Source organism: Arachis hypogaea, chromosome 7 (assembly GCF_003086295.3).
Source record: "Arachis hypogaea cultivar Tifrunner chromosome 7, arahy.Tifrunner.gnm2.J5K5, whole genome shotgun sequence".
Taxonomy (NCBI): domain Eukaryota; kingdom Viridiplantae; phylum Streptophyta; class Magnoliopsida; order Fabales; family Fabaceae; genus Arachis; species Arachis hypogaea.
This window is the reverse complement of record NC_092042.1, coordinates 9,669,568-9,741,656: the sequence shown is the minus strand read 5'-3', so window position 1 is coordinate 9,741,656 and position 72,089 is coordinate 9,669,568. Positions and strand designations below refer to the sequence as shown.

The 72,089-nt window shown below is 35.9% G+C and overlaps 5 protein-coding genes across 6 annotated transcripts; 3 read left to right on the top strand and 2 right to left on the bottom strand.

The window, feature by feature from the left end:
• Nucleotides 1-13,217: 13,217 nt before the first annotated feature.
• LOC140174276 (uncharacterized) lies at nt 13,218-18,539 on the bottom strand. The gene is made up of 2 exons (XM_072198678.1): nt 16,065-18,539; nt 13,218-15,890 (listed from the first exon to the last, which is right to left on the bottom strand). The coding sequence occupies exons 1-2, from the start codon at nt 18,537-18,539 to the stop codon at nt 13,218-13,220; spliced, it is 5,148 nt and encodes a 1,715-aa protein (XP_072054779.1).
• Nucleotides 18,540-19,218: 679 nt separating this feature from the next.
• LOC112702380 (phosphoinositide phospholipase C 6) lies at nt 19,219-23,198 on the top strand. The gene is made up of 9 exons (XM_025753382.3): nt 19,219-20,399; nt 20,490-20,686; nt 20,783-20,918; nt 20,994-21,221; nt 21,308-21,537; nt 21,622-21,739; nt 21,838-21,990; nt 22,078-22,164; nt 22,867-23,198. The coding sequence occupies exons 1-9, from the start codon at nt 20,004-20,006 to the stop codon at nt 23,155-23,157; spliced, it is 1,836 nt and encodes a 611-aa protein (XP_025609167.1). The 5' UTR covers nt 19,219-20,003; the 3' UTR covers nt 23,158-23,198.
• A 19,100-nt stretch (nt 23,199-42,298) lies between these two features.
• LOC112701098 (phosphoinositide phospholipase C 6-like) lies at nt 42,299-49,058 on the top strand. Its single transcript, XM_029288196.2, has 9 exons — nt 42,299-42,829; nt 43,796-43,992; nt 44,080-44,215; nt 44,320-44,565; nt 45,446-45,666; nt 45,754-45,871; nt 46,434-46,592; nt 47,411-47,497; nt 48,616-49,058. The coding sequence occupies exons 1-9, from the start codon at nt 42,458-42,460 to the stop codon at nt 48,913-48,915; spliced, it is 1,836 nt and encodes a 611-aa protein (XP_029144029.2). The 5' UTR covers nt 42,299-42,457; the 3' UTR covers nt 48,916-49,058.
• A 3,972-nt stretch (nt 49,059-53,030) lies between these two features.
• On the top strand, nt 53,031-57,162 carry LOC112702379 (phosphoinositide phospholipase C 2). Its single transcript, XM_025753381.3, has 9 exons — nt 53,031-53,571; nt 54,103-54,299; nt 54,424-54,559; nt 54,634-54,900; nt 54,995-55,227; nt 55,462-55,579; nt 55,860-56,012; nt 56,109-56,195; nt 56,666-57,162. The coding sequence occupies exons 1-9, from the start codon at nt 53,266-53,268 to the stop codon at nt 56,957-56,959; spliced, it is 1,791 nt and encodes a 596-aa protein (XP_025609166.1). The 5' UTR covers nt 53,031-53,265; the 3' UTR covers nt 56,960-57,162.
• Nucleotides 57,163-59,084: 1,922 nt separating this feature from the next.
• On the bottom strand, nt 59,085-61,293 carry LOC112702378 (sm-like protein LSM6A). 2 transcript variants are annotated; one of them, XM_025753378.3, is made up of 4 exons: nt 61,082-61,293; nt 60,840-60,982; nt 59,472-59,585; nt 59,085-59,369 (listed from the first exon to the last, which is right to left on the bottom strand). In XM_025753378.3, the coding sequence occupies exons 2-4, from the start codon at nt 60,970-60,972 to the stop codon at nt 59,323-59,325; spliced, it is 294 nt and encodes a 97-aa protein (XP_025609163.1). In that variant the 5' UTR covers nt 60,973-60,982; nt 61,082-61,293; the 3' UTR covers nt 59,085-59,322. The 2 variants fall into 2 exon arrangements, with proteins under 2 accessions (XP_025609163.1, XP_025609165.1); XM_025753380.3 differs by having other exon boundaries at nt 60,840-60,994; nt 61,082-61,266.
• Nucleotides 61,294-72,089: the final 10,796 nt, after the last annotated feature.

Here is a 72,089-nt window from a genome sequence, read left to right as displayed (position 1 = left end):
GACGGTGACGGTAATGATGGTGTTGGTGAAGGAGGTGGTAAAATTGATGAAAAGAATAAAGAGAGGGTTGAAATTTACTGAAAGAGGTATTGAAATTAGGGTTAGCAAAATGGTAATTTGAGATTTTTAGGTATTGAGATTAGGGTTTTTAGGAAATGGAGGTGTTTGAGATTTGGGAAAGAAGAGAGGAGGGGTTGAAGATAATGATGGGGGTAATTTTGGAATTTTATTAAAAAGTCAACATAAATTTAGGATTTGGGTAATTTTGTCGTACGAAATCCATCTTTGATGGATACAACATTAGTTTTCTTTTTTAATGGATAATTTTGTCAGCGTTCGTAAAGTTCATGGGTACAAATGGTTATTTTTCCATCCCAAAACTACTACTTTTTTTTCTTTTTTTTTTGGTTCTTTTTGTCCATGCGCTGTTATTCTTCTTTTGCTTATAGAAATAATTGTCACCCATGATAAGGCAAAAATTGATGTTGACACAAGCCAAACTAGAATAGGCATGTTTTATGAGAAAACAGACTAGCTAAGAGCCTAAGAATATGTCTGCTATGAACAAAGAACAGAAAACCAATGAATAGACTCAACTAGTGTTAATGTTGTAGATGTGAGAAGTAGTGTATGAAATTAGTCCCATATTAAAGAAAGTAAAAAAGAGTGAAGAATTTATAAGATGAGAGACATATTAACTTACTATTTTAAAGTTTTGAGTTAGATGTGGTGTTTTTCCATTTTTCTAGTACTAGTAGACGAATTTAGAATATTTTTATTTTTTAGAATTTAGTTATATATTATTAATATATTTTTTAATGATAAAAATAGGCAAGAAAATTTAGATCTCTAAATCTAAAAGTAGTAAATGGTACGGTTTCTCTATACATGTTTTTTTTTTTTTTTTTTTTTTTTTGAAAAGGAAATAATAGAAGGAAGTTAAAGATGGTGTAAAGAAATTTCTCTACACATTATTGCGTTTATGGGATAGCCTAAGTTTTCTTGAATGGCAAGGGATGGATATAAACTATAAACTATAAAGTGAGAAACACACGGACACTACGCGGACAAGTTTTAATTAGGAATTGGAAATAATTCCACAATTCATGGGGTATATGTGTTGGGTATAGGCGTATAGCTACAATGTATTTTCTTACGAATACACATGAATCAATTTGTAGAAAGCGTAGATAATATGACAAAGAAATGGATGGTCATATATCCTTTCTTTTAGGATTTAGATTTTAGTTGCGTTTCAATTATTACTTTTGTGTTTATTTTTTCATAGTGTAAATAAAGAATTATTTCATTCACAAATAAAATTTATAATATTCAAATGAACCAAAATTGAAATGTGATTTGAAGAATCTTTCGTTCACACCTTACGAAATTGATAAAGGCAACTGCGTTAATTCATGGGCTATTTTATATTCACTTCTGTTTACATGCGAGTATGATATATTAATACTAATTGACTAGCTATATCCAATTAATCAAATACCTTATAAAAAATAAAACAACTAATCAAAGATATAGTCAGTTTACATGAATCACTTCAATATTGTCACATTCTAGAATCATTTAAAAAACTTGCATTCTTGGGCCATCTTCAAGCCCATGAGGCACGTAAATGCTTCAGCTTCAACTGATCGCGAAAAAAAATTGATCAGAAAATCAATTGTAACTTGACCCAAAAAAAATGAAGAAGGTTAATTGTGATCTACCCAATGAATAGAGATTGCAATGAGACGGATAGAGTAGATCTTGGTACTATTTGGCTCGATCTGGTTATATTATACTATACTCAAATATCATCCTATTTTTTTCTTGTCTGAACACTATTTATTGGGTATTTGTTCCGTCTCTATTTGTCCTATATATATATATATATATATATATATATATATATATATATATATATATATATATATATATATATATATATATATATATATATGTTTTTGTAATAAAATTTATTATATAATATTTAACTGATGTTCTTGCCTAGACAATAGTAAGAATATTTGTAATAAATTCCTGTACTTAAGTTAATAAGAGCCTTAACAGACTTAGAGTAGAATTGGATTGAAAAAAAAGGATAATGTTATGACTAAAAGTGAAGATAGCTTTTTTTAGGATAAAAAACCTATTAAAAAAACCATCATGTGCATTACATATGTTTTTGCTAAATTAAGTAAAAAATTTCATTCTTCATTCAATTTTATTATTCATCAAAAAAATTCTCTAGAAAAAATATTCGTGTTAGAATATTTATAAAATTATAGAAAAAACTTAGTCATCCCTTAAAAATAACTTCAAATGAACATGAATGACTATTTTTTTTTACAAAATAAAAATTTATCCTATTTTTAAAGTGGTTATCACTTATCATCTTAGTAGTGATCACCAAAATAATAAATAAATATTTAACTTACTCCACAAATTAGATCAGATATAAGAAAAAGTATTTGATGGAGCTGTCCACAATAGTTTCATTTGATGAAATTGTCAAAAATATTTTAAAAAATGTCCCAATTCATTTATCTGTATTTATTAATGAGTAACAATTTTTTGAAAACCGCATATAGACTCCACCGCGTCCTTATCGCAAGGAATCCCTCCGCCTCCGCAGACTCCTCCAACTTCTCTACTTGGGAGGGAATAGTTTGCAACGAGATCTGCAAAAACATAACTGTCATCGACCTCGACCGCCTCTACTTTGGCTGTGAGCTCAAGTTTCATCCTCTTACTTCGCAACTTCAGCCTCTCTGGTAACCAACTCACTGGTCGCCTATCTCCCTCTCTCTTCACCCACCACTTCGATCTCTCACACAACGCCTTCTATCGCCTCATCCTGCACGGGTTAATGAGCTATGGGGTCTCGTCCATGTCCAGCTTTCCCTTAACTGCTTTAAGGGTGGCTTCCCCAGCACCCTCCAAAACCTCCGCGACCCGAGGTCCTCCATTTACACTCCATTGAATGTTGGGATGACATAATTGATGTTCTCGTTGCCGTTCATTATGTAGAACATGTTGATTTGAGCACACACTAATTTTATGGCAGCATCTCCTTTTTCGTCTAGAATGCTCTTTTATTGCTAACATCCTTCATTTTTTAAATTTCAGCGGTAATGGGCCTTTTTTCGGTGGGGAATCCAATTAGCTATTTGGAACTTGGGCTGCGTTTGTTTATGAGAATAGGATAAGATAAGACATTGAGAACAAGACAAAAATGATAGAAATATAAAATTTTGTATTCTTGTATTCTGTTTGGTGATAAACTAAAGTAAATTATGAAAATTCAATTTACTCTCATTTTTTTCATTCAAAAAATTTGAGACGAAAAATATAATAATAAAAATATAATTATAAAAAATTAAAAAAATAATGAAAAAAATAAAAAATAAGTTGTGTCTCTTATTAATGTTTTTGTGTCATTCTTGTCAGAATGAACATAAAATACAATAATTTAGTATTTCTAGATACATTATCTCTGTCTATAGAATTAAGATAATTCTTTCTTAGACTCTTCCATTTATGTGAACCTATTATTCTATATAATGAGAGTTTAGAGATCAACCATTTTGCATTCCGTGTAATGTGCATCCTGTTCTCTAAAAAAATAGCTATTGATATTTCTTAAATGACTGAGTTATGAAGTTTTCAAAAAGCTTGCTTATGTGATATATAATATTCTGTGCTCTTTTGAATGTTTATAATTGTATTTTTTTTATTATCATTATTAATGTATATTTATAATTTTACATGACTTTTGTGGTATTATGTAGTATATGAAGTTAGTGACAGTGCCATTGCAATGTTAGGTGATCTTAATAGTAGGAAATGACTTTTTCTCTCTGATGTGTGTTATTATTCATGAGACGATGACTATTAACAAGCTTTAGGGTTCAAACATATGAGTTTATATTTGTCGAAATATGTTTTTACAATTTACACACAGACAACTTTATATTGCTCTTTCAAAAGTAAAAATCAAAATCAAGATTAAGGGTATTAGTTTAGAATAATCATTCAAAGCAAAAGATATAAATATTGTTTGTAGACAAATTTAGTTGATTATATATAATTTTAAATTTTATTTAATACATAAATTTAGATATTTATATTCTTCTATAAATTTGTTACTTCTTTGTAGAAATTATTTTTGGATACTTATTCACTTTAGTTTACAATTTTTCTATCATGTATTTATTGTAATTAAACATAATCTTAATCTTAATTTATATGTTTTTACAATTTTCTTAAAAATAAAATTAGATCATTTTATTCTTATGATTTAATTTAAAATAAAAAATTTATATTTAATTAGTTTTTCTAACCATAGCTTAATATTAACTAATTTTTATTAAACTTAGCATATCTATGCATCGCTTAATGTTATTGATTTTAGAGACAAAATGGTGAGTTGTGCATGAAGGAAATGGTGAGCTGTGCATGAAGGGTATGAACACTAGGAGATTATCAAGGGCTGAACTAATTCTAAAAGTAGAGTGATGACGTTGAATTTTTTTTTAAATTGATTTGAATACTAAATTCTAAATAATAGTTGAAAGACTTATTTTTTTAATATATTTTTTTATATAAATTGATCATTCCATTGTTAAAAATTTTAAAAATAAAAAAATAATTTACATCACTATAATTTTTTTTATATTTAATAATAGAATTCAGATTATACAAATTTTAAAACTAAATACTTGGAGTTTAAAAGCAAGAATAAATTAGCCGAGAATAATATAAAATACATTTAAAAAGAACTTTTTTTTAATTTTTAATAATTTATTTATTATTATAAAATTACGTAAATTAAATTATTATAAAAAATAATGTATGTATTATAAAATTAATTATTATATATATATATATATTAGTTAATAATATTTTATTATTTAAATTAATTAAATATTAATTTTTTGCCTTTCAATTTTAATTAACATATATGATATATCTAATGTTTTTTCATTATTTTTGTGCCATTCTCGTGCTTCGCACGGGTGGATGCACTAGTTAATAATTAATAAATATAAGAAAGTGAGTTGGGATAATCCTGTAATTATTTGTGTAGTTTCATCAAATGGAACTCTCACGTGCAACTCTATCAAATACTTTGCCCAGATACAAATTGTGTGACCTTATCTTAGTTGGTCCAACTCGTTTGGACAAGGTCACACAAACTGTTGGGTCGAGTTGCTTGGTAACGGTCCAATCTAAATGTCAGTTACTGGTATTAGATTCTTGGACTAGATTATATTCAGCCCAAGTACGAACAATCTTATACAATAATTTCTTAGTACTAATCATTTTGAGTCCAAAAGAAGAGAGTGCTCCCTTATATAAGCAACTTCACATAATCTATGTTGATGATGCTAGAGAGGTCGTCCTTCTACCCCGTGTAATTTTGAGTAAAACAAAAAAATTTCACATAATCCGGGTAGAATCTTATTCAAAAGTGTGTGTGCATATCACCAATTTGTGGCACATAATTAATTCATGCTGGAGAAGGGACCAAAAATGCCAAAAATTTGTAAGCAATAACTATGGCATCAAAGCATCATTCCGGGTGAATTCAACGACCCTTATTTCATTCCAATCATATTCGAAAAAAGAAACTTTTAAAATGAACAAATTGATAAAATATAAATAATTAATTTTGTTTTTAACACAGTTAGCTCAACACAAAAAGTGGAGCAGAATGAAGTATAACAAAAAGCAAACCTAAAAATAAATAACAACTTATAATCTGTAGTCATCTCCGGCATTGTCATCAACAACTAAACGGATCAACTCCACACCATTCCTTATAACTCAAGAAGGACAGAATCTGTACTCCTTCAACACTTGTCTCAACTCTCTGGAAGACTCTGCTATTCCGCTCCAACCAGATGTTCCAAATAACCGCACAGAATCCTATCAGTCATTTCTTTTGCTCAATCTTACCACCTGTTACTCCAGTCCAACTCTCAAAAAACTCTTTAACTGTTTCCGGGGCTACCCATGCTCTATCAGAAAACATCAGCCAAGCACACCACACCTGCCACGTGAACTCACAAGCAAAAAATAGATGATGTACAAATTCTATGTCTTTTTTACACAACACACTAATATTGTCATGATGATTAATAATGCCAAGTCTACTCAACCTCTCCTTCGTGTTGACCCTGCCTACTAGCACAAACCATGCAAATAGTTCTACTCTTGGAGGAACCAAGCCTCTCCAAATGGAGCTTGTGAAGTTGTAGCTCGTCATGTCAGCTGAGAGAGTCTCTTTCTGTAGTACCTGCACAAAGGAGTTAGTAGAAAAAATACCATTTTTATCAAATTTCCATACAACTGAATCCTTTCTATCCACCGATAACCTGACAACCCGTAACTTGTCGTGAAGTTGGTTGAGTACCTCTGACTCCCATTGGAAGAGTTGTCTCCTCCATTGGAAGTCCCATATCCACTCTAACCCATCCCAAAACCCACAGTCCCCTATTACGGATCCTTGTTGATTTGAAATAAAGAAGAGTCTCGAAAAACAATCTTTCAAAGAGCCACCTTGTAACCAAGCATCCTCCCAAAAACGAATGTTTCTGCCATTTTTCACCTCCATTAACAGACCCCTGATCATCATATCTCTTGCCTGTTGCTCCTTGATATTGAGCTGGCAGATATCTTTTCACGGGCCCCCTCTTGATGGCAAAGTTTGGCTTGATAACATTACAGTTGGGTCTAAGTGATTACAAGAGCAAACAACCTTCTTCCAAAGTGGGCAGTCCTCCTTTGAAAAGCGCCACCACCACTTGAACAAAAGCGACGCATTCCAAATTAGAGCATCTCCCACCCCTAAGCCACCTAGCTTTTTCGGAGCTTGAACTACCTCCCATTTCACCAGTGGTATCCCGTTATTCCCATCTTCTTTACTCCACAAGAACCTTCTTTGAAGTCCAATAATCTTTTCTGCAACCCCCTTTGGCATCTTATACAAGGTTAAGTAGTAAACTGGTAGGCTATTGAGAACAGATTTTATGAGGACCAACTTACCCGCTTTGTTGAGAGATCTAGCTTTCCATAAGTTCAGCTTGTCTTCCACCTTGTCTATGATTGGTTTTCAAGTCTTCATCAACCGAGGATTGGCGCCAAGAGAAATTCCTAATTAAATACCTGACTGGTAATATCGCTTCGGCACATCCCAACAGACCACACATACTCGTCACCCATTCCTTATCACAATTGACTGAAATTAGGCTCGACTTTTCAAAATTGATACTCAAGCCAGACATTAACTCAAAACATCGTAGGAGCCTCTTATAATTCACTAGTGTCTCCGTTTCCTGGGGACAAAATAAGATGGTGTCGTTTGCAAATTGGAGATGTGACAATTTTATATTGTCCCTTCCCACCAGTAGTGGAGAAATTCTGCCATTTCTAACCGCCTCTCCCACCATCCTTTGCAGAACGTCAACAACAAGAACAAACAAGAAAGGAGAGAGTGGATCGCCTTGTCTGAGGCCCCTCTCCATCTTGAACGGCTTGGTCGGTGACCCATTGATCAACACTGACATAGATGCTGTAGTCACACATTCCTTCACCCAGGTCCTCCATCTAAGACCAAAACTCATCTTCTGTAGTACTATATCCACAAAGCTCTATCTCACTCTGTCATAGGCTTTCTGAAAGTCCAGTTTAACAATTGCCGCTTTCTTATTTCGCAACTTAAGCCAATGGACCGTCTCACAAGCAATTAGGGCACCATCATGTATTTTGCGACCCTTTACAAATGCAGATTGAGTCTCCCCACTAGATGTGGCATCACTGATCGCATTATTCTTAGTACTATTATCAAATTTATTTATCATTTCTGAATTTTACTACTCTAATTCAACGATAATTAATACCTTATTTTTTTCATTTTAGAGCACTTTTTCCATGGATGATTATATTAATCTTCCGTTGCACTTGCGATTTCCAATTCTTTTAGGGGAAAAATTGGACAAACTTGCTAATATCCACTAGAAGCCTTCTTGGAACAACTTCAAATCGCAATATATATCAGTCCCTAGAATTCCATACTAATTACTAGTTACCACCTATCTACTGCATTAAAATAAGAGTAATTTATGCTAATAAAATAAATAGAATTTAAAATTATATAAATATTTTAAATTAGAATTGGTTATATATTTTAGCTTGAATTGATTATATATCTTGTCTTTATTCGATCTACTATTGATATAATATATACACAGTAAATCAAGATAGAATATATAACCAATTCTAATTTAAAATATTTATATAATTTTAATTTTTATTTATTTTATTAACGTAAATTATCAAAAAATAAAAGTCCATGTAACACCTAATAAAATAATCCGCTCCAAATTATCATTAAAAAACTAATGAAATATATCTTTTGTATTTATTGTCTCGTATAACCTTATAAAAGATAATATATGTGTATATTATTCATATACAAAATAAAATGAATACATGAAATATTTCTAAAAAATAGTTGTCATATAGAACCCATTAATTAGAGCATGAGGTCCGTTATCAGCCGCTAATTCATTATCAAAAGTTTTAAAGGACTTAATGGTAATAGCCATCAAATAATAAATTTATAATATAGTGATTTATTTAATCCACATAAATGGAATATGAAACAAGATAAAGTAATGTATCATGGCATTAATAAAGATGAGAATAAAGTGTATAATGTGATTGGAATATGAATATAGTTAGTGGAGTCACGACTATAGTATAAATAATACACAAACAAAAGATATGTAGAAAAGAGCTATCTATATCAATTCATTGGGAAGATGCTCATCGTATATGGCTCCATCTACTAGCTTTCGATCATTATAACAAAAAATACTAATACAATACACTGTGTATGGTTCTATCTTGGAAGGTAACTAAAGCAAAGTGCAAAAATACAATGAAAGATATAATTAATACTTATATAAAGATTAAGCTGAATAAATTCACAGGGATAAGTTTGAATTTTTTATATTATGCACGTGTTACAATACTTAATTAAAAGTTTAAAACCGTATATCCATGCCCCGAGTTGAGCCTTTTTTTTCTCTTCAATTTCAACTGCTTTTCTTTTGCCAATTTTATTTTGTCTCTGCTTTTTAGAAATTTTTTTAAAATATTTTTTTAAATAATTTATTAATTCTTACTAGTACTAAAAGATAGATCATTTATTAATGAAGAATATACTCATCATAACTTTAATACATATAATGAAATTCATAAAATTCTGAATATAGACAAGTTATTAGAATTGATCTAATAGCAAAGAATTTAAATAGAAAAAATGAATTATTTAACTCATATATTTTTATATTTTTGTATAAATATATGTATTATTTAATTTATTTTTTATATATATTTTGTATTTAAATATATATTTTATACGAACGACTGATTTAGTGGTTAATTTTTTTTAAAATAATATGTATAAAGTTTTAAATTCAAATTTCATTACCGTGTTGGTTATAACTAAAAAATTTCTAAATATATACTACTCAACAAGAACATATATAATTGTGGATGTTTATCTAACAAACCAGAAAGCGTGAATGCGTGATTATAATAATGCATAGGCAATTTCATATTTACAACTAACAATGATCTCATAATCTCTATCAACACAATCGAAACTTCTTTCAATTGTTTCTTTAAAAATCCTCTTCATGGGACTCATCTTCACATTGAACATATTAACAATGCAATGAACTTCATAGGCAATTGTATTTATTATATCGCTAATGAAGACAAAATAAAAAAAAATTATTTTATTTAATATTCATTAATTAAGATAAATATTTTTGGCTAATTATTTTTGTTATGAAACATTTCTGTTATTATTATTATTATATATATAAAAAATTATTGCCTTTAGAGTATTAGGGGTGCAAATGAATGAGAATTGTTCGTGATGAGGACTTCCGGATGGTTCAGGTGGTTCATTGGAGGAGATGAGAACGCTTCGATCGGGATCGCGCGGGGTTCGGAGGTGCCGGGCAGCCGAGCTCTTGTTGTGGAAGGGGGGAGGGGGTGCCACCTGTAAGGACACTCCGACGCTCTAGTCAGCTAGTGTGCAGGCGGGGAAATGGTTAGGTGGGAAAGTGTGACGTACCTTGGGGGAAGGGCTGTCCTTCCCCTTATATATCGTGTCAGACGTGGGCCCTGTGAGGGCAGGCCCACTTTCTCCAAGGCGTTTCCTCACAGCTGCGGATGAGCTGTGCATGACGTGTGTCAGAGTCGGTTTGGGAGCGCTTCGCCCAACCGTCTGGGTCGGGTAGTGCTCAAGTCGGGTCGACCCGCAGGAGTTTGGGCCAGGCCGTTACAGTGCCCCCACGCGCCGACAATCGACCGTATAGGTCGTTGGTGGCGAGTTCTTTCTTTCTCTGTTGTCGCGAGGTCGATCGTTCGTGTGGGAGACGCGCTACCCGTATGCGTGCCCGCTCGTAATTCGGGGCGTTCTTTTGTCGCCTCGTTTCTCGCGAGGGGCATTAAATGCCCATTAAGGATTGAAAAAACCCATGTGTGTAAAGACTGTTCTACCCCCAGGCCTTTCGCGCTTCCACTAAAGCGGTTTTAAACAGTTTTACGTTTTGCTCTTCTTCTACTTGCTTTTCTGATCATATTGCTTCTTCCTTCTTCCTGCGCTCCCATCACTTAGAAGTTCTTCTCATCGCTCTAGCGCGCTTTGTTCTTGTCTGAATTTTCTCGATCATCCAGGTAACCACTTTTTTCCTTCTGCTTCAATGGTTGTTTGCATGTTTGTTATAAGCATTTTTCCTGTGATTGCTCTTTCTTGTTGTTCATGGACGCATTTTCATAGACGCATTTTCTTTTTATCGACTATGGTGTGCCATGGGGGGTTTGTTTTATTGTTCTGGTCTCGGTTTTGTTTGGTCCCCCTTGTGGTCATGGCACGTGGGGTTTCTTTGGGTTTTTCCTGGCTTCCGACCTCACGGACTAACCGCGCGGTGCCCCCACTGTAGGTATGCCTCGTGTTGTTAGCCGAGCTTCTAGCTCCGCCGCGAGTTATGACCCGTATGCGTGGGTGGTTTCCGACCTCAGGAACTCTCCCAATCAGATGGGTGAGGAGGAGCTCATGGAATTTCGCCAGGCTGAGTATCTTTGTGGGGGTACCGACGAGGAGGCTAACTATGACGTTTATGTCCCCGCCCCTCACGAGCGGCTTTATGAGATTAATTTTAATGCCCCCTGGGTTGCCGATTGGATCTGGTTTTACAAGGCCATGTTCACTCAGGTTGGGGTTCGCATCCCCTTTTCCCCCTTTCAGATGAGCCTCCTAAATCGAATTTCGGTGGCACCATCTCAATTACATCCGAACAGCTAGGCTTCCATCCGCTGCTTTGAGATGGTGTGCGAGTACTTAGAGCTGCCGATCTCTGTCGACGTCTTCCTCTTTTTCTTTAATCTAACGAACCCTTCGAAGGAGGGGAAACACAAGAAAGGGTTCATGTCCTTTCGGTCTGCCCAAGGCCGGAGGATCTTTGGTTTGTTCGAGGACTCCTACCATGGGTTCAAGGACAAGTATTTTAAAGTCCGCCCGGTCAAGGGTCGTCACCCTTTTTGGTTGTCTTTGGAAAAGGAGTGCCTCATCCCGACGTATTGGAGCTTCGGGGCGGGGTCTAATCCTTTTATCAAGGTTACTTATAAAGGGATGTCGGCTGTGGATCGGCGGATAGCCGACATATTGTGGGCGGTTCTTGGGAGAAACAATGTGAATCCTCATCTCCTCATGGGTAATCGGGAGGCCGCCCGAGATTATATCCGTGAGTTTCTCTTGTCATGTAGTCGCTTGTTTAAATGTTTCATTGCTGCTTCCACTAACTTGTTCATTTTTCAATTTGTTGTCTGTAGTGGGACTTTCTGCCGAAGTGACCGGCATGGATAACTTGTATCAAACCTTCCTTCAGGACGACGAGGGTGAGGAGACTGGAGGACAGCAAGCGACGGTTCCTCCAGAAATGCCTCCTCCCGATGTCGACGCGTCCACGAAAGCCGCCACCCCGACTTCCGCACCCCCAATTCCTCCAGAAGTTCCTATTCCTGGGCACTCGTCTTCCTCACGTCGGGAGGAGGAGGAAGAGTTGTCCGTCATCCCTACTCCCAAGAGACAGAGGTCACAGTCTAGTCCCGAGGGGGTTCTGACTGTCATGGAAAGGAATTTTGACGCTGGGACATTCATAGATGCCCAGCTGCTTCCGGGCACAGAGGATCATTTCCATGGCACTGACCTCTCGGGGCAGGCTCGGTGGATGTACCGCACCCTCCTTCGCGGCGCGGCCATAGCCCGAAAGGCTGAGTTTGAGCTTTCTGGTATGGCCTCGCTTCGTCGGAAGCTTGAATCTGCGGTTGATGCCAATAACAAGTACAAAACCCAAGTTAAAGCGCTTCAGGATCAGTTGGTTGAAACGGGGAATAAGCTTGACGCCGCCGAGAAAAAGACTGCTTCGGAAGAGGAGAAATTGAAGACTGCCGACGCCTCTGTGTCTCGTTTAACAGAGCAGGAGATGACCTTGAGGATCCAACTGAGTGCCGCGCAAGGTCGGGTGTCCGCTCTGGAGAAAGAGCGGGACGAAGCGGTGGCGGCCACCAAGGCTGCTCGGGAGGAGGCCGAGTTGTTCAAGCGGAAGCATAAGGAGGTTAAGGAGCAGGGCAAGAATGCAATTTTCATGACTGAAGATGCCCTCAAAGCTCAAGTGAAGATTGTTTCTCCGGACTTCGACGTGTCGGCAATTGGTGTTTTCAAGACCATCAAGGATGGGAAGATTGTTGATATGCCGAAGAAATAATGTCTGTACTATCGAATTCTTCTTTTTGTTGAACCGTTGTACTGCGACTTTTGGTGCCTGTTAATGGGTTTATGGGATCGTTTGCCCGCATGTTTAATTTCTTGTTTTACTTGCTGTTGGTTTACTCGCGTTTTTCGTTTACTCGCGTTTGCCGTTTATGGCGTTCTTTCTTGTTATGGTCGTTTATTGTGTTTTTGACCTGAGGGGCTCCCGGGGTGATCAGTCCCGGGGCCGCGTATCCTTGTTCGCATGGTGGTTGCTCAAAAAGTTGGAAATAATGAGATAACATAGGCAAATATAGCATGTGGCAATTGGACAGGTTTAATCATTGTAACAAGGACATTGAAGCGCTATTACAAAGTAAATGGCTTAGGAATAAAACCTTCTTAAGTTATCTGCGTTCCATGTCCTCGGGACCTCTTTGCCGTTGAGTCTTTCTAGCTTGTATGCTCCCCTACCGATTACCTCTTTGATTCGGTATGGTCCTTCCCAGTTCGCTGCTAGTTTGCTTTCTCCCGGGGTAGATGGGCCGATGTCGTTACGCCTCAGGACGAGGTCATTTTCTTCGAACTTTCTTTTGAGCGCTTTGGTATTGTAGCGTAAGGCCATTCTTTGTTTTAGCGCCGCTTCGGCCAGATGGGCCATTTCCCTGGTTTCTTCTATCAGGTCCTTCTCGACAGTTTTCTCTACTCTCTTCAGGAGTAATCGTGGGCTCGGCTCCCCGATCTCTACGGCTATCACTGCATCTGACCCGTACGTTAGTCGAAAAGGGGTCTCTTTAGTAGAGGATTGCTCGGTTGTTCGGTAGGACCAGAGAACCGAGGCGAGCTCGTCGCCCCAAGCGCCCTTCTTGTTATCCAGCCGCTTCTTGAGCCCTAGCAGGATGATCTTATTTGTGGACTCGACCTGCCCGTTTGTTTGTGGGTGTTCCACTGAGGAGAATCTCCGCTTTATGCCCAGGCCGGTGAGGAATTCTGTGAATTTCTTGTCGGTGAACTGTGTCCCATTGTCCGTGATGACGACTTCCGGGATACCAAATCGTGTTATGACTTGTCTCCACATGAATTTCCTGCAGTTGGACGAGGATATGCTGGCCAGTGGTTCGGCCTCTATCCATTTTGTGTAGTAGTCAATAGCGACTATAAGATATTTGACTTGCCCCGGGCCGACGGGAAAAGGTCCTAAGAGGTCGACTCCCCATTGCGAGAACGACCGAGAGGACGTTAGCAGGCTGAGCTCAGAGGCTGGTGCGCGATGGAAGTTGGCGTTTTCTTGGCACTTAACACACTTCCTAACAAATTCCTTGGAGTCAATCATCATCGATGGCCAATAGTATCCGGCTCGGATTAACTTCCTCGCCAGGGCTTTGCCCCCTATATGGTGGCCGCAGCATCCTTCATGGACTTCCCTGAGGACGTAATCCGTCTGGTCGGGGTGCAAACACTTTAGTAGGGGATGATTGAATCCTTTCCTGAACAGCTGACCCTGGATGATGGCATATCTGGCAGCTTCTCTTCTTAGCTTTTTGGCATCTTTTTCGTTGTCAGGGAGCTTGTCGTTTTCTAAGAAGTCGATAATGGGATCCAACCAGGAGGGGTTTAGCTTCGAGAGGTGTAGTGTGACTGCCGGCTCCTTCATCTTTCCTTGGATTAGAGATCGGTTGCCCTCTCCCGGTTTGGTGCTAGCTAATTTCGACAAGAGGTCTGCCCGTGTGTTCCTTTCTCTCGGAACGTGCTGGATCGTGACTTCTTCAAACTTTCGGCTCAAGTCCTTGACTTTTTCCAAGTATTTCTGTAACAGCGAGTCCCTGGCTTGATAGCTCCCGTTCACTTGGGAGGTGACGATTTGCGAATCGCTGCATATCTCCAACCTCGTTGCCCCGACTTCTGATGCTAAGGTTAAGCCTCCTATAAGGGCTTCATACTCTGCTTGGTTATTTGAAACGGGGAATTCGAACTTAATTGACTGTTCATACACGACACCAGCCGGGCTTTCCAGGATGATTCCGGCGCCCCCGAACGTCTGGTTGGAGGCTCCGTCTACGTGGAGCTTCCACCGTATGTTCGTCTCTTCGACCGGGTCCCCCGCTACTTCTACCAGAAAATCTGCCATCGCCTGTGCTTTGATGGCCTGCCGGGGTTCGTATCGTATGTCGTATTGGGAAAGTTCAATGGACCAGGTCATCATTCTTCCCGCCAAGTCGAGTTTTTGGAGCACTTGCCGGATCCCCTGGTCCGTTCTTACGACAATCTGGTGACTTTGGAAGTATTGCTTTAACCTCCGCGAGGAGGTCAGGAGTGCTAGAGCTAGCTTTTCCAATTTGTTATATCTCAACTCTGCCCCTTGTAGGGCCCTGCTTACAAAATAGACTGGTTGTTGCACCCTCCCCTCTTCTCGTACCAAAACTGCGGCCAGGGCTTCTCCTGTTATGGCGAGGTACAGGTATAATGGCTCCCCGTCCTTTGGCTTCCCGAGGACCGGGGGTGCTGCCAGGATTTCCTTAAAGTGCCGAAAGGCTTCCTCGCATGCGGGCGTCCACTCGAACGCTATTCCTTTCTTCATGAGGTTAAAGAACGGTAAGGCCTTTGTTGCCGATGCTCCGAGAAACCGTGATAATGAGGCCAGCCGTCCTGCCAACCTTTGGACGTCCTTGATACTGCCTGGGCTCTTCATTTGGAGTATCGCCTGGCACTTCTCCGGGTTGGCTTCTACCCCTCTCTGGGTTATCATGAATCCAAGGAACTTTCCAGCTTCCACGGCGAAGGCACACTTGAGGGGGTTCAGCCTCATGCCACGTTGTCGAAGGGACGCGAATACACTCGCCAGATCGTTCAGGAGGTCGTCGGGTCGCGTTGTTTTTGCGAGGATGTCGTCCACGTAGACTTCAACTGTTTTCCCTATGAGGTCGTGGAATATCCTATTCATTAGCCTTTGGTATGTTGCCCCCGCATTTTTTAGGCCGAATGGCATCACCTTATAGCAGAAAGTTGCCCCCGGCGTTATGAACGCCGTCTTGTCTTCGTCTGGACGGTGCATCGGTATCTGGTTATAACCGGAGTAGGCATCCATGAAGCTTAGATACCGGTATCCCGCCGCAGCATCGACGAGTGCGTTTATGTTAGGGAGGGGGAAGCAATCCTTGGGACATGCTTTGTTGAGGTCAGAGTAGTCTACGCACATTCTCCACTTGCCGTTGTGTTTTTTTACTAGAACTACATTCGAGAGCCATGTCGAATAGTCTACTTCTCGTATAAAACCTACTTCTAGGAGGCTGGCCGTCTGCTTGGCCACCTCCTCTGCCCTCTCCGCCGACATTTTTCTCCTCCGTTGGGCTACTGGACGCGCTTCCGCCTTGACGGCTAAATGATGCGACATAATTTTTGGGTCTATGCCCGGCATGTCGGCCGGTGTCCAGGCGAACAAGTCCCTATTGGCTCTAATCATTTCGACCAAGGGCTCCTTCAACTCATGCGGGAGGTTCTTGTTGATGAACATGAATCTTTCCTCCGCGTCGCCGATCATGAACTTCTCCAGATCCCCTTCTGGTTCCGGTCTGGGTTTGTCGTCTACTCTGGCATCTAGGTCGGCTAGGAACACGCCGGACGCCTCCTTGGACTTCTTTCTTAGGGAGAGGCTGGCATTGTCACAAGCGACTGCCGTCTCAAGGTCTCCTCTTACGGACCCTATAGATCCGTCATCGGTAACGAACTTCATGACTAGTAGCTTTGTGTTGATTATGGCCTCAAAATCGTTGATCGTCTTCCTTCCCAGGATGATATTATAGGTGGTGGAGTCTCGGAGGATCACGAACTCGGCCATCGCCGACCTTCGGCCCTGGGAGATTGGCAGGGATATTACTCCGTCTGGTTTGATGAAATGGTCGCCCAAACCAATGACCCCGTGTTGGTGAGTCGTCAAATCGGCATCCCTTAGTCCCAGTGTGTCGAATACGTTGCGGAACATGATGTTCGAGTCCGCCCACGTGTCAACAAGGATGCGTTTGACGAGACCGGTTCCCACTCTGGCCGTGATGACCATGTGTGGATTTTCCGGGGCGTCGTCGAACCATTGGTCTTCCGGGCCGAAAGAAATGAATGGAGGCTTCTTAGAGTTTCGCGTCGGCGGGGAGGAGATCGACAATATCTTTGCGTCTTTCTTGTGCGCCGACCTGGATCTTGGTGCGGCGTTTTTGGCCGTTACTACGTTTATCACAGTGAGTCCGTGATCTCTGTCTTCTGGCTCTTGTCGCCGCTTTGCCGAACGGGTTTTGCCTTCTTCGTCTTGGTCGCGATAACGTCTCATTGGCTCCCTGATTAGGTGGGAGAATGCTGCTAGTTTACCTTCCCTTATCGCTTGTTCTAGTGCATCTTTTAGGTCAAAATAGTCCTGCGTTAGGTGACCGTAGCCTTTGTGGTAATCGCAATAGAGGTTTCTGTTCCCCCCAGTGTGGTCCTTGAGTGGTCGGGGCTTCGGCAGGATTCCTTTCTCGGCTATTTGTTGGTAAACTTCCACGATGGGAAGAGTGAGCGGAGTGTAGTTGGTGAATTTCCCGACTCGGGGGAATGTCCTTGGTGCCTTGTTTGGCGCCTCTTCCCTGGTTTGTTCCTTTAGCCTTTCCCCGTTGCCTTGTTGCCGAGGTTGATTGTAGCTGGACTGCCGTTTATTGGCAGCCACAACTCGGCTGACTTCCTCGTCATTTATGTACTCTTTGGCTACCGTCTGGATCTCGTGCATCGTCCAAACCGGTTTCGTGGTAAGATGCTTTCGAAAGTTCTCGTTGAGGAGGCCGTTCGTCAGGCAAAGACTGGCCACCGAATCGGTTAGGCCGTTGATTTCCAAGCATTCATCGTTGAACCGATCTAGGTACCTCCTGGTCGGCTCTCCTTGTCTCTGGGTTACCCCGAGAAGGTTGATCGGGTGCTTTGCCTTTGCTATTCGTGTTGTAAATTGGGCCAGGAATGCACGGCTGATGTCCGAGAAACTGTAGATGGATCCCTGCGGGAGGCCGTTAAACCACCTGATCGCGGGTCCCGCTAATGTTACCGGGAAGGCACGACATCTTACCTCGTCCCCTACTCCCTCCAGATTCATCCTGGCCTCGAAGGCCGTGAGGTGTTCTAGAGGGTCTTGAGTTCCGTCGTACCTCATGTCCGTTGGTTTGTCGAAGTGTTTCGGCAACCGGACTTCGAGGATAGATCGGTGGAATGGGGTGGCGCCCATTATCACAGGTTGTCGTGTCCTCGCGGACCTCCCTTCCCCGTCTTTGCGATCTCGTGCCGCGCGACGGGTTACCCTGCCCCGGGAGTAGATGATCGTGTCATTTCGTCTTCTCGGGATCAGAGACTCCTCGCGCGTGCTCTCTGCTTCTGTTCGGGATGCGGAGGTACGTCGCGGGCGGCTTCGGTGGGAGTCTCCCTCTTCACTTTCGGGGGATGGGGTGTAGCTGGGATCGGTGGTTCGTCCGTCACGCTCTTGGTCGGCCAACTGTCGCTCTAGGTTCTGAACTCTATGGCGTAGCTCCTGCATTATTATGGCGCTGTCGCCGCCCGTTCTCCCGAAGGGTCGTGTCCTCGTGTGCTGTTCTGTGTGTTGTCGGGAGGACCTCCGCCGCCCCCTTAGTGAGGCGACGGAGGCTGCCCCCTCCGCTCCGGCTCCTCGGGCTTGGTCTCCGGGACCCAGCGCGACTTCCATTTAAGCGTTTTTTTCCTCACAGATGGCGCCAATGTTCGTGATGAGGACTTCCGGATGGTTCGGGTGGTTCGTTGGAGGAGATGAGAACGCTTCGATCGGGATCGCGCGGGGTTCGGAGGTGCCGGGCAGCCGAGCTCTTGTTGTGGAAGGGGGAGGGGGTGCCACCTGCAAGGACACTCCGACGCTCTAGTCAGCTAGTGTGCAGGCGGGGAAATGGTTAGGTGGGAAAGTGTGACGTACCTTGGGGGAAGGGCTGTCCTTCCCCTTATATATCGTGTCAGACGTGGGCCTTGTGAGGGCAGGCTCACTTTCTCCAAGGCGTTTCCTCACAGCTGCAGATGAGCTGTGCATGACGTGTGTCAGAGTCGGTTTGGGAGCGCTTCGCCCAACCGTCTGGGTCGGGTAGTGCTCAAGTCGGGTCGACCCGCAGGAGTTTGGGCCAGGCCGTTACAAGAATAAAACTTGAAAAGACAGTAACTTTTTAGAAATTTTACAGCATGTGAGTAAGTAAGCGTATTCCAATAATTAACGTCTCCTTTTAATCTATTAAGTGCAAAAAAGTGTTCAATTATGAGTAGAGTTGTTAAACTTTATGAATCTCTGCACAATTTTTTTTTAAAAAGAAAATATTGGTATATATATATATATATATATATATATATTTTCTTCTTCAGTTTGCACTAACAAACTTTGTTCAGTTTGGCTAAACGCGGAACATGGCAACTTGAAATATATTAAACTTTTGCCTTTTGCAATATATATATATTATTGTTGAGTGTTGACTTAGCTTTTGTAAAAGCATATTTAAAAGGGAAACTAAACAAATTAATAAGCAAAAATAATGGTCTTTAAAGTATGAACATTTTCTGCTGTGTTTCTACTAACTTCTCACGCAAAATTTTCATTGGATTTGTATGAATTTTTATATAGTTTTTTTTTTTATTGAACTTTAAATCTTTTAAGTTGTAAAAGTTTTAAAATCATGTTATAAAACTATTTCTTTTAAATTTTTAATATGATAGAAGAGAATATATGAATAGATATATCTCTAACAAGTCAAATTAGTTGGATAAAAAATGTTATTTGTACACTAAAGTCAGCCATTAAAACCAGATACCAATGTATTTGTGTATAAATACATGTGTAGTTTAATTTATTTGCAATGTGTATTTTATGTTATTGGCTAACTTTAATGCTGATTTTAGTGTATAAGTAGCATAACTCTAGCCGAATTTATATTAATAGCAGATAATGAGCCAATAGGCTTGAAAAACAAAAATAGAAGGCTTGCCTGTATAAGTTGATTTCATGGAAGTTGAAACAATGATATCTCAGCAAAGACTTAGATTCTGCTTAGAAAGTTCTTGCTTTTGTTTCACTAACTATAAATGCATGCTTTGATCCTAATCTCTCTCTCAAACATGAACCGCTTTTGAGGAACACATTGAGATTTTGAAGAAAGGGATGGGCAATAGCATGGTGACTTACACCAAATACAAAAGCTTCTTGTTCTTCATCAAAAAGTACAAGGAAACTCAGCATGTTCCACCTCATGACCTCAAGGATGCATTCTCCGAGTTCGCCGGAGGAGCCTCCCACATGTCTGCGGAGCAGCTCCTCCGGTTCTTGGTGGAGCACCAAGGCGAACAAGGCTGCACCTTATCCGATTCGGAGAAAATCCTTGAGAAAATTTTAAGATTGAAAAGGCCGCCGCCGACGCAGGAGGAGGAGGAGGAGGAGGAAGAAGAGTTACTAGAAAGTGTTGATGTTGATAATCAACAAAGAAAGCAAGAGATAACACTTGATGACTTGTTCCATTTCTTGCTTCTTGATGAATCCAATGGACCCTTGAAAGCCGAGGTAAGATCTATTTGCTTCGTTTGATCCATGTAACCGAGACTAAACCATTCCTGAAATAATAAGTAACCATTCTTGAATTGTTCTTGACAGGTACACCATGATATGAGTGCTCCATTGTCTCATTATTTCATATACTCAGGACACAATTCCTACCTAACAGGGAATCAAATAAGCAGTGATTGCAGTGAAGAACCAATCATAATGGCCTTGAAGCGCGGCGTGCGAGTAATCGAGCTAGATTTATGGCCAACTGCAAATAAAGATGACATCAAAGTAGATCATGGATGGTACTATAAGCTATCACAATCAAAATCTCTTTTCTTACATGATCTTAATTGTTGAGAATGTAAGAAACTAATTCATTTGATTATTGTTTTTTTCAGGACACTTACGAATCCTGTTTCAGCTATCAAATGCCTTGAATCCATAAAGGAATATGCTTTTTTTGCATCTGAGTATCCAGTGATCATAACTATAGAAGATCATTTAACAAAAGATCTTAGAGATAAATTTGCAGAGGTATGCATTTGAAGCTTTTCTTTTATTATTCTTCTTTAAATTATTCTAATTTCATTTCCCTTTTGTTTCTTGCAGATGGCAACTCAGATTTTTGGAGAAGTGCTTTTCAAACCTGAAACAGGTTGTTTGAAAGAATTTCCTTCACCGGAATCACTGAAAAACAGGATAGTTATATCCACCAAGCCTCCAAAAGAAAGCTTCGAGGCGAATCGAATCAAGGACAATGGAAACTCTTCTCCTATGCAGAATGGAAGTGATTCATCTGAGGAAGAAACATGGGGAAAGGATTCCCCAGATTCCATGGTGAGAATTGATCTAAGATTTACTTAAATAATGATACAAGCCCTTGTGTTCTAAATTCTAATGTTACTTCGTTCTTCATGTTTCAGCAAAATGAAAGTGATGGTGATAATGAAGGAGATAACAATTCGTGTGAATGTGACAAGAAATCATATCAACAATTTTCACCTGATTACAAAAGCTTAATCACAATTCAGAATAGAAAATTAAAGGGTAGTTTGAAGGATAAACTGAACCCTGATGGTGATCTTAGACGCCTTAGTTGGAGTGAGAAGACCCTTCTAAAGGCCTTAGAATCTCATGGAACAGACATTGTTAGGTACAATAAAATTTTCATCACATCACATTCTATTACATGTATTTCTTTTCGTACATTCTTATTTCGAACGGTTATATTTTTCAGGTTCACCCAGAAAAATATATTAAGGGTATATCCAAGCGCGATGCGAGTCAAATCCACAAATTTTAAACCACATATTGGGTGGATTTATGGAGCTCAAATGGTTGCATTCAATATGCAGGTTAGGGAACTATTTATGGTTGAGGCTAAATATTTTCAGTTGAAGAACTTAAAATGAGATTACTAATATATGTTATGTTAAATTTTTTAATGTAACAGGGGCATGGAAAACCACTATGGTTGATGCAAGGGATGTTCAGAGCAAATGGAGGATGTGGTTATGTGAAAAAGCCTCAAATTCTAATGCAGAAACATCAGTGTGACAATGATTATGATCCTAAAGTTAAAATGCCAGTGAAGAAGACATTGAAGGTAAGCATATATCAGCTATCACTACTATGTATACTATCAAATTTCTTTTGTTATATGTTGAGATTGATAATGATATCTTAATAACAGGTAAAAGTGTACCTGGGGAATGGATGGAACTTAGATTTCAGTCCTACACACTTTGATAAGTGTTCTCCCCCTGATTTTTTTGTAAAGGTCAGTTCTAATGCATAAGTTATGTTTAGTCTTATTCTTGTAACGTTAATTTAGATAGTGTTCAAAAGTTTTTTCTACGACATAAATACAGAAACAGTAGATATAAAAATACATTTGATAATTAAGACAAGAAATAGATTGATGTATAGTTGTTTTCATGTGAAATTAATAGTTGAATATTGTTAGATGAATTGATATGTTCAACTATCAATTTCATATGCAAACAACTGTTTGTGAATCTCCACCTAGTTAAGATAGAGATTCACATGGAATTGTCTTTATATAAAGTTGATAGTTGAGAATTGTTAAATGACTTAACATGTTTGATTAAATTATCATTTAACAGTTATTATAAACTTTATATGAAAACAAATGCATTTGAATCTGCACTTTAGAATATTTTAAAGTAGAAATTTATATACAGTTGTTTTCATATAAAATTGATAATCAAAAGTGTAAGATAATTTTATATGTTTGACTATATTGTTATTTAACTGTTTTCATTTTTTAACTTTACATAAATACAATTGCATATGAGTTTCTATCTTAAGACAAAGTAAAAATTCATATGTAGTTGTTTTAACGTGAAATTAATAGTTAGTACCCCTTAGATGATTTTACTTGCTGAAATTACTATCAAACACACTTTACTAGTGTTTTATTATGGAAGTAGTTTTAGAATTGAGGGGGGGTGTGTGACAGATTTGTACGGTTGGAGTTGGAGCTGATTGTTGGAAGAAGAAAACAAAGGTAATAATGGACAAGTGGTTCCCTGTTTGGGAAGAAGAGTTTGAATTCCCATTAACGGTTCCAGAGCTTGCTTTGCTGAGAATACAAGTGAAAGACAAAGATCAAGGCAAAGATGATTTTGCTGGCCAAACATGCTTGCCAGTTTCAGAGCTTAAGCTTGGATTTCGTTCTCTTCCTTTGTATGACACAAAGGGAGACAAGTTCAACCATGTAAAGTTGTTAATGCGCTTTCAATTTCAATGAATTGTATACATATATATTAATCAATCATTTTCATTGGGTAAGTTACGATCCTCTGATCTAAATCCTCCTATTCCTAATATTTCTAAACTTATGCTTTGGTTGAAATCAAAATAAGCTTTCTGGCTATTTTTTTTAATAGTCAATAATAATAAGGATGAATATATCCTAAGTATAATTTAAAGCATTTGATCTCAGAAAGTTGAATTGAAAAGACAAAATGGCCAATTGATATCTTTCTTGTTTTGCTCATGCAGAGACCTTTTTTGTAATAGTTTATTAAGATAGAAATTATAACATGACAAATTAACCAATTCTTATTAGCTGTTTCTGTAAACTTAATTTACAATGACTGATTTAACAAAACAATGGAAAAAGAAGCAGCGATGTTTTTGTTTTTTAAGTTAGAGCAAAAGCTATTTTTGCTGATTTTTTTTTTAGTAATGATTTGCTTTGAAAATTTTACAAATATTTTACTAATTAGGTTACAAACCAAACCATCAGGCTAAACTTTCATTTGATCGTGTGGGTTTATAAAAGAGCCATTTCATCAGATGCATATCGATTGATAATATAAAGGCATTCCAATTCAAGCGATTTAAATATTCAAAGGTGTGGATTTTTATTTGATAATTTTTATTAGGCACTAATCCCTTATTTATATGTCGGCTACGTAAAGCCTTATAAATTGACACAACAATACAAACAAAAAACACAAGATTATTTGTTGATGGCTGATTAAATTGTTAATTCAGAATTTTATTCATTGTTAATTTACTAAATTTTGTTTGTTGTTAATTTTTAATTTAAATATTTTTTTGAAATAAAAAGTTTAACACAGTAAAGTGGAGCATTTAAAAAGTCCAGAGTTACAATGTAAACACTAAACAAAAAACCGTAGTTATTTTAGACATTGTCATCAATAACTAGACAAAACAAAGCCAACCACTCTATGTAGCTCCTAATCGACTTGGTAATAATTTCCGCAACGCATATTTTTTTATTCCTGAAAATTTTGGTATTCCTTTCCAACCACATATTTCAAATGATAGCAAAAAAATCAATCAACCACCTGTTACGTTCGACTTTTTTTACAGGAGCTCCTGTACAACTCTCAAAGTGTTATTTTATTTTACAAGGATTTTATTTTGTCTTTCATAGCCAACAAAAATCTCTTTTAGTTATTTTATCTTATCTACTTTTTTCATTAATTTTTTATTCATTTCTCAAGCAAACACGAAAATATTAATTTCATGTTCAGCAAAAAAAATATTGGGCATTTACAACGGCCATTAGTTAATTCTTAAAAGTTAAAACTAAAAAGTTCGGCGGTTATAAATTGGGTAGAAGTTAAGCGCATTACGTTGATTTCAAGGTTAAGCCTTTTTTTTAGAAATTAACAAATTAACCTCTTGTTTCTTAATATTTTAAAAATTATTCTAAAAGGATATTTTAGCTTTTTAAAATTCAGTATAAAAATATTTTAACTTTTTAAGAGTAAATTCAAAATGTAAACTTTAATACAATTAAAACAATAATAATTTTTAAAGAGCAATGCAGCCAGCAATTTTTATGATTGGTAGCCAGCAAATAGCTATTAATGATGATTTAATGGTGTGAGATTAGTGTGTAATTTCATCCAATGATTCACAATTTTCTGCTGGTTACATGCTGGCCAAAATTCAACAAAACTACTGCCTCTAGACTTTTCCATTTTTAAATTCCAAAACAACAATAATTTCAATCCAATTTTCAAATTTATTGAGATTTGATTCTCTAACATATTCTCAAATCTTTTTAACAATTTAAGATGTACGAGAAATATCAATTAGTAACAACTAACAAATCAAAACCGTATTTAAAACCATCTATAGAATAAGATAAAGATTGGATTCATTAATAAAACAGAATTTTCTTTTGGTTAAAAAAACTCACAAACTCTATAAAAACTACATGGCCATAGAGTACAAAACATCAAAATCCTAATCCAGTTACTTTCACCGCCTTGCAATGGAATTCACCTCTTTTTCTTGGGAAATCAATTCCATTGAAGATCCAAGCATACCACAACACTTCTATTTCCACGATTGCTTCTCCATCATCTTCAGTTTCACCAAAGAATTGATCCAAATTACTCAACCCACAAGTCCAACCTCTGACTCTGAGGTTGACTTTTCTTCTACAACTCTGGCCAACGAAGCGTTCTTGGTTCCTTCCGATATCCTGTGTAATTGTACTCCCTTCACAGACCTCAATGGAGAAAACACCGCTTTCTTACATGACGTCTTCTCTTCATTGCCTCTATCCCGTCAGATATTGGACCAAATTTTACCTGCAATGGGCGAAACCGCAAGAACGATTCGAAGCCGTGAAGGGTGTGACTCCAGCATGCCGGAGATTGTTGTGAACCTTTATATTACTACGCACATTGTTGTAGAAGATTCTGATTTCTATAATGATGATCTTCGTCAAAACGTTCCTGAACTGGCACAACTCGTGAATCTGTTGGAGAGACCCAGAATTGATAAGCAAGAAGATGATGCTGAACAACAATGCGCGATTTGCTTGGAAGAGTTTGGCCATAGTATTGAAGATTCAAGTGTAGAAGTTGTTCGCACAAATTGCTCGCATGTTTTCCATGAAAGCTGCATATTCCGTTGGCTCCGGCGTTGTGCCGACCGGCAATCGCCCTATTCTTGCCCGTTATGCCGCTGTAGCATATTTCCAACCTCACATATGGATGAGGAATAGGTTCATCTTCAGTTCTTCACCATCATATATTCCACTTAATTACCAGGCTTACCACTTGAAGGAACCTTTCTTTTTTACTGTTCCGTAGGCTTCTTTAATTTGTTTTAATCATGTAGCATTATTATCCTAATTGTTAAGACGTGAATAAATAGTAATTTTCATAAGATAGGATAAATCTCCAACCTTAAAGTATAATTCTAATAGTTGTTTTGTTAAATCAGTCATTGTAAATTAAGTTTACAGAAACAGCTAATAAGAATTGGTTAATTTGTGATGTTATAATTAATTATCTTAATAAACTATTACAAAAAAGGTATCTGCATGAGCAAAACAAGAAAGATCAATTGGCCATTTTGTCTTTTTAATTCAACTTTCTAAGATCAAATGCTTTAAATTATACTTGGGATATATTCATCCTTATTATTACTGACTATAAAAGAAAAAGCCAGAAAGCTTATTTTGATTTCAACCAAAGCATAAGTTTAGAAATATTAGGAATAGGAGGATTTAGATAAGAGAATGGTAACTTATCCAATGAAAATGATTGATTAATATATATGTATACAATTCATTGAAATTGAAAGCGCATTAACAACTTTACATGGTTGAACTTGTCTCCCTTTGTGTCATACAAAGGAAGAGAACGAAATCCAAGCTTAAGCTCTGAAACTGGCAAGCATGTTTGGCCAGCAAAATCATCTTTGCCTTGATCTTTGTCTTTCACTTGTATTCTCAGCAAAGCAAGCTCTGGAACCGTTAATGGGAATTCAAACTCTTCTTCCCAAACAGGGAACCACTTGTCCATTATTACCTTTGTTTTCTTCTTCCAACAATCAGCTCCAACTCCAACCGTACAAATCTGTCACACACCCCCCTTCAATTCTAAAGCTACTTCCATAATAAAACACTAGTAAAGTGAGTTTGATAGTAATTTCAGCAAGTAAAATCATTTAAGGGGTACTAACTATTAAGATTAAAGTATTATTTTTATCCCCAACGTTTGGAATAAATTCTATTTGTGTCCTTAAGTTTAAATTGTCCTATTTGTATTCTTAGCGTTTGTAAAAGTGATTCAATGTTATCCTGTCGTCAATTATATATCATGAGCGCTTTAGTTTGAGTTTTGAAAATCTCTTCTTGGAGTTAGAATATAACTGTCTGGATAGAATCGATGATCCACTCTGAAAAATAACTCATCAAAAGTTGAAACTAATTCTTACAACATTTACATAATTCATTTTTCTAGGGATATAATTGAATTTAAACACAAATAATAGGTATAATATTAAAATTGAACACATCCAAGTGAGACCTAATTGAAAATGAATATATCCAAATAAGAATAATTAAAAAATATAATCTGATTTGTTAATATAATTGATAGTAGGATAACATTGAATCAATTTTATAAATGTTAGGGATACAAATAGAACGATTTAAACGTTAGGAACACAAATAGGACTTACCCCAAATGTTGGAGACAAAAACAATACTTTACTCAACTATTAATTTCACGTTAAAACAACCGCATATGAATTTTCACTTTGTCTTAAGATAAAAACTCACATAGTTGTATTAATGTAAAGTTAAAAGATGAAAACTCTTAAATAACGATATAGGATGTGTTTGAAAATCCGTTGGAAGGAAAGAAACATGTTTAAATTTTTTGAAAGCTTCAACTTTTGGTTTGGCAAATTTTTTTCTCATGAACGCATAAGTGATTTTGCTGCCAAAACCACGTTTACAAGAAGCAACTATTTGTAGTTTCTGCGTTTTCTTAATTGGTTTTTAGCCATAGATACTAACAATTTATTTACTTTTTACCAACTTTATCCTTTATATATGTTATTGTATTATTTATAAAATTCTTGTTATTTCTATTTATATGAGTTCTATTTTCTATTATTTATTATTTTTATTTTTTTCAACTATTTGTTTGACATTATACACTTTTATAATTGTGATTTGTGTGTATTATATTTGTTATTATCTTTTTATAATATAATTTATTAATTCTATTAGGTAAAGTAAATTAAACAAAAAATTAACTGTAAATAATAATAATAGTAAAAAATTATAACATACTAAAAAACGAATACAAAAATACTAAAAATATACTATATAAAAAGATCACCAAGAACTTTTAGATTTGTTTCAATAGCTATAAAGTAAATATTTAATTTTTTTATTATTTTTAATATTCTCTTTTATAATTGTAATTCTCGTATATTATGTTTTAGTGTAATTTTTTATAATATAGATTATGATTCTATTAAAAAAGATAAATTAAATAAAAAATTAATCATAAATAATAATAAAATCATAAACGTTGGATTCCAAATTAATTTTAAGAATAAGATTATTGATAGTACTAGAATAAGAGTACGATGTAAAAAATACTAAAATAATATTTAATACTTAGAAAATGTAACATATGTGATTAAATATTTTATATATATATATATATATATATATATAAAATTTATATTTTTTATTTTTATTTAAAAATATATTTTATCTATTTTTATATGTTATTTTTATTTTAGTAAGTAAATATTAATTTTATTATAAAATTAACTAATAAGATATATTTAAATATCTAAATTAAAATAATAGGATAATATAAAAAAATTTTAAGTTGATGTCCATTTTAGTAATTTTTTATCTAAAAGTGATTTTAAATGGTATAAAATAAATAACATTTATTTTACTATAATCTATTTTAATACAAAAATTACCAAACATAAATCACTTTAACACAAATTTTTTTTTATCGAAATCAAATTTATAAAATGTAAACGGGCACATAGTCAAACATATAAACTTAGATTTTATAATACTTCAATACTCCATACATCACCAAATAACATACCTTCTAGATTTTACATGAAATGTGTTAGTCTGGGTAGAACTTTTTTCACTCAATTAAACTAAGAGTTCAATAATATCGGCACTGATAGACGTATTAACCATACCACTAATAATAGATATAAACCCAACAACGAAAATACTATTGTACGTTAAAAAATAAAAAAAGACTATTATATAAAGCTGAATTTTTGTTTAGACATTGTTAAAGTGCCACTAAGAGGGCACAATAAATATTCCGTAACCATAAAACGACATACCTAAAAACCTGCATTATTGCTCCATATTAGTATTATGAAAAAAAGCTAATAATGTATGAATAATTTTTCTACTGCAAAATTTGTGTGTATCATCATCTTCACATACAAATATTATATTCTGTAACAATAAAATAATCCCGTTATTTCTGCACTTTTATAATAAATACCGTTTTAATATTAATTTTTTTATTGTTAAATATGTATTTCCTTATTTTGTTAATTAAAAAATAATTTAATATATAATTAATTAGTAACACATATATCTATTCTATTATATATAATTAATGGCGGATGCTGTCCTCAAGATGTACTAAATGTCTTTTTTTAAAGATGCTGATGTGTGATATCACATGATAATTAGTATTATTTATAAAATCGGTTAATTTATTTTTTAAATTTGGTTGACTCGGCCGGTTTACATAACCCGGACCAGGTTATGCTTTTTTTTTTTAACTTTCGAAACAACGTCATTCATCAAAACCCTAGCCCTCACCCCTCACAGTCTCCTTCCGTCCTCCCTCATCGTCACTCTCTCACTAAAACTGAGCTCTCTATCTCTGTCATCGTGGCTCACTGGCTCTCGCACAAGCTCTCTTTCTCTCTCGACTCCGGTCTCTCTCACTGTCTCTGGTGTCGCACTCAAGCTCGTTGTCCCTCTCTGTGTCGTCAGTCGTCTCCGTCTCGCACTCAGTCACGCTTCACGCCTTTTCTGTTCTCACCATCACCGGCGACAGAAGCAGTAGGTCCCGACACTGGTCATCATCACCGCTCCCTGTCTCATCACCGTCGCGCACTCAATTGCCTCCTTTGTTGTGCTCGTCATCGCCGGCAGTAGAAGTAGTAGGTCCCGGGACTGATTGTCGTTGTCGTCTTCTTGCTTCGACTCTCAAATTTATTTATACCATGAAGAACAGTTTATACAACAAAAACAATATCCAAAATTCAAGGCATGCACTAGCATTACCTATTATAGTGGAACTTAAGCATAGCTTTGGTGCTTCTTGTGGTGCTTCTTGTTTTTGCACCAATCTTGTTTACTCATTGCCTCAAGTAATGTATACATGAAACAACAAAAGTATATTATGTTTGGATTTCGTAACATATTTTGATTTTTTGCTAATGCAATTTTATTGAAAAATGTTGAACTAGTGGACCTGAAGCATTTCACAGTTTTTGCATGGTGATACTCTTGAAAACACTAGTTTGATATTCTGTCCTGTGCTACTGTGTCTTATCAAAACAGAAATAAATGAAAAGAATTTTTGTATGACCAATGATTATATGTGTATTTGTTTGGAGTATTTTCAATATTCCAACCTTGTTGTGATGTTGTTGTTGATTTTGTATGTTGGTGTATAGTTTTTTCATCTGTTGTGCAATTGTGTTTGTTGCTATTTTATATATGTTTGTGCTGCTGCTGCTTGTCTTGTGTCTTGCGTGTTGTGATGTTAGTGGAAATTTCTACGAGAACTGTGACAGAAGTTGAAGTTTAAGGTGCTGGTCTCATGAAGACAGGAACGCTCTCCTCTGTAATAGCCAACTTCTGTGCCGCCCCTCCTTTGTATACATTTTCGGTTCTAAAGTCATATTAGGATTCTTTTAGTAACATTTCATATAATGTGCTCCAATTCATTTAAAAATCTAAAATGACATAATATTTTTGTAGTTGCTTCACTTTTACCCCCACCTCACGGAAAAAAAAAACTGCAGTCACTTCACTTAAATAGATTATTGCATGACACCAAATAAAAAAAATAGATGATTGCATAATTTAGTCAAAGAAAAGTTAAGCCCATGAGCAAGTACCAAAAGAAAAGGATTTGTTTTACTTAAAGAAAAGAAAGTGTTGAAAGTAATCCTACCCAAACAACCACCAGTATGTACCTTTCCCTTACTAGTACTTCAATGACTAGTGTATTTTCTGTTCATTTTCAATTTTAGACAACTAATAAAAGTCATTTTGTGTGAGTCAACTTCAAATAAATAAAGCAATTATAAATAAACTTATTTTTCAAGGCCATTTTATTTGAATACTCTAGAACTTTATATTTAGAATACAATTATTTATGGTTAGTTCAATAATCACTCTTGCTTTCATCTTGCGTGTGTAAAGATGCAAAGCTTATTTCCTGCAAATAAAAGAATAGACAAAGTGGGTTAATATTTAGCTCATTCACCAGATTAATAGATTCAAAATAAAGAAGCACTAATTGATAAATAAATTTTATTACATAATAAAGAAGCATTAATTGATAAATAAATTTTAATACTTCAAGACCAAAATATCATAACATGTCACAAATTGAGCACACAAAAAATGATGATGGAATAAATCAGAGGTACAAGTTTAGAAATACAAACTAGAAACAAAGTTCTATTCAATGCTTTCCTACAGTTAAAGAATATAGGAACTGCAACCTACCTTCTTCATGTACTTCATCATAATAGACATAAGTTTATAACAACAAGGGGCGCCATCTTCCATCTTACACCAACTTGAAGGTAAAATATTAACTTTTTTCCCACTAACCACTAATGCCTGCCGTGGTTCCATTTCCTCTGTTCTTACCACCACTAATGTCTGCTCTGTTTCCATTTCCTCAGCTCTTGCCACTATAATAACCGGTGGTTCCTTTTCCTTTTTCTTCTTGGTTCAATTATAATAACAACATTAGAAATGGTCTTTTTTAAAAGAACCAACTAAAAAAGGAAAATATAACATAATTAAAATAAAGATATTGTTCATACCCTGATCCAACACCAAGGTCCAGGTCCAATTAAAAGGCCCAATCCAAAGATTAGCCTTCATTCGACACGAACCTTCTCTTAAGAAGTCGGATTTAACCACGACTTGCTCTAAGGAAGTCGGGAGTAAAGATTAGCTGGCAGATAACACCCATTCAAATAAGTAACTATCCCTAAAATCTCTCAACTCACTTCCAGGAGCCATATCCTAATTTTCCTAAGATAAAGGGACGGTTATCCTCCTTAAAAGGTGGAACTACTCCAACGGTGGTTATTGGTTCACCACTATAACTACACTGACACCCCTCAGGTATCTCTAAGTTTCAATACTCTCTAAACTTGCTTAGACCTTGCTGATTTAGGCATCGGAGTGTTGTTGCAGGTACCACTCCCATTATTCTTTCGTGCGTACACAAGTCGGACGGAGGCTCCCACACGTGAACCTAGTCAAAGGGCTCCCTCCTCTAGACGATTAGACCAATTCAATGAGTCCAGCCCACTAATCTCCGATTACCCATCGTAACATTGGCGCCGTTGCTGGGGATCCGCGAGATCAACCAATAATGACGGACAATTCACCCGAAGATGGCCACACAGCGTCTGATTCTGAGCAAGAGAATCTGGACATTAGAAACAACAATGAGGATGTCGACGCTCACCAAGGGGTGACCAATCAGCTTAAAGAAGGCACCTCAGGACTGAAAAATCCGAAAACAAAATCTTCTGAAGGGCGCGAATCAGCAAAGGAAGGACAACCTCACGCAGTAGATTTCATGGGATTGTTCCACGGCTACCAAGGGCGCCGGGAGCAGTTGGAGCAAGAGTTAGAACGACAGCAAGAGGCAGAGAGAAACTTGAGGAACGAGATCGAGCAACGAAAAGAGTTAGAAGAAAAGCTCTTAAGGCTGGAGTCCACTCTCAAAAGTCAAAGCTCCCGTAGCGACCGAGAGGATTCCCCCTTGGGAGGAGAAAACCCATTCAGTGAGGACATAATGAGGGCAAAGGTTCCAAGGAACTTCAAAAGCCCTGATATGGACCTCTACGACGGGACCACAGATCCAAAGCATCATTTAAGCAACTTTAAAAGTCGGATGTGCTTGGCCGACGCTTCTGATGCTACTCACTGCAAGGCTTTCCCAACCACCTTGACGAAAGCAGTGATGAAGTGGTTTGACAGTCTTCCTCCAATGTCGGTCACTAGCTTTGACGACCTCTCGCAAAAGTTCTTGATGTGATTCTCCATTCAGAAGGACAAAGTAAAGCACGCACCGAGCCTCCTGGGAGTAAAACAGGAGGTTGGAGAACCTTTAAGGGACTACATGAAAAGGTTCAATAAAGCGTACTTAGAGATTCAAGACCTGCCCATGGAGGCAGTAATTATGGGCCTAGTAAATGGACTTCGAGAAGGCCCCTTCTCCCAGTCCATATCAAAGAGGCACCCGACCTCCTTAAGCGATTTACAAGAGAGAGCTAAGAAGTACATCAATATGGAGGAAAACGCCGGGCTTCGAGAACCAAATTGGCGATCCGAGCACCCTCACTCGTCAAAAGAGAAAGAGAGAGAGCCCATGAAAAAAGAGGAAGTCGACCCCGAAAGGCCTAGGAGATATCACTCCTATACTCCTCTAAGAGTTCTCCTAGTTGATGTATACATGAAAATTTGCCATACTGAAAGGCTACCACCCCCTAGACCCATCAAAAATAAAAGGGGGGAGGGGGGAGTCGTGGCGACTACTGTGAGTACCATAAGATATATGGCCACTCAACAAATGATTGTTACGACCTTAAAAATGTGATAGAAAAGCTGGCCAGGGAAGGTCGGTTTGATAGATATCTCATGGAAAGGTCGGACAATTATAGAAAAAGAAAGCGAGATGACGACGACCGAAGGGATCACCACCACCACAGACCTTGGAAAGACATATATATATGATCTCAGGGGGATTCGGTGGAGGAGGCCTCACAAAGTCATCTCGCAAGAGGCACTTGAAGGAAGTCTACTAGGTCGGGAGCGAGGCCCACAACCTACCAACTATCTCATTCACCAAAGAAGACAGGCAAGGAATCATTCCTGTACATGATGATCCAGTGGTGATAACCATGGTCCTTGCCAATGCCCATCTTCACGGAACCCTGGTAGATCAGGGGGAGCTCAGCCGACATCCTTTTCAAATCAGCGTTCGATAAGTTGGGGTTGGATGAAAAGGAGTTAAGAGCTTATCCTGACACCCTGTATGGACTGAGGGATACACAAATAAAACCACTAGGATTCATACCCCTTCACAAAATTTTTAGAAAATGGGCGAAATCCAAAACTCTGAGCATCGACTTCATAGTCGTCGATGTGGGGTTAGCCTACGATGCCCTAATCGGCAAAACTACCCTAGATCGGCTCAGAGCAGTGGTATCCACCCCTCACCTTTGCAAGAAATTCCCAACACCAGAGGGAGTAGCAACCATCAGGAGAGACCAGAAACTGGCAAGGAAATACTACAATGAAAGCCTGAACTTGAGAGGAAAAGGCAAGAAGGTGCACACAATTGAGCTCGGGTGGGGTCCAAGCCAAGGAAGAATTATGACCACAACTCGGGGGAAAAACTGAGGAAGTACAGGTCAGAGAAGAGGAAGAAAAAAACACCAACATAGGAGCCAACCTGAAAGAAGATTTGAAGAAAAATCTTATAAGGCTCCTACAAGAAAATTCCGACCTCTTTGCTTGGAAAGCTTCCGACATGCCAGGGATAGATCCCGAACTCATGTCGCACAAACTATCAGTATACCCTGGTTCGCGACCTGTTCAGCAAAGAAGAAGGAAGCTTGGACCTGAACGAGCTCAAGTAGTGGAAGAACAAGTACAAGCCCTCTTAGAAGCCGGGTTCATCAAAGAGGTCAAATATCCGGCGTGGATGGTAAATGTGGTGCTAGTCAAGAAGCAAAACGGCAAGTGGAGGATGTGCGTCGATTACACTGACCTGAACAAGGCGTGTCTCAAAGACCCATATCCACTTCCAAGCATTGATACCCTAGTAGACTCCAGCTCAGGGTACCAATACTTGTCATTTATGGATGCATACTCGGGATACAATCAAATTTCGATGTACAAGCTGGATCAAGAAAAAACATCATTCATCACGCCTAGGGCAAACTATTACTATGTGGTCATGCCTTTTGAGATCAAAGGCTGATGAATAAAGTGTTTGCTCCTCACCTTGGAAATTTAATGGAAGTCTATGTAGATGACATGCTATTGAAAACCAAGGATGAAACCGACCTCTTAACGGACCTCTCGCAAGTCTTCAACACCATAAGGTTGCATGGGATGAGGCTGAATCTCGCAAAATGCACCTTCGCGGTAGAGGCTAGAAAATTTCTGGGATTCATGCTGACACAAAGGGGGATTGAAGCAAACCCCCGACAAGTGTAAGGCAGTCCTAGAAATGAAAAGCCCGACTTGTCTGAGGGAGGTCCAGCAGTTGAACGGCCGACTTACAGCTCTCTCCAGGTTCTTGGTAGGATTAGCACTAAGATCCCTACCACTCTTCTCTCTACTAAGAAAAAGATGCCAGTTCGAATGGACTTCTGAATGCGACAAAACATTTCAGGAGTTCAAAAGGTTTTTAAGACAACCTCCCATTCTAACCCGACCTCAAGTCGGGGAAGAACTTGTCATGTATTTGTTTGTAGTAGACAAAGCTGTAGCATCAGCTCTAATACGGGAAGACGAGGTCGGGCAGCATCCGGTTTACTTCACCAGTAAAGTTCTACAGGGCCCTAAACTAAGGTATCAAAAACTAGAGAAGTTTGCGTATTCCTTAGTAGTAGTCTCACGAAAGCTACGACCTTATTTTCAAGCCCACACAATAAGGGTACAAACACCAACCCATGAAGCAAATCCTTCAGAAGATGGATATTGCGGGTAGAATGGTTCAATGGGCAATTGAGCTCTCCGAGTTTGATTTAAAGTACGAAACTCGGACGGCGATCAAAGCCCAATGCCTCACCACCTTCGTAGCGGAATACGCAGGAGACCAAGAAGAAGCTTCCACTACATGGAAACTATATGTAGATGGATCCTCAAACAAAATAGGAAGTGGTGCAGGCATAATACTAGTCAACCAAGAGGGAATCCAGATAGAAGTCTCCCTCAAATTCGAATTCACAGCTTCTAACAATCAGGTAGAATATGAAAAAGGGAAAGGATAAAAAATAGGGTCTCTAAAAGGCCTAAAGCAAGTACTACAATAAACAGAGTCACTAGGCCTACGGTCAGACGCATCGTAAACACTCACCTAAAATAAAACATGCAAAGTAAAAGCATTTCATAAAAGAGGAGAAGGAAAAGAACTGACCTTTACTTCTGGAGAGGATCAGGTGTGACAGCAAGCACTCGAAGAAGGAAGAAGCTTTCTTTCGAACGAAGAGTGTAAGTGAAAATATTTTCAGAAACGAAACAAAGAAAGAGAGGGAAAGTATTTATAAACACGCCTGGGGCATAATGGTAAATCAACGTAATCATTAAAGAGATGCGCCGTTACCAATGTAACTACTCCCCACGCATAAATACGAAACCTCAAACGGATACGACGTTTGATTAGACGCGACGGTCGGAAATTTTGAATGACGTTAGTTTTTGAAAAATCACGTCGGTTCCCCACCATGTCGGCTACAAGCCTGAGTTAAAATACTCGAGTCCAACTCTTAAAGAAAAGAGATTATACTCGAGAAAGGGCACTGTTCATACCCTGACCCAACACCAAGGCCCAGGTCCAATTGAAAGGCCCAATCCAAAGATTGGCCCTCATTCGACACCGACCTTCTCTCAAGAAGTCAGATTTAACCATGACTTGCTCTAAGGAAGTCAGGAGTAAAGATTAGCAGGCAGATAACACCCATTCAAATAAGTAACTGCCCCTAAAATATCTCAACCCACTTCCAGAAGCCATATCCCAGCTTCCCTAAGATAAAGGGACGATTATCCTCCTTTAAAGGTAGAACTACTCCAACGGTGGTTATTGGTTCACCACTATAAATATACTGATACCCCTCAGGTATCTCTAAGTTCCAATACTCTCTAAACTTGCTTAGACCCTTGCTAACTTAGGCATCGGAGTGTCTTTGCAGGTACTACCCCCTATTTTCTCGCGCGTACACAAGTCGGACGGAGGCTCCCAGACATGAACCTAGTCAAAGGGCTCCCTCCTCCAGACGATTGGACCAACCCAACGAGTCCAGCCCACTAATCTCCGGTTACCCATCGTAACAGATATTAAAATGAGCCAATGCAGCACCAAATCATATGAATTACTGCAAGTTCTTCTTTAATATCTTCATTGCATATACAAAACTTGAAGATACAAATATGCATGACAACGATAAATTTAAATTCAACAATGACACAAGATTAGTTGTTTACATAGTAGCTCACTAATTTTGTAATTCAAATTCAATGGCGTAAGAGGCACACACACTGAGGCCTGAGCCATTTTGTTTAATCATCCTTAACTCTGTTTAAAAACAACACAAATAATAGTGCTTCTTCAGCAACAATACCTGCAATCGTCTCATCATCATCATCATCATTAATCACTAAAACTAATTAGCACCCTCAATTTCATTCTTGCTATAATAATGCTTCCAATCTTCTTTATCAACATTCCTTGGTCTTCAATTACCAGCCTCCATCAAGGTCAGAAGACACACACACTGAATAAGATCATAGAAGACTACAAAAAAGAAGAGCCGCGAAGGACAAAGAGGCTGACGAACGAGCTGCAACTAAGACCAGTGAAGATGCTTCTGTAGTGGCGATGAAGACCGGGCTGGTAGCGGTGACATTCAGGCTGTAATGAGGGAATGCAACGATTCTACTTCATCCCTCAGATGCGAGAAGACGACAATTTTACGTTGAAACTGTCAAAGTGAGACACGGTGGGAGTAAGAGCGGAGGAGTGTGACGGTGAGAGAAAAAACCATAAAAAAACCGTTTATGACCAAATAATAAAAACCGTTAAGGATGAACCGTGTTTTGATTTGACCAATACTACATGTCAAAAATTAATTGGTAGAATTAATGTGTCTTTAAAAAAAGTTATTTTTTGTGTGTTTATATAAGTGGCGTCCATAATTAATATATTTTCTTATTTATACATATATTTATTTTGCCTAGCTTTATGGCCTATGAAAACATCAAACTAAAATTTATGAGTTTGCATTTTATATGTTTTTACGTTATAGGCATTTTGTATGTGTCACACATGTCATAACATAAGTAAATAAGAAGCATCTAAAATTCACACCACTCTGACTAACAAAGACTTTTGAAAATAATAATTGGACAACATTGCACCATCACTGTTTTTATTTTAAAACTCGGAGTTGCTGGGGATGGATACAATGACACCATATAGATAAACTATTGAGAAACCTTTGTTTCTCACCCCTCTCTCCGTACCATCTTCAGGAACAACGCAGTACTGCTCGATTGAGGTGAAAAGACAAGTGCACTATTAGGAGCAAGATATCAAGGACGTAGATACGAAACGTTAAGCGCTTACCCGAATTCATATTAGGGAGGAAGAATAGACAATGGTTTTAGTCATAGTTATACAAATTAAGAGAATTAGGATTTTCTGTGTATCTTGTTTTATCTTTATTGAGTGATTGCAATTGTGACTATGATATTTCTTTTTTATTATTATTTGGTATGAGTAAAACTTGTCATTATTTGTGCCTTCATAGTTTAGCATGCCCGTTTTTCATGTTAGTACCTCCAGATCCACTTATATTTGTCAACTAGTAACTATTCTAATAAAAACTAGTTATTCAATATTTTTACATATATAGATTATTTTATATAATGATTTCATATTATTTTTAAAAATTTTGTAAGGTTTTGAATATCAACGACCAATATAATTCAAATAAGACTTAACCCAGTTTAAAAGTATTAGGGTGTTACAACAGGTAGAATACAAGTACTGCAGGTAGCAAATATAACAATTAACATAGTAAGTTCACTTAGGCATTCCGAAGAATGCACAAACAAGCAATTCAAATAATATGCATATGATGCATGCTTGCTCTATGGCTTATGAGTCTCATCTGTCGGTTATCAAGCCAACCTGACAAGTCCGACTGCTAACCCTGGACTGTCTCTCGATGCACATCCCCAAGAGTCTATGCATATCTTTTTCTTATTCATATATATAAATTTTGCTCATTGGGGGATTTCCTTCCTGTGAATTTATACGTGCCCGGTCATCCTTACGTCGTAGGGTCAACAAAGTATTGAGTCTCAACCTGAAACACGCAGTGGCAAGCCACGATACTTTATCCAGAAAAACTCATATTTCAGATAACATAATTGCATAAGCCTCATTTCTTTCATATGCATCCATAATCATTTCATAATAATTCATTATAGTCATAACATTACTTATATATAATATATATTTGCACTTTTATACATAATACATCATAACCCGGAGTAAGTGGGGCGAACGACACCCTTGCATCTATCCGAGGAGCCTCTATATACTAACCAACCTGGAGCAAGTGGGGCAAAACTACAACCCTTGCGTCTACCCAGGAGGTACGTTCTCGTATGTCCAGGAGGAACAAAAGAGGGGATTCTAACCTCCCACTATCTCGCTCGGAGAGATTTTACAATATCAGGAGGAACAAAGAAGGGGATCCTCACCTTCCACCATCTCCTGGGGTCGCACTTTCAAGAAAGAGTGCTCAGATGAAATATTCATTCCTTTCTTCAATCAGTTTTATAATTTAAGAAGTATATATACATATATTTATGCCACCTATCTTCTCATACCTAATTCATCATTTCTCAAACTTTCTTCATCTCTAATCAAGTTATCATCCCCCTCCTAACTTCTTCTTATTAATCAACACATAAATAAGGTTTAGGGGCTAAAAGAGTAAAAATAAAGCTTTAGAGATTCGAAATTAGGTTTTAAAATATAAAATTAAGTTTGCTGAAAATAGGGGTCATGCATATGCGTGGGAGTGTATTACCGAAATGTCACGCATACGCGTGGACGTACATTTTTCCTTCCTCGCGTATGCAAGCGCCCTACTCGCATACGTGAGATGCCCAACCTAAATAGGTTGGTCGCGTCGCATACAGTGGTCGTGTATGCAAGCTATGCAGAACAGCAAAAATGTTGAATGCTGTAGAATTTTCAATTTTGCACTCCAAACTTTCGACGTGCATAACTTTTTCGGTTTAAAACATTTTTCATCCGTTTTTCGAATGGCGTAAACTTCAAGAACCCAATTTTTATATGAAATAAGTTTGAAACAATTTGGGGATTCGAAAGCTAAGTCATGGCTCGCCAAAGTTTGGCAAAAAATCCATTTTACACAAAAATCCATCAATCTTTATTTTCAGTAACAACCAACTCAAACCTCAACATTCCATATATATAATTCAGCACCACAACATACCAATCACATTAACACAATATCACACCCTTTCATCACCCATCATTCCTCATTTTCACAAAACTATCATACATACCCTTCACAATTATACCAACAACTATCAACATTCCATCATATATACACATTCATTATTATTGCCAACTTACCACTCATCATCAAACCACCACTCATCATTTTTATTTCCATCATAATCAATAAACACCAACAACTTCTCAATCCATATCAACAAATATTATCAAAGGTACTAAACAATTAACATACTCATGCATTCATTCCTATCCTATGGTCATCTAACCTAAGTTTTTACAAGACATTATATATTAAATTCAAAAAACCAAAACCATACCTTGACCGATTTTTAGTATAACTTAAGACAACCCCATAAGGCAAGATTACAAGCTTCCAACACCAAAATTCAGCCACAAGTTCCTAACCAAGCTTCCAACTTCACAAATATGCTCCAATTCATATACATATACTACCTAATTCACATTACCACATTTATATACCAAATCTCAATATCCAAACTCGCATAATCTAAAAATTTGCAAGGTTTTAAGAGCCCTTACCTTATACATGACTTGGTTGAACAAAAACCCACAAATCCCTCGAGTTAATTTGAATCTAAAGATCAAGATATCAAATTTTAACAATCAAACCTCCAAAATTTCGAAAATTAAGGGAATTGAGAGGCTGAGATGAGAAACAAGATTTCATACCAAAATTGGTTACCGTATTTTATAAAGCTCGTCACTGTTGATGCGTGACCGCAAACAGTACAGTGATCGAAACTCCGAATAAAAAGTTAATTGGATTTGAAGGTCAAGTGAGGGTTTGTAAATTTTGGAGGGTGTTCTTCCTCCCCCTTCAGTCCCAGCGTGAAAATGAAATGTTTAAGGGAAGGAAAACTGAATTTTTGCCTTTTATGTGATGGGCTTTGGGCCCAATTCGGACTTGATTCACTGGTTCGGTCCGTTCGACTCAATTTTAAGCTAAATTATTTAAAATTAGTATCAAAATTCTTATTTAATTAGCTCTATCTTATTAGACTATATATAAAATTCCTATTTCGAATTTATTTTATAAAAAAAATTAATTTATTGATTAATTATTCGCTAATTTTACGGGATTTACATTGATGCTCCATTTATTAAGCGTTTACCGCTAACCAATGAATTGCTATACAAATAAGGCGAGATTCTAACTCCTAATTGTTGTTTAACCAGACGAGTAAAATGATCACTCAACAAACTCAAATTAATTAAGATAAATACTAATTATTTTTAATATTTTAATATTAAAAATTCTGATAATTTAATTTTAATTATAATTTTGTAAATATTTATAATAATAATAATTATTATATATATTTTGTTTAGTTTTTTAATAAATTTTTTTATATAATTTTATAATTTATCCCAGAGAACATACACTAATTTTTATATAAATATTAAGAATATTTGATATATGAATGATCAATATTTTTTATTTTTATTTTAATAATATCACTTTTTTCTATAAAATTATTCAAACATATGATAAAAAAATAGAAAAAAAAAAATGTTAGAGGTCATCAAAATTTATTATTTTTTATTACCATTTAGCTATTAATTCGATTTTTTTAACTTAATTTTTTTAGTCTAGTCAACAATATATTTTATCCCTTACTTTTTAAACATTGATGGCTAACTTATGATAAAAAATAATAAATTATGATAATTTTCTAACATTTCTCATTAAAAAAAAATTTCATGAAGAGTGGTATTATAAGAAATAGAGTAAAATTATAATTTTTTTAAAAATATACATAATTATTACTTTATTAGTAATTTTTTGTTGTTAGAATAACTTTTAAAAAACATTTAAAAAGTTTAACTTAAAACAGCCGAAGTTCCTGTAGTTAAAGTTTCTGTTTTTACACACATCATGATGTTATAAATTTTTGTTTACATGCAAGTACTTAGTTTTAAGTTTTAACTTTTAACTAAGCCGAACGCGAATCTCGCTTGAAACTCATTCCAATTTTCCATATAAGCCTTTCGAATTTCAAAAATTGCATCCATTCATTATTATTCCATCGCCTTCTTTCTCTCTCTCTTAGCTTCCTCCCTCTTCCTTCAATCTTTTCTGCACAAACAAATGCAACGACTTAATTAGGGTTACATCAAACCCTATTATTTCAAATCTCCAAAAAATACTAATTAATTTAATTAATTAAAATGGCGCAAAATATCAAAACGATCAAGTACTTCCACCGGAAGTTCGTCCAAGAAGAGCAGACGGCGCCGGAGGATGTTAAGGAAGCTTTTGCCACGTTCGCGGAGGGCGGCGACACCATGTCCGCCGGCCAGCTTCGCGAATTCGTGGACAAGGTTCAGTGCCAACCGCAATACACCGTCGAGGAGTGTGAGCGGATCATGGAGACCTTCTTGAGATCGCGAAGGGACGAAAGTGATAATGATGAGAACAACAAGAAGAAGAAAAAGGTCGGCGACGGCGACGGTAATGACAATGGTGGTTGTTGTTTCACCCTCGAAGAATTCTTCCAGTTCTTGTATTTTGATGAATTCAATGCTCCTCTCTCTCCTGAGGTATGATTGTGCTTTCTGTCTCTTATCATTCTTTTCAAATGCTAATTGTTAGGTCAAAAATTACATAGGAATGTTATAGGCATCACTTTTGTATACATAAAGTAATGGATGAAAAGTTAAATAAGATAAGGTGTGTCGTGTATAAAAGGGGTGCATAAAAAGTGATGTAAGTATCATTTCTCAAAATTGTATCTGTTAGTAAAATTATAAGTTTTTTTAATGATAATATACAGCATAAGAGAAAGAAAAGAAGTTTGTATGCAAGAGTAATTGTCACAACAAAATCTTCCTTTTTCCCTTTTTTTTTTAATTAAAGATGGTATATTTGGTTGTAAATTTTTAATATTTAAATTTAATTTTATGATATTTTATTTCTGACAAAATATTGAATAAATTTGTAGAGTGATCTTTTAGATTCACATTATGAACTGATTTAGTTTTTGAAATTTTAATTGCACTATTATTATTTTTTAGATTGATTTTCAAATACTATAGTGATCTCTTAATCCCTTTTCACTAGTAATTCATAGTGAAATTTCAATATCACTCTTAACAAAAGTGATGTTTGATTTTTATGCCAAAAAATGGGTGCAACATTATTTTAATATATGCAAAAATCATTTTAGATGCAAACATATATCAAAATAATGTCGTATCTATTCAGTTTATCACTTTATTTGTTGAGTTACTGTTAAAAGAGAGAAAGAATAATTACTATAACAGAGATTAATTTCAAAAACGATAATAATACAATTGAATCTTCAAAAACTAAATCGATACATGATGTGAATCATAAGAATTATTACTTTTGGCGATTTAGTTGCAAAGCATGGGTTCTGGATGAATAGTTGTTCACAAAGAAGTACTATTCCAGTTAAATTATTTTAACCAAATTCAGAAATAATTTTACAATTTAGGCATCTTAAGTTCATAGTATGAAGGATGGATATTGGGGTGATTTTCCAGGTACATCATGACATGGATGCTCCATTATCACATTATTTCATAAACACAGGGCACAATTCATATCTCACTGGGAATCAACTAAGCAGCGATTGCAGTGAGGTGCCAATCATACAAGCCTTGAATAAAGGTGTTCGAGTTATTGAACTTGACTTATGGCCCAATTCAAATAAAACTGATATTGATGTAGTTCATGGAAGGTAGCGTAGCTATATATACTCAACTATTTAATCTCCTACTTAGAGTTTATTAATTTGATATATTAAACATTGATGTGAACATTGTAGGACACTTACTGCTCCTGTGTCACTATACAAATGTTTAGTGGCCATAAAAGATAATGCTTTTGTTGCTTCTGAATACCCAGTCATTATAACTTTAGAAGACCACCTTACAAAAGATCTTCAAGCTCTAGCTGCAGAGGTAATAATAATAATAATTAAGATTATTCCATTACTACCCTTAATTAACTGAGTGTAAATGTAATTAATTAATTAGTTAATTAAGGTTTGTTACGTTGTTTGTAGGTAACAAATGAAATATTTGGAGATTTGTTATACTACCCTCCAGAAGATGCAATGGATGAATTCCCATCACCAGAATCATTAAAAGGGAGAATCCTAATATCAACAAAACCACCTCCAGTTGATGAACTAAGAGATACCTTTTCCAAGCGTTTGATAAAGGATGGTAAGGAATCTGAAAGAGAATCTGCTGATGAAGCTCTATCACCCCCTCCAAGCATTGGTTCTGATGTGGACGCTTGTGATAGGGTAAGCATTGCATGTTTTCTAATAGACTAAAGTGACAAAGAATTTATACTTGGAATAAATTAATTTTTAAATAAAAAATTATAATTTTACTAAATTTTTTATTAAATCTTTATATTTTTTTAATTGTATCTCTATATCATATCAAATTTTGTAATTAAATTCTATCGGTACAAAAATATTGAAATTAATCGAATATTTTATTAAATAAAATAAAATATTCATTCAAATATTAAATATATTCGTATTATTTAACAAAATATTTTATTAATTTAAATATTTTTATTATAATAAAATTTAATTATAAAATTTAATATAAAATAAAAATTTAATTAATAAATTATAAAATTTTAATTAAAAATTTAATAAAATTATAAAAATTAATAGAATAATTAAACCTTAAATTTTGTAGGATAATAATGATATAATAAATGATAGATACCTTACGTTCTTTTGTTTCGTGTAATTAATTAATGAAAGGATGTGACATATAGGGAGTCAATGGCCTAAGCGTACAATGTGAACAATGGAGATTTAGAAAGTATTAAAGATATGATCATTAGTGTTACATTGTCCTATCAGGTTATGCTTTTGGGATGACTGGTTTCATAACGTGGTATTAGAGTTTTAGATCTGAAAGGTCAAGAGTTCAAACTTTGGTGAACCTCAAAATTAGCTTTTTATAATATGAGATGTTTATTATTCCTAGTATTCGGATGATTATTCTGGATAGTATGGGTGATGTTTATTTATCTGTTACCTTGGTTTTTTTATATGATAACATAAACACGTTTACTCTTTTATGGTACATTTGTGAAATTTGATTATAACATATACATGGTTTTTATGTAATTTACTAAGTGGAAATATATAAAATATATAGTACAATGCAAGCAGTGATCGTGAATGTGAAGAAGAATTGACGCCTTCAAGTGAGATACATAGTGGAGTAATTCATTACAAAAGAATGATTACAATCCATGCTGGAAAACCCAAGGGTCATATAAAAGATTCCTTATCAGTTGATGGCAAAGTTAAGCGTTTAAGTTTGAGCGAACAGGAAATTGAAAGGGCTTCATCTTCTTATGGAGATGATCTTATTAGGTATATTTAATTCATTTAAATCTATATATAGTCATTCATATTGTTGACAACCTTAACAATTTACACTGAGATGGTTGAGTTGTCCAGTTTTACACAGAGGAATATTCTGAGGGTGTATCCTAAGGGGACACGTGTCAACTCCTCAAATTTCCGGCCACATATAGGGTGGTTGTATGGAGCACAAATGGTTGCAATGAACATGCAGGTAAAGGACTTAATTATATATGTTATGGTGATTCAACAGAATTATATTTATAAAATATTATAAAAAAGTTAAGAAGATTATTTTGATGTTATTAATAAAATGATAACATGTATTGTTTTCATTTTAAATGTTTTAAGTAACCAATAATTTTTTATTTATTTTTTACATTTAAACTAATACTAACTGTTTTTTTTTTCACTAAGTGCTGATATACTAACATTATTCTACTCGTTAAGACATGTTATTATCTTTTATGTTTAGGGAAACAAAAGAACATCACTTCATTAATGACATTTAATAGTACGATCTATAATAATAATAATATAATAATAATCGAATTTTGATATAATTTCTATATGTTAATACTAAATCTCTTATTTTTATCTTTATTTTGATAACATTTCTATAATAATAATAATAATAATAATAATATCTAAGAGCAGTTGTGTTATAGCACACATATTTCTTTGTTGTATATATCTGATGTTAGTGGCTGTGGCACCATTAATATATAATCACTTTCTTTAATTTATTTTGTTGATGCATTTTTTTTCTTTATTAGGGGTATGGAAAATCTCTATGGCACGCACAAGGTTTGTTTAGAGCAAATGGAGGGAGTGGTTATGTGAAAAAACCTCCACTCCTAATGAACAAAAATGATGACGGCCAATCTAATATTTTTAATCCCAAAACACCATATCCCACCTCCAGAATTATGAAGGTTAGAATATAATTATATTCTTGGTCAAATTACTAAATGGTACTAAAAAATTTACATTGCTGAAAAAAATAATTTTTAAAGATGCGATCAAAAGATAAACTTTTAAATAATTTATGAAAAATATGACAAAAATAACAATAAATTTTATGTTTTTATAAGTAGCAACAAAAAATTTGTATTTAGCGAATCACTACTTATTCATTTGATCTATTTTTTCTAATAATATTTGAATAAATATTTAAAAAATATATAAAAAAATTGGAATAAATTTTGTATCTTTATTTTGTTATTTTTCAAAAAAAAAGTCATTTACAATAATTTTTAAAAAAAATTCACTTGACATAAAATTACAAAATTTTAAAAAAAAAAAAATTATTTTTATAATAATACTTACAAAATTTAATTTTAAATTTTTTTTAGAATATATATTTAATATCTAATTTTTTTTATCGCATTTTTTAATTTTTTAGGAACTTATATGTGTTCTCATCTTTTAGGGTCATTTTTATCAGTAATATTAACTTTTGGATACTATTTTCGTAATTTACTCTTTATATATGAAGATGATATTCTGAATTGTTAAAAGGTTTAATCAAATATGTAAAACTATCTAAGGATTCACAATATTATTTTGATAGAAGATATTTTTGTTAAAATAACCATCTTTTGTAAATCTTAAATTTTTTAAATTGTTTATACGAATATTAGCTTTTCAAAAGTTTTACTAGCAGTTGTATAAGTAACTTTAATTTTCCGTTTATATACAAATTAAAGGTTGGTGAAATTCTTTTGAATATCTCCTGCGTGAAACTATATAGGTGAAAATATATATGGGAACAGGGTGGATTTCTAATTTCAGCAAAACACACTTTGATACGTTCTCTCCACCAGACTTTTACATAAAGGTGAGTTTCTTAATTTTGCATATATATTAGAATGAAATTAAAGAACATTCCATTAGTCATATATATATAGTTGAATATTTCTTGTTATCAAGCTACATTTTTTGTTTCTTTGTTTATTTCTTTCTGAAATTTCACTAGAAGGTTGGTTTAGTTTTTAAGATTCAATATTCATAATTACCCCCCTCCTTTTCAAAGGTAACATAAGTGGTTCGTGATATAAACAAACAAAAACAAAAAATCACAAAAATAAAGACAGAAAAATTTATCTTGGATTCTGATGAACCCCATATTTATTTAGAGGAAAAAAAAGAGTGATATTTTTCTAGCCATTTTTTGTATTTAATATTTTTCGTCAATTTTTCCCCTTATGTTTCTACCTTCAGAAAGTATAATAAGAATTCTTTTCAATTTTATGATAAATGAACTTCTGCATCTACTATTTCGTATTTGTGACTCTCAAAATTAGTATTCAAATGCTGCAAATAAAAATGTTAAAAGGAATACTAGTAAACATTTAAATTGGTTTCTAAAAGACTTCAGATAACATATTTTAGTTTTTAATATATTTTAGAATTTAATAATTATATTATAACAAAATTTGTTAAATATTTATCTGTCTAACACATAATAAAAATTTTATTAAAAACGACAAAAAAAAATCTTCTATAAGAATAATTTTAAAAAACTTTTAGAATAATAAAAATGGGTTGAAAATCAAAGTATCTCACCTAAAATTCATTAAGGTTAATTTAGACGTTTCCTTTTAACTAAAAGAGTACGTATTTAATAAATGTAGGAAGGTGCATTCTACGGTACAAATTAAAGTTGTATAGAAATAATATAAATTTTTTTGTGATTATTTTTTACAGTGAATGCTACGGTGTCTTTGAGATTGTGCTTAACTTACTAAAAAAGACAAATAGATAATATTTAATAAATTTTAAATATTTTATTTTTTATTTTAAATATTTTATTATTTACTTTTAAAAGTAAGTCAGATAATTTAGACATCATAGTAAAAAATACTATAAAACTCACCATTTTTTATTGTACTGAAAAACTTTTTGATTCCATAAAAAAAATATTTTTACCATATAATTCAGTACTTATAAAAACAGGTGTCTATACATGGTGTACAATATGACAAAGCTAGGCACAGAACAAGGGTGATTTCAGATCATTGGTTTCCAGTTTGGGAAGAAGAATTTGAAATCCCATTGAAAGTTCCAAGTCTTGCATTGGTTCTGATAGAAGCAAGAGAGTATGATAAGCATGAAAAGGATGATTTTGGAGGCCAAACATGTTTCCCTGTCGATGAAATCAGACCGGGCTTCCGTTCAGTCCCTTTATATGATGAAAAGGGCAATAAATATAGCCATGTAAAGCTTTTATTGCGCTTTCAATTTCAACATATTTAGAACATTCTTACTTCTCTCATCTCTCTCCATCTATATCTATCTCTCTTTTAAACTTTAGATATGTATATTAAATTTAGGGGAAAAAAACAAACATCAAAATTGTATATTATAGTAGTAGTAATAATACAAAATCTTAATTATAATGTCTTTAATTCATTTTCGGTATGATTAGGAGCAAGGACTATATATCATGATAAATATTGTTGAAAATATTTAAATATAACCTAATAATGTGATCTCACCTTAGATATTGTAAAGACACACATAATACAAAATTTCAAGGTGTACTGTGCTGATGCAAGACTTAAGGCTAAGAAAATCAATAATATATAATTTTTTTATGCCATACATTTCATTGAAATTATTATGGGGAGATAATAGTGGTTCATAAAACTCAAGTGTGCATGATGATTAAATGATTCAAAGCAAAAATACTGAAGTGACAAAACATTAGATTTTGGCCATATATCTAAATAAAAGTACAGTATATATATAAATAAAAACCATATATCTATGAAAAAAATATTATTTTTCGTCCATGAATGTACGTATTTCTCTATCCAAGAATGTATTTCTCTATCCAAGAATATAATATAAGCCAACTTATATATATATAACACAAGAATTATTATTAGTTTAAAGATATTTAAATTTTTTAAAACTTATTTAACTTTATTAAAAGTTATTAATTAAATGTTTAGTGCATAAAAAATACTACAATTAATGAAGAACAGTGAGTGGGTGGGAAAATAAAATAAAAAGAAAAAAGTATAATGTTTAGGAAGAAATCAAAGTTGGAAATGAAAAAGACCAGTGAGTGGTATAGCAATATTAACGTGGTGGCCCCTATATATGTGTGTGTTCAAAGTTTTGCGATGAATGAATCAATATCATAGAAATGAATCAATGATGCAAACAAATTCGTATCCCACAAATGCATCCCTACACTTATTACCCATCACAATCACAATTATTTGCTTCTTCAAGACCAATCATACATGAAAGAAAAAAATAAAAAATAAAAAAATATTTAAAAAAAAAGCGACGTTTTCTTTTATTTAGCCGCAGAGGTTGCTAACATGAAAGAAAATGGTAAGGAGGCTTAAATTTGATCAAATTATTCATAACTTTTTTTTTTTTTATAAATACTGGCACACTTCCATCCTAGTGTTAAATTATAGTTACAGAATCTTACGTATTTTCTTATCAATAAAAGTTTTATAGCAATAATTAAATTAACTATATATGTTACTTATTCTCACATACGTACCATAAACGTACGCCTGCGAAAACTATCATACAAAAGATCAGATCATAATTCAGTTATGAATATGAAACAAAGTTATGTGCATGATCAAGATCTATTGTACTCAAGCACATCATTTAATTAGTTGATACAGTACTTAATTGACCATATATATGTAGTAATGTAGATACTTTGTATATAAAACCTTTACATATGCTTATGTATGTTTTGACAATTATTGTGACAAGAATATCGAAGAAGTTTCAAACTGTTCATTTAATTTCCTACAACCCTTCGTTGAGCAGAAAACGTAACCCTATATCCAAAATTGTTAGATTATCCTTTCAATTTGCTGTTCATATTCCGCTTAATAAATCTTATAATTGAGTTAATTAATTTGAGTGGGTTAAATAATCAGTTTATTTAAATAAATGTTAGAAGTTTAAATTCTATTTTATATATACACTAAATTATTGATTAATAGTCGACTCTTAGTTTAAAGAAAAACTAGATATATGATAAGTTCAAAAATATTATTTGTGTATTAAAATCAATCATTAAAATTAATTATTATATATTTTTATATAAATATATATATATATATATAATTTAATTTATTTTTAATGTATATTTTATATTTTAATTTATATTTTATATTAACAACAACAACAACAATTATTATTATTATTATTATTATTATTATTATTATTATTATTATTATTAATTCCTAAAAAATAGAATATTTTTATCTTTTAAATTTGTTTTTAATTTTTTTTAATTAAATTAGTTCTTCAAATATTACGAATTAATCATATTTATCTTTTAGTAATTCTATTAAAATTTTTTGTCAATAATTAATAAAATAGAATATTAACTAATATCATACATAATATATTAATACCTAATATAACATATTCAATTGAATGTTGATCAAATATATTTATAAAAATTTATCAATTTAATTGCTACATATCATATTTTATTTTTCTAACTAGCTAGTATTTGAGAAGTCTTGCAGCACATATTATAAGTATGAAATGATTTATTCTTATATATAGTGATTAAAATTGTCATATTTAATTTATTATTTGATATCTTAACTATTTTTTGTCTTTTTTGATAAATAATAATAAAAAAATTTTATGAATTTAAGCCGTCAATCAACAAGTAGGATTAAAGAAGGAAAAAAAAGACTTCTTGGTTTGTCTTAAGAAAAATGAAAAAAAAGCTATGGTGGTTATACCAACATTACAATTGAAAGGTTAGAATGTTATACCAACTAATATATAAATTAAATACATGACCCACTTGGTTACCTTTTTAAATTAAATATAAACAAAATTAAATATCGTCATGCATGGCATATGCGAATATAAAATCACATATAAAAATGATTTCACATCATAAACGTTATCCATTTTGACACTCCCTTACAGCAAATGCTTCCATTGCGTAATTATGGTTTCGAGATTTATCATTGCTTACATCAATAGTCATTTGTTGGCATCTGGAAAACTAATCTCTCATTAAAAATTAATATCACATTCAAATGGAACAGGACACATCACCATCTTGATAATAACTATTTATTAGAAAAAGTTAAAATCAATGATCATGAAGAACGTTTTCGCAGTAAAAAAACATAAGGTGGCCATCAGTTGACCTAGACCTTGTAGTTTTCAACTATAACTCTCAGTATGAAACCCCAAAGTATATATATATATATATAGTTATTAATATTCGACGATCATGTTACCACACAATTAAATTAAAATATCTACTTATTAATACATCATTTCCAATATTTCTAAACTATTATCTTGGAGACTTGGAAGCTTGAGCAAGAAAACATTAATTTATAATTTTTACTATATATTATTATTAGTAGGACTAAATTCTATGAAAAAAAATTCTCTAAATTGAGAAAATTAAGAAATAAAAAAGAGAGTTTAACCATAATTAATTTATAATTTTTATTATTATTGTGAGTTCTATTACTTTATTACATAGTTTGATTTAAGAGTTATTAACATTTTTTAATTTTATCAATTTTTTTTAGAGATATTTGATCTTAATTATATATATACACCATGATCATCAATATAAAAATGTGTTTTACACACATATTCTATTATATATATTCACATTAATAACAATTATTTTTACTACCTATCACATAAATGATCTAAGGAATGAATTTAATTAAATCATTGTATAAAACATTTTAATATATCAATATATCATATCTTAGATTATATAAGGAAAAAGAAATAAATAGTGTTCCAAGTTCCAATGCAAGTTCCTAATCTAAATAAAAATAGCTAATCCAAAATTTTAAATTATGTTAATATACTTTTTTTGGTGACTTACATACTTTAAACAAAAAGCATAATTTCGCTTTTTATCGAATTTTTTATATTTTAAACACAAAATGTTAAGTAACTATGATAAGTAACTAATATTTTTTTCTTACATTTATTTTATATTTAAACTAATATATACTAATTAATTCATCATTTTACTAAAATTATAAATAATATTTTTCTTTAATTTTTTTATTTGGTAGATAAATCAGTCGGCCACATTATATTGTTTCTTTAAATGAAACTATACGAGAATTTTAAAATTTGTTAAAAATTTTAAAATTTTATATTAAATAAGATTTGTCTAAAAATTATTAACATTTTTAATAATAACAAAAAAATATATTTATATTAAATATATATTAAAATTAATTATTAATATAAAATATATATTAAAATATAAAATTTATATTTAAAATAAATTAAATAATTTATATATTTATACGTAAATATATCGTAATTAATTTTAATATACAAATAATATTTTTTAACAAAAAATAACAAATGAATCCCCATGTGTAAAAAATAAGACATGTGATGAATGTTAATGCAGAGGGAGAGAGAGAGAGAGAGTAAAGTTAGTTGGCACTCACTCACAACATAACTCACTCACCCAACACCCTTCTTCTTCTTCTTCTTCTTCCATCATTTATTAACAATCTTAACAAGCTCAACCATTTCTTTCTCTCTCTCTCTCTCTCAAGAAGAAGAAGAAGAGGAGGAGAATTTAGAATTCCGAATATGTCATCTAAACAGACGTACAGCGTGTGCTTCTGCTGCCGGCGGCGCTTCAAGCTTGCGGCGGCGGAGGCACCGCCGGAGATCAAGTCTATGTTCGGAAAATACTCAGACGACAACGAGCTCATGACAGCTTCGCACCTTCAAAAGTTCATGGTTGAGGTTCAGTGCCAACAAAACGCCACTGAAGAGGAAGCTCAAGCCATCATCGATAGCCTCAAGCATTTCCACCGAAAGGGTCTCAATCTCGATGCTTTCTTCAAATATCTCTTCAGTGACTCCAACCTTCCCTTGCTTCCTTCTCTTGGAGTAATTCTTCTTTCATTCTTTTGGCTGTTTCTGTTTTTGGACTATTCTAGGTCAATTGTGGAAGTCAACGACCTTGGATTTTCCATTCTTTGCTTTCCAATTGGGGAGTATTGCTCTTGTTAGATTGGATTTTACATTTTACATTTTTGTTATAGTCTTTGTTTTTGTATACACTTGAGTCTTTGTACATATATGATCTTTTGATGTTTCCTATAGTTTGGTCTGTTACTTGAAAATTTGGTAATTTTCTTAGTGTAACTGTTGTTTTGACTTTTATGGAAAGTGAGAGAGATTAGTTAAGGTGTATTTTAGCTCAATTTATAGTAACTTGGATTTGGTGCAAATTCTATGATTTTGGTCAATTATTTACCTGTTAGGATTGGCAATAAAAGGTGAGAATCTGTCTTTGTTAGAATAAGGCATTGTTGTTGGATATGGTTCACCATGTTGTATTGTTTCATGTGTATTTATAGGAATTCTCTTGTTCTGACTATGCTTCTTTGTGCAATTGTTTTGTTCCTTCTACTGCAGGTTCACCATGACATGAATTTACCCTTGTCCCATTATTTCATATATACCGGACATAATTCCTATCTAACTGGGAATCAACTTAGCAGTGACTGCAGTGATATCCCCATCATAAAGGCACTGGAGAGAGGTGTAAGGGTCATTGAATTAGACATTTGGCCTAATGCATCGAAGGATAATATCGATGTTCTTCATGGAAGGTTGAAAATTTTCTCTTTAAGAACAAGCATAGATAAATTATCAGGATACTATATCAATGTATTTTGCTTTCTCCTGAAAATTTTGAATATAGTTTGTTCACATCAATATCTATTCTTAATATAGGACATTGACTACTCCGGTTGAGCTTATCAGATGTTTGAATTCTATCAAAGAACATGCCTTTGTTGCATCAGAGTATCCAGTTGTAATAACATTGGAAGACCACCTTACTCCGGATCTTCAGGCTAAAGTAGCCGAGGTTAGTTAGTCAGAGTTTTATCAGAATTCAAAGTGCTTACATTCTTATAGTTGACGACTTTCTCCAAATTTTAGATGGTAGCTCAAACATTTGGGGAAATACTATTTTCTCCTGGATCAGAAGCCTTGAAGGAATTCCCTTCTCCTGAATCACTTAAAAGGAGGATCATTATATCAACCAAACCGCCTAAAGAGTACCTTGAGGCAAAGGACAAAGTCGATGATCCACCGCAGGAAAAAGCTTCAGGGGACAATCCAAAGCATCGAAAGGTTTCAGGCGATGATGAAGCTTGGGGGAAGGAAGTCCCAAGCTTGAAAGGTGGAACTATTGCTGATTACAAGGTTTGACACTACACAAATGATGTACATATATTGCCCCTGCATTTAATCTTATAAGGGAGACTTGTCAATGGATTTATGGTCGTGGCATATTTAGGACAATGAGGATGAAGAAAATTTTGATGGCGAGGAAGATCTCGACGAAGGTGATAAGTCATCACACCACAACGAAGCTTCAGAATATAGACGTTTAATTGCCATTCATGCTGGGAAGCCGAAAGGTGGCATAACTGAGTGCCTCAAAGTGGATCCTGAAAAAGTGACACGTCTAAGTTTAAGTGAGCAACAACTTGAAAAGGCTGCTATGACTTATGGAAAAGAAATTGTCAGGTATCAGTTAAATGTTTTGACTTTTAACTATAATTCTTCATTTTTATGTAAATGTAGTCAAATTTGAATTTATATATACTGCTTAACTACTTCTTTAGTTCTGTTCAACTTTTCTTTCCCCCTTGTTGCTTGTTCAATTGTTGTTTGAATAAAATTTATGTCTCTGTTGTGCGTACAAATGAAAAAGAGAGGGTTTTTTCTTAAAAAAGATTTGTCATTGTCGATTTACTATAGGTTTACGCAGCGGAATATATTAAGGGTGTATCCAAAAGGTACTCGCATCGATTCATCAAATTATAACCCATTAATTGGATGGATGCATGGGGCTCAAATGGTTGCATTTAACATGCAGGTTTCTATTTCTTTCTCTTCTCCTTCTTCATCTCATGCTGGTCCACTCTATTTATATTTTCCATACTTTAAGGAACTTAACCATTGCTATGTATTTTAATTCTGGGACGGGTCCATTAGTTCGTTGTTCTACTTAGAGGTGCATGGTGATATAGATATAACTTTCCAGCTTCAAACAAATTTACACTAAACATATGATGTAACATCTAGCAAAGTGATTTGAAATATCGGATCATGTTCGAAATATGAATCAGTTTTCATTGTGGATGGTTTCATAACAGGGATACGGTAGATCTCTTTGGTTGATGTATGGAATGTTCAAAGCCAATGGAGGGTGTGGTTATGTTAAAAAACCAGATTTTCTGTTAAAGAATGGTCCAAATGGTGAGATATTCGATCCTAAAGCGAAGTTACCTGTGAAGACTACTTTGAAGGTAAGGCGCATTTTGTCTATCAAGTATCAGTTGCCGCCTCCAAGAGTCAAAGCTTAGTGCTAACAAGAAGGTAATGCTTTTGTTATTGTAATTCAGGTGACTGTTTATATGGGAGAAGGATGGTATTATGATTTCGAGCATACACACTTTGATCAATACTCACCTCCAGATTTTTACACAAGAGTAAGTTAAGATGATCTATTAGATCACTCCTCATATTCAATCTCTAATCTTGGGGAGTCCTTAAATAGCAACAACTTTCCATATCTAGAAAGGAAACTTTTTTTATTTATGTAGCAGCAACTGATTAAGTGTTAATGTAAAAGAGTTTTAAACTAACAATGTCTAAGTTAAACTCTTGAACAGTACATGTCAATGCACTTTCATATTCTTACAATTGCATATTCACTAATTCTCTTAACACGGTCGATATAATATAAAGAAGATGAAAACTCATGTGTAGTTGTCTTCATGTGAAGATGATAGATGAGAACCACTAGATGACAGTTTAGTCAAATGTGTCAAATCATCCTCATTTTTTACTATTATTTTCACATTAAGGCATCTTCATGTGAGTGTTATCTATGAAGAAACTAAACTATTTGTTCACTGAGTTCATTGATAAGCTGTTCATTTTTGCTCATTTGATTCAGGTGGGGATTGCTGGAGTCCCTGATGATACCGTCATGAGAAGAACTAAGGCGATAGAGGATAACTGGGTGCCTTCTTGGAACGAAACTTTCGAGTTTCCATTAACTGTTCCGGAACTTGCACTGCTTCGAATTGAGGTTCACGAGTACGATATGTCTGAGAAGGATGACTTTGGTGGCCAATCATGCCTACCTGTTTGGGAGCTGAGAAGCGGCATTCGAGCCGTTCCACTGTATAGCCGCAAGGGAGACAAATACAACACTGTGAAGCTTCTTATGCGCTTTGAATTTTATTGATTTTGTGGATCCTTCTTGCCTACATTGTGTATAGCCATCAAAATATGTTCAGGTAAGAGTTTGTATGTAGCAGTTGAATGGTGTTGTGAATAATGCTTTTGAGAAATGAGGTATGTTGGTGTGTTATGTCCTGAACAGTGCAAGTTTCTACGTAATAAGAAATTGTGATTTGATGGGAAATACTATAATTCCCGTGGCCTAAATTCTATGAAGCAAGGAAAGTTAGTTAAATTGTGTTCATCGTTACTCACACTGATCCACACAACACAAGTATCTTCCAAATCCAATTATGTTTTCTAAAAAAAAAAGAAATTTAAAGTTTTTAGATACACCTTCATACATCTAAATCAAATGACGTGTTGGTAAGAAAGCATTAAATTGGAATGCCAATAGTAATTGGAACTGGTTGTGGAACACAAACATTCCAGAGAAGTTCAAATTTACTATGTGGCTTGGCTTACATGATGCTCTACCAACTGAGACCTTTCGATTCAAGCGGCATTTAGCTTCTTCAGATATGTGTAAGAGATGTAACAAGGCGCAGGAGACTATGGAGCATTGCCTTAGAGACTGTGAACGATCAAAGGCAATTTGGTATATGTTGGATCCTAGTATCCTGGACTCGACGACTGGTACTGCTCTTGAAGAGTGGTTTCGGAAGGCCTTGGCTAACAATGAGGCGTCCTTTGGTGCAGGACTTTGGTGGGTATGGAGACATAGGTGCAATGACATATTCAATACTGACAACCCTTGGACAGACCACAAGGTTGTTGCCTTGGCCAGAATTACCGCCAAGGACTTACAGGTTTACAGGAATCGAAGCAATGCCTTTAGGTCTCTCCGAAATTGCCTGTGTTGGGAACCACCGGTAGGTAATAGTTTTAAAGTTAATTGTGATGCAAGCTTGTATATGGATTCAAATTTAGCGGGATTTGGGTGTATTATTAGAGATTCTAAGGGAGATTGGATCTCGGGCTGCTCTGGAAGCATTCCCCCTTGGTCTATAATCAGATGTGAATTATTTGCTGCTTGGAGGGGGCTGGTTTTAGCTTGGGATTGCGGTTTGAGGGATATTATATGTGAAACGGATTGCCTTGACATTCTGCCCATCATGCATGAGCTTACAAGTGGGTATTCATCTGAAGTAACAGATTTGGTTCACAAGATTCAGGAGCTTTTATCTCGTCCTTGGCTTGTTCACGTTGAATGGGTGTCCCGAGAAGCAAATAGAGCTGCGGATTGGATGGCTAAATATAGTGCCAAGAATAACTCTAATCATGTTATTTGGTCTGAGCCTTGTGTTGATCTTCAACGAATCATCCGCTCGAATTTAGGATAGTTTTTGCTTTGTTTCTTTCCTTGTTTAGACACAAAAAAAAAAAAAATGACGTGTTGGTATGTCTAATTTTATGTTAGACAAAAGAAAAATAATGAAAAGCACAATATATAGTAAATCTGTAATGATGCAAGTGCATTATTTACATCAAAATTTAGCGTTTTAAGAACACTAGGTCAAAAGACAATAATTTTGCTTTTAAAATTTTTAATGTATTTAACGAATTGAAAATGGAAAAATATTTTGAACATGATCAATTTGTATTTATGAAATCTAGTCACCAAAATTTGTTTTCATGAAATCTATATTTCTAGCCTTTTGTCAGATGCGCCAACTCTTCTTGGCTTATTTCGCTTAAATATATATAAATTATTTAACGTATATATTTAAAGACATTTAAAAATATCATAAAAAATATTTTATTAAAAGTTGTTTAAAAAATATTTTTTTTATATATTTTCCACAAATTGAATGTATTGAAACTATTTTTATTATTATCTTTTTAAAATATACATTTAAGTCACAGAATAGCTAAAGCTAACTCCATATTTATATTAAGATAATTTGTCCATTCACTTGTGACCCATTCTTTACACAGCTACCAACTCTTGTGCTTTACCTTTTCATTTTATTTTAATACGACTTGTTCATAATTATAATTTTGCAAATTAAAAATATCTGAACAGAACTCTTCTTTATCATATTATTTTACATGTACTTGCAATAAATAAATTTCAAAGGTCGTATTAGATATTACCATTCCCTCCCCCAAAAAAGGATCATATACCATTTTCGAATTCCAATTTTGAAGAAACATTGATAAAGAAATTGCAAACTAAGCTTCAACATCTTTCAACATATTTGGACATATTGCATTGAAATACATTTAAACATGATTTTTAATATTAAATCATGATTTGAACAGAAGTTAAAATCCATACTTCTATATAGTTCTGCTGAAAAACTATAACTGAACAAAGAAAGTGTATTCCAAAATCAAAACGTTTTTGGAATCCTGCTGCTCTTGCTAAGCTCCTTCTGCTAGAGTCCTCTTTGAAGTACTAATATACAGAACTGCATCAGGGAAAATTCACAGCAATTTCAATTATTTTTACAATCATATATCAATCATATTATGGATAATTATGATTCAATAACATCATACTTCAAGCATACCATTATTCCCTCGAATGAAGGCGTCGCCATATTTGTTCTTCAGTTGGCCATTGACATACTCCTCTGTCTGTTCCATTGCAATATTCATATAGCCATCTAGACAAGCCAAGATACCTGCAAAAGTAACCACAACGAGTCAATTTAATTCGTCTCCGTACACAAGCATAGAATGAATTCATGAATCATGATAGTAACATTCAACTGCTCTAATCTAACATTGGGAGTTTTATAAATATTGCAAACTATGATCTTTCAAGTATTCTACCTGTAAACAATCTCACTGTAAACATGATATATAATAGAGTGCAATGATATGGTTTGATCCATATAGCCGACCCCACCTAGTGGGATGTTGTTGTATGATCTTCAAGTATTAATCTTCATAGAGTAAAAATGTAAAATTTGTGGGGGAGAAATTCAATGACTTGAACCAACTCTTCATAAATAATGTAAACCAACATATAGTCTACATCAAAAGAGACTCTTAGTATTAGATATATCTAATATCTATATCGAGAAGCAGGTACTACCTAGTTTATGCTGAGTGCTCATATGCTACCCAGGAATCTAATATAAGGTCGGCCTAGAAACCAACACATGAATCTCCACCAGATGAAAAACAACTTCCATTTGTCCTATCAACATGAGTTTCAATTACTAGTGATCCACATACGATTCTCCGTCTTGGGAAAACTCATTTTCCATGTGTTGTGAAGACTCCCAACATTCCTTTCTATTTGTCACTGTAAATCCGGTGCATCTTTGGATTGCTCTAAACGTATTTAGATGTGTTGATTCAAAGATGTACCAAATTTTCACGGTGACTAATAACAATTGTACAGAGTGAGTACCATGATCAGTTGATATCCCTTTACGATTATGCTCTTAAATTATACTTATGAAGTTCATTTCACAAAGAGCGAGTGCGAAATGAATCAATTGGTTCACTTTATTAATGAAACTATAACCTCGAGTTATACACATGCCGACCAAATAACCGCCTAACTAACAAATCCAGTTCAATAATAAACTAACTCCACCAAAGCTTTATCTAACTAAACATCCAAGCTTAAAGATGAAACTATGCAAGTATACACACTAAGAGATACCACAAACAAACCACAAGTGGAAAGAGGCAACTAATTTCAACATGATAATTACACTGTTTCCTGGAATCTAGCCAGGACCTTCATGGCAAATTAATAAATGTAAATAAATTTTACAGATACATTTTAGATGCATTGTCACGTTAACAAAAAGAACTCAACCGTGTATTCAACGTGGAATTTTTAACTAATAGAAAGCGAATTTCTAAGGAAATTGCAGTTAGGTTTATAATATAGAGAAAATGAAATTGAGATTACGAACCACGATAATCAACGCCGGAATTGAGCTTAACGACAACGGGGCGGCCGCGAATGGATTTGAGGAAATCGGCAGGGGTTTTAGTGGTTCCTGATGATCCTTTCTCCTTCTCTTTTTCTTTCTCTACTCCACTCATCTTCTATCTTCTGCACACGGCTCTTCAATTCAAATCAAATGAAACGAAAAGAAAGGGAGTATCTCTCACGAAAATAAAATGAATAAAGGGATAAGAAGTGGGGACTTACAAATACTGGGCCGTCAGGTATACAGAGTGGGGAGACGGTGGTCGTCGGAGCGGCTACCGCGGAGGGAGAAAGAAGGCTGAGAGTGAGAGTGCTGTGAACGAGCCAACTGATTTGAAAATTTGTAAGAAACCCTAACACCAACAATTCTCTCTCTTAAAAAAAAAGTAGGTTTTTTTGTTTAATTAGTTATTTTTTAAAAAAATATCTTAAACATTTAATTTTATTTTTAACGTTTTTAATTTATATTAAAATTATTTTCGTACTATTTTAGTTTTATCATCAATATTTTAAATAGAGTTAATATCTAGAAATAATTTTAATATAAATTAAAATTTTAAAAATAAAATTAAATATTAAAAATATTTAAAAAATTCACAAATATTAATGGAAAAAAATGCTTTACCTTTTATTTATCTCCCACAATTATCATTTCATTTCCTATATGTCACTAACTTTTTGTCCGAATTTTTTATTTAAATAAATAAAATAAATATAATAATTACTAAAATAAATAATTTAAAAATATTTACCGATTTAAATGTAAACGAGATAGTCTGTTCGCGCTTATAAATAGAAGTCGTTTACAACAGCAGTCTAGTTCTATTTTGACTGAGTCAATCTCTTTTCTCCTTTTTTGTCGCTTTCTTACTCTATTTTAGACTGATACAGTGATGGCGTGCCAGGCAGGAAACGACGGAGACATCAACAGGCTGAACGACACATCACATTACGCCGGGGTGGCTGACTTTGAAGTTAGTTGCGTTCTGTTTGTTTAATCTAAGTATGTGGCCATTGTTAGGGTAGTCCTAAATTGACAAGAACGTAGTTAAATAGTTTAGTGGTAGGTCTCTAAAAGGATTTAGAACTCTATTTGCTTGTGCAAGGTTGTTATGACTTAATTATTGGTTTGGAACTTTTTTTCCTAGTGCTAGGTTGTTAGTATGTATAACGTTCTAATTATGAAAGATATCCTGGCATATATAATTTAGAGATGTGTAGGCTAGAAACATGGAAGTATGTTATTAATTAGAAGTAATTGTAAGTTAGATAGAAATATTTGCTTTGTATCACATGTTAAGCTGATCTAAACACAAAAAATAAAAAAGTAAGAATTCAATAATGTGCATAAATTTATGATCATCTCTTTATAAGGCTGAATTTTTATTTTATTGTTCAGAGGTCTCGCCTTATACTGCCCCGACGAGTGAGCCATACCCTTCCTCTACCGAATGCCATCATCCCGTATCTGGCTGAGGCTGGATTCGGCGACACGGTGTCACTCAGGGACTTCACTTTTGATAATTCCCTGATTTCGGCACTCGTGGAGCGATGGCGTCCAAAGACGCACACGTTTCATCTCCCGTGGGCTGAGGTCACTATCACCCTACAGGACGTGGCGTACCACCTAGGCCTACGCGCACACGACAACCCCGTTGGGGGTGCCTCCGTAACTTTGGTAGGTGGTACGGCATGGAGACGTGGGCTATGGTGGAGCAGCTACTTGGTGCCAGGCCTCCAATGGCGGCATAGCAGGTTGCGCAGAGGAAGGAGTCTTTCACACTGAAGCTGGTGTGGTTGCGGGATCGTGTCCGCTAGATGCCCCCAACCGACGATTCGGAGACCTTCCGACAGTACACCAGGTGCTATATTATGTTACTGATCGGAGGGTATCTGATGACAGATAAGTTCAACAACCTGGTGCACATAGCCACATACGTTGGATACCGCTTCTCTAGGACTTCGGGGAGTGTAGGGTGTTATCCTGGGGCTCGGCTGTGCTGGCCTGGACGTCCAGTCACTCTGTTCGGCGGCACAGCGGGGCGTCACGGACATCGCCAAATACACTTCACTGTTGATGAGCTGGATTTATCAGAGATTTCTTCAGTGGTGTCCACCTGATAAAGGAATCTACCAGTATCCACTGGTTGTGAGGTAACCAATGTTTATTTTTCTATTTGCATTAAATATTATTGTCAATTCATATGGTTTGTTACTTAGCCAGTATGCGACACCCCCTCCCACGATGATGGTATATACCTGACCTCGTCCCAGCCTCAGGTGACCCCATTGACAGATCCACATTATTAGCCTCAGCCTCGTTTACATCAGTATGTCACAGCTCTACAGTCTGGAGAGCTCCAGCCATATCATGCTCAGCTTTAGCAGGATCCGACTGCCCCGGTCGGAGATCCTCGATCTTCTCGACCTCAGCGCCAGGCTCAGCCTCCGCCATGTGGCACCGGGCACAGGCGCCACTACCAGGATCCCCACCACCGATGATGATTGCGTATCTGGATTGGAGCTGTTTTTATTGTATTCTACTTTAGTTGGATTGAGGTTATGTATGTACTTTTATATTTTAGTTGGATTGTACTTTAGTTGGATTGTAGTTATGTATATTGTTATTATGATGGTGTGCTTTCTTATGAGTATTTCTGTATACCTTACTGTCATAGTGTAGAAAATACAACCCTATCATAAAGTACAACTAAATCATAAAATATTGCAATCGAAGTTAAAATATTACACCTCCAAAATTACTAGAACATAGAATATCACACTACGAAAAAAAACCAACACATGCCAACTATAGTAAATCTAGAAGCATTGTACGACCTAGGCATCTCCCGTGGGCTGATTAGGACATCCCCTTCTTGAATGACCGACTTGTCTATAGAGGCCACACCGCTTCTCATGTCACTCGATCTCATCCATATTATTCTGGAACCTGGTGGACACGGGCCTTCTAGTCGCCTTCCGACGCATGACTGGATCAGGACGCAACATCGTCCTATTCAACTCCGCCCACAACGACTCGTCAGGGATAGGGGAAAACTCCATCTCATACCCCTTGAACACAGCTTCCTATTTGTACACTAGATGCACATATGGGACCCACTCAATGCTAGCGGTGGCGCACCCAGCTAGTGTGTGGCGGCACAGATAGTGGAGAGATTGAAATAAGCCACAATCACACGTACCGTCTGATAGCCAAACATGGAAGGAACCTCTCTCCCATCCCTCGAACGGCTCTAGCTCTTCCACAACAAATACAGAGGCCTGCCTATCATAATGAGTGACACGCATCTTTGGTATCCCTTCTCTGTTGTTCTCAATGGCGGCCAAGAGTCTCTACGAGAAGCGACATCTAGCTACCAGCTGTGACTGCGCCTCCCTGCCATTCATCACAAATAACTTCTGCAATCTTTCGTACGTGATGCATACAATGGCAGAAATCAGAAAGTATTGGGTCCCCTTCAACACTGCATTGATGCACTCGGACAGATTTGTGGTCATGTGACCAAACCGCTGCCCGCTGTCGCAATGTTGTAGCTAAATCTCCTTCCTGAAATGACCTGCCCAATCCACCATCGACGGGGAGACTCATCTCAAGGCATCCATGTACCACTCGTACCCAGCCTTACTTAGACTATAAGCAGCGTTAATGAGGTATCTCATGCCCTCGGCTGACTTGAACCGAGTCATGAAATTCGCAGACATGTGTCTGATGCAGTAAGCATGGAAGGCTCTTGGGGGATGCCAACCACTATCATCGGAGCTTAACGCGGCCTTGATGGCCTGAGATTTGTCGGAGATAACTAGCAGGCCCTCTTGTGGGGTGACGTGGAATCTCAGATTAGTAAGAAAGAACAACCATGACTCAATGCTCTCGGACACCACAATGACAAAAGCAATAGGCAAGATGTTGCTATTCCCATCTTGCGCCACCGCAATAAGCAGTACTCCACTGTACCTACCATACAGATGCGTGCCGTCTACAGATACAAAGGGCTTGCAATGCTTGAAAGCCTCGACACATGACGGGAAAGCCCAAAATACCTTGTCGAACATACTACAGTCGGCAAGTTTTCAAAATGACGCTTTTTGAGCAAAAATGAAGAAAACTACAAACTCGCTAACTCGGTCCTAGACTCACGAGTTTGTCCGAGTTTGACTGAGTCTAGCCGAGTTTACTCAGGATAGAGTCTATGCCCGAGTCAACTCGATTCTATATCTAAAATCATAAACTCGTACGAGTTTACGAGTTAACTCGAGAGTTTGACAACATTGGTAGTCACGTACCAAGAGGTGTCCATCGTAGAACGGTTTGACGCGTAGATCACAAATGGTACCAGGAAAATAGCTCTGCAGTGCCTGAAGCAGCTTCGGCACCTTATTGTACAACTCTTTTCAATCACCGTATATTTGTGCGATTGTCTTCTGCTTGTCCATCTACACCTTTCTGTAGGATAATTTGAAGTGATAGCTTGCCTAGATCGCACCTTGCAAAACCAGAATTCTCACAGAGGGGTTGGACTGAATCAACGGCAAGATGACCTTGCAGATCAGACTACTGTCTAACTGATAATGGTCTTGAGACATGGTGGGTCCTAGACAACTGTGCACTCTACCAACCCTCCGTACGTCCCTAAACTCAACAAAATAGTATTGCTTTAGCCAATGTCCCAAATCTACTTAATATATCGTACAGAAGTACTGAAAAGCACAAGTAAAGTTGAGCTTACCAGTATCCGAGATTCTGCCGAAGGGCCACACGAAGGCTCGATTGACACCCATTCTCAGCTTGATGGCACTGCACATGGTACTTTAACTGATCCAATTCAATCACCCAATACTTCACACTCCTGTGAATACTGTAGTTCTTCAAACCCTGAAGCACTGCCTCTCGGCTTCTAAACCTGTGGCCGACCCAAAACTCTACACCACCGTCTAGGTTGTAATCTTCTTCACCAGTGTCAGAAAATGGAGTCCTCTCATATATAGCGTCCAGATCCAGACTGTGATAGTGAGATGGCACTGCCGATAGCGCCAGAATTGGGTGAGGTGAAGGCAGGACATGCGCACTACAGTCTAGACAGGTGTCTCCAGAACACACTCATCCTCATCCCCACCATCGGACGAGTCGCTGTCCGTACTGTCCGCCACGTAATCCTCATTCGACTCCTCCTCGCCCTCTTCTACCTCATCCACTGGAATGGCGACATGAATGGGCGATGGTGCGAGAGGTCGGTCGTCCTGTACATAGGTCGAGTGTACGGAACTCCCACCTGTAAACCCCGGTTAAATTATTAGATAATTAGTCAATAAATTAGTTTTTAATAAGGAAGATTAGAAATGCAAATATTATATCAAATTAGGATAGAGGTCATCGAAACAAAAAATTTGACACTAATTTCGAAGAAAACGGTCCAAGATTGGACCGAACGGACCGAGCCGATTGAATTGGGCCCAAATAAGACCCATGGGCCCAACCGGCCCTACATTTAATTTAAGTAAGCTGAGCCTTTCTCCTCCCCAATTCATTAGAAGATACGCTGAATGAACGTAAACAGGGGAGGAAAGGAAGGAAAAATTCCCGAACCATTGTGGTGAAATTCCGACTCTCGTAACTTCTCCGTCCGAGCTCCGATCGCCGCACCATTTGCGGCCACGTGATCACCGCGTCAAGCTCTACGTTTCTACCGGAATAATTTTATAGGTAACTCGTTCTTTTATTCTCAGCCTCTTCTTCCCCAATTTTTGGGAAATTAACTGGAGGTATTGAATTTCTTTGTTCTTTGATGTTTTAGGATTCAATTAGCTTGAGGAAAACGTTCACTCTTGCTTATGTGAAGCTTGGGTAAGGTGAGGATACGATAATTTTATTTTAGTTTCATTGAATTTGAGTTTTGAGTATTAAATTAGATATATATGTGTTATGAATGTGTATTAGGTTGAAAATAAATAATTGGAGCTTGAAATTGTGGACGTTGGAATTTTTGGTGGAGGCTGGGCTTAGTATTTTGTTGGGTTTGGAGCTGTGTTTTGTAACACCCTAATATTCAAATCCTTATGCTCGAGTCATAAGTCAATGATATTACGGTGGTACGACTCTCAGGTGGATTTTTAATATATAAATATAGGTAATTTCGAAAGGAGTATTAATCGAGAAGCCTGAAAGGAGTAGAAATAAAATCGCGAAGACGTATCACTCACGTTTCGACAACGAAAAGTTAAACCGCGAAGCCGAAATCGATATACGGACAAGGCATAAAGGAGATTAAGAGATAGATAACAGATAGATATATATAACATAAGTAAATAGCCACTAGTCGCGACCCGCGAAGTTTAGGCCGGCTAGGGTACAATATGAAAGTAGTTGACAACAGTGCATCCTAATCTCTCCCAAAGGAAACATAAGAGCCTCTATAGGCAAGTTCCAAAAGAGTTCAACACATAACATAATATCTTCAAAACAAAGGTGGAGAGATTCTAAGCAAAACACAAAGTAGAGAAAATGAAGATCTTCGCCGGCTCTCAGACGAACCGCAGCTCACTTCTGAGCACTTGGACCTGTATCTGAAAAACAAGAGATATATACGGAATGAGAACCCCGGGCCCATGGGTTCCCAGTACGGTAAAAGTGCCAAATAAATACAATGCACTGCAACAAAAACTCACTAAGCATCCTAAACTCCTTTTCACCAAGTATCCAGCCTAGATTCTCACTCATCCATAAATAGGCATCTGTTGTAAGGGGATACTAAATCTAGTTCATGTTACACATGTTTCCCAACTCGCTGACTCTTTCACAAATCAGACTTAGAATCATAAGCAAAACCATTACCAGTTGTTCTGCCTCAGCAACTTTATGTCAATACATCATACCCTCGCCTGGAGCTAGTGAAATCACATCACTGCGTCTACCCAGGGGGCTCAAATGATCTCATTTAAAAATCATCATCATTATGCAATCGCATTATCAATTCATCTCATCAAGAACAGCCCCCAACATCCACCAACACCATCATGAGGGATCTCTCAGTTGTACAAACACAATCAATGCAGACAAGTAATACACAACTAAGGTACAAGTAGAACAAGTAGCATGTAATCAGGTAATATAGCATATATGATATAGAAATCCAAAACAAATAGGCAAACCCAAACAATTCAAACATATGCAAATGATGTATGCCTGCCCTATGGCTGATGATATCATCTGTCGGTTACCAAGCCAACCCGACGTGTCCGGTAGCTAACCCGGGCACAGTCTCTCTGTTGCGTATTAATATCATTAGAGGGTATCTGCGCCCTGTCGCCATTAGAGGGTATCTGCGCCCTGTCGCCATTAGAGGGTATATGCGCCCTGTCGCCATTAGAGGGTATCTGCGCCCTGTCGCCATTAGAGGGTATCGGTGCCCTGTCACCCTTACAACCAGAGAGAAAACACAAGCATTGACCCGGAGCAAGCGGGACGTACCACAACCCTTGCTACTACCCAGGTAAAACTCGTATCTCAGATAGTGGAAGTGCAATTCACAATTATCAATAATTCAGCATAAACATGCATGAATCCTCATCCATGGATCAACATCCATTTCAGCCATCCGGCTCACGGTTAAATCCATAACCAGCCAATATTCATAGCATACACAGCTATTCCGGCTCACGGTTCAATCCAGAACCAGCCAATATTCATAGCATACACAGCTATTCCGGCTCACGGTTCAATCCAGAACCAGCCAATTCATAAACAATTACGGCCCTTCGGCCAATGGCATAACAAGCACTTCCACTACCATCCTCCACATCTCACATAATCCTCAATGACCCTCATTGATTATTCATTTTCCCCTTGCTTCACTCGCAAGTTATCTCATTCACTAGCCCTTTTCTAATAGCTAGGCATATCATAAAGATTTAAGATATAAGTGGTGAGATCGGAGGCTTAGAAGTATGAGATTTTGCTTTTAAAACTCAAATATCAACTTTGGCATGAAAACAATGCCACGCGTACGCGTACTCCACGCGCACGCGTGGATGTCCTTAAAAACTCATCGACGCGCAAGCGTCATGCACGCTAACGCGTGGATTAAGAATTTGCCAAATCGACGCGCACGCGTCAACCACGCGTACGCGTGGATACTCTCGTGCCCCAGGCACAAAGCTGGCACAGTTCTGGCACAACTCTCTGGAAAATGGCTGGGCATTGTGTGCAGCACTATCGGCGCGCCCGCGCACATCACGCGCACGCGTGGATGGCGTTTTCTGGAAGATCGGCGCATACGCGCCAAGTGCGCCCACACGCAAGGGGTTATTCTGCTAAAAATTTTCTAAGTTAAAAACTGCAGAATTCACAGATTCAACCCCCAATCTTCCGACGGACATAACTTCCTCATTTTAAATCGTTTTTCACCCGTTCTTCGAACGGCATGGACATCCCGGATCCAATTTCATTTCTAAACAGATTTGGCACAAAACAAAGATCTGTAGTCCAAGCTATGTCCCGTCAAAGTATGCCCAAAAACCATGTTTTCATATAAAACCACAAAGTGCCATTTTCAAAACAAGCCATTTTCAACTCTTTTCAAAATCAACCAAAACATGCCAATTTCAACCCTTTTTGAAACCAATCAAAATATACCAAAATCAACATCAAGCCTCCTCAACTCATACATTAATACCTTGCCACAATTCACAAACCGCCATATAACCATCTTTACCTATTTCAAACGAATGGCTAAATTACAAACATATCAACATGCCATACATCCTTCCTCATCCAAATTTTCCAACAATATTATTTCCAATCAACCATCACTATACATAACCAATATCATACTCACTATCACGTGGTTTCACCCCCAAATCAACCTTAATCATTTCTCAAGCATATATCACAACATACATATCTCTCATGCATTATCATACCATCAAGGCATCAATAATCATACTCACATATATGACCACATAATATATCTCAACCAAAATCAAACATACCTCATCTATACAATTGCACCCAAAATTACCAATTTCCACACTTCCACTCCTCAAACCTCATTATCCAATAACCAACCCAATCATTCATATATTCATTACATGAAATTCATCCAATCACTTGTGTCATCATACAATGCACACATCAACTTACCTCCCTTACCTCTTTTCGGCCTCCGGCCCAAAATTTACGGCCTCCGGCCCAATTTCACAATTTAAATGCATAAACCACAAATTAATACTCATTACCCAATACATCAAATTTTCAATACACCAAGCATACAAGGCCACACAATTCTCAACCCAATCATCAATTCACATTACATACCAACTATGCATATTAGCATCAACCATTTACACAATCCAAACTTAATCCTAGGGGCATCTAGCCTAGGAATTCTCATCACACCACACGGTACTTAAATGAAACTTAAACCGTACCTCTTGTAGCCAAATCAATTGAGCCTCTTCTATGGAAGTCTCCACCAACCCTTAGCTCCAAGCCTCACCAAAGCTCCACAAGCAATACCAACCTCCCAATTGTGCATCAAAATCACCAAATACACTAACATAACCAATATCACATACATACATCAACCTAGGGCTCATAAGGATGATAAATCACAAGGGTTTGAGCACTTCTTACCTCAGCCCATATGAAGTAGGGATAGAACCCACTTAGAATCCATGTTGGAGTATCCCTAAACACCCAAAATCACAAGATTTCAACACTAACTTCCCAAAAATGTGTAACAGTGGGGAAATTCGAAAACTGGGCAGAGATGAATGGAATACTCACCACAAAACTTAGATAGAAATGTAGAGGATGAGAAGAGCGACGCGTGGCCGCAAACGGCTCGTCAATCGGAGCTCCGTAGCTCAAGTTATGGTGGTTTGAAGATCAAAGAGAGTTAGGTTTTCTCTCTTCTCTTCTCTCTTCTCAAATCAGCGCCCCACACTACTCTTTTAGGGTAAAAATGAGCTGAAATGCTCATAACTAATGTTTATATATGTTGGGTCTTGGGCCCACTTGGGCCCAGTTCACTTATTTTTGTCCGTTGGCCCAATTTTGGGCCAAAACCTTTAAGATTAGCGCTTCAAACCGCACTTTAAATATTTCTACCTCCCCTAATCATAATTCCTCATTTCTTAATATTATTTACTCATAATCAAATTTCTCAGCTGCAGTACCAGACAGGTCTCAGCCGGTACTGCCGGTCAAAATTCCACTGCGCGCTTTTACACAGGAAACTATGTCTTCCGACTCAGAAAAACTCACTGAATCCAAATATCATATTTAAATCATCAAATTCCAATTGCAAAATCTTCCAACCCTATTCGCTCCTACTTAACTTATTATTTAATCAATTTCGGTTAGACCGGGTATTACATGTTTGTTGTGAGAGAATTGATTTGGTCGCTACGTGAGAATCGGCCAAGGTATGGTTTAGGTTTCTTGCATTTAATATATAATGTCCTGTGAAAACTTAGGCTAGATGACCATAGGATAAGTTGGATTGAATGGGTATATTTAATACTTAGTATCCTGTTGATGAACATGGTTAGTTTGGTGCTTGTTGATTAACTGGTGATTTGGTGAATTATTGATTTGAGGTATAACTATTGTGGAGGTTGTTGTGATAATGAGGTATTTTGTGTTTAAAGCCTAGGATTTGTGAACTATGATCCTTAGTTGAATTTTGGTTGTTGGATTTGAATATTGTATGAGTATAATTGTTGATCTGAGATAGATTTATTATGGTGACTGTTATGATTATGAGGAAGGGTATGTTGAATTGAAAAGAATGCAGGTTTGGACCCAAAAAGGGTGGTAAAGTCCGAATTTTAGAGGAGATGTTGCCGAAATTTTATAAAAATTAGAGATTTGTTTATATGATTATTTAAAAAGATTTAGATTCAAAGGTTATATGGTTTGATTTTGAGTTATTAAGAAAATGAGCATGTTTTAGAAAAGAATGAATTATGTTTTGAATTGGAAGTATTGATGGACGGAATGGGAGGTGTGATAATGAAGGATAAGGATTGAATATGATTGATGTATGATGATGAATGAGATGCAATTGAGAATGATGTGGACGTTGATGAATTATAATTGAATTATTTATATGGCTTATGTATTTGAATGATATGAGATACGAGATTCCCTGGATAAAGTACCGTGACTTGCCACCATGTGTACCAGGTAGAAAACTCGATACTCTGTTGA

What these genes read in the sequence shown, in the direction of transcription:
- LOC140174276 (XM_072198678.1), bottom strand. Translation starts at nt 18,539, where the DNA reads ATGGAAGTCGCGCTGGGTCCCGGAGACCAAGCCCGAGGAGCCGGAGCG. An exon ending in ATTCGACATGGCTCTCGAAT is followed by an intron (nt 15,891 to 16,064) that starts GTAGTTCTAGTA and finishes GGTTATAACCAG; the next exon opens with ATACCGATGCACCGTCCAGA.
- LOC112702380 (XM_025753382.3), top strand. Translation starts at nt 20,004, where the DNA reads ATGGGCAATAGCATGGTGACTTACACCAAATACAAAAGCTTCTTGTTC. An exon ending in ATCAAAGTAGATCATGGATG is followed by an intron (nt 20,687 to 20,782) that starts GTACTATAAGCT and finishes TGTTTTTTTCAG; the next exon opens with GACACTTACGAATCCTGTTT. An exon ending in CCCCTGATTTTTTTGTAAAG is followed by an intron (nt 22,165 to 22,866) that starts GTCAGTTCTAAT and finishes GGTGTGTGACAG; the next exon opens with ATTTGTACGGTTGGAGTTGG.
- LOC112701098 (XM_029288196.2), top strand. Translation starts at nt 42,458, where the DNA reads ATGGCGCAAAATATCAAAACGATCAAGTACTTCCACCGGAAGTTCGTC. An exon ending in ATTGATGTAGTTCATGGAAG is followed by an intron (nt 43,993 to 44,079) that starts GTAGCGTAGCTA and finishes TGAACATTGTAG; the next exon opens with GACACTTACTGCTCCTGTGT. An exon ending in TTCAAGCTCTAGCTGCAGAG is followed by an intron (nt 44,216 to 44,319) that starts GTAATAATAATA and finishes CGTTGTTTGTAG; the next exon opens with GTAACAAATGAAATATTTGG.
- LOC112702379 (XM_025753381.3), top strand. Translation starts at nt 53,266, where the DNA reads ATGTCATCTAAACAGACGTACAGCGTGTGCTTCTGCTGCCGGCGGCGC. An exon ending in CCTTGCTTCCTTCTCTTGGA is followed by an intron (nt 53,572 to 54,102) that starts GTAATTCTTCTT and finishes CTTCTACTGCAG; the next exon opens with GTTCACCATGACATGAATTT. An exon ending in CTGTGAAGACTACTTTGAAG is followed by an intron (nt 56,013 to 56,108) that starts GTAAGGCGCATT and finishes ATTGTAATTCAG; the next exon opens with GTGACTGTTTATATGGGAGA.
- LOC112702378 (XM_025753378.3), bottom strand. Translation starts at nt 60,972, where the DNA reads ATGAGTGGAGTAGAGAAAGAAAAAGAGAAGGAGAAAGGATCATCAGGA. An exon ending in TTCCGGCGTTGATTATCGTG is followed by an intron (nt 59,586 to 60,839) that starts GTTCGTAATCTC and finishes TTACTTTTGCAG; the next exon opens with GTATCTTGGCTTGTCTAGAT. An exon ending in CTTCATTCGAGGGAATAATG is followed by an intron (nt 59,370 to 59,471) that starts GTATGCTTGAAG and finishes TCCCTGATGCAG; the next exon opens with TTCTGTATATTAGTACTTCA.